The sequence below is a fragment of the Ochotona curzoniae genome, unplaced genomic scaffold (genome assembly GCF_017591425.1).
Source record: "Ochotona curzoniae isolate NIBS_2020 unplaced genomic scaffold, NIBS_Ocur_1.0 contig_2159, whole genome shotgun sequence".
NCBI classification, from domain to species: Eukaryota; Metazoa; Chordata; class Mammalia; order Lagomorpha; family Ochotonidae; genus Ochotona; species Ochotona curzoniae.
Window position 1 is genome coordinate 420 of NW_024465349.1, and position 72089 is coordinate 72508.

At 41.5% G+C, this 72089-nt stretch overlaps 1 protein-coding gene across 8 annotated transcripts; it reads left to right on the plus strand.

The window, feature by feature from the left end:
* The first annotated feature begins 8290 nt into the window (after positions 1 to 8290).
* LOC121150519 (zinc finger protein 260-like) lies at positions 8291 to 48053 on the plus strand. 8 transcript variants are annotated; one of them, XM_040971445.1, is made up of 6 exons: positions 8291 to 8510; positions 36223 to 36279; positions 40007 to 40133; positions 43346 to 43441; positions 43994 to 44054; positions 45333 to 48053. In XM_040971445.1, exons 2-6 carry the CDS (start codon positions 36244 to 36246, stop codon positions 47176 to 47178), a joined length of 2166 nt encoding a protein of 721 aa, XP_040827379.1. In that variant the 5' UTR covers positions 8291 to 8510; positions 36223 to 36243; the 3' UTR covers positions 47179 to 48053. The 8 variants fall into 8 exon arrangements, with proteins under 8 accessions (XP_040827379.1, XP_040827381.1, XP_040827382.1 ...); XM_040971447.1 differs by lacking the exon at positions 8291 to 8510 and adding an exon at positions 21097 to 21179; XM_040971448.1 differs by lacking the exon at positions 8291 to 8510 and adding an exon at positions 32254 to 32945.
* Positions 48054 to 72089: the final 24036 nt, after the last annotated feature.

Here is a 72089-nt window from a genome sequence, read left to right on the forward strand (position 1 = left end):
ATTTTATAAGATTTTCCTCTACATAATATGTTGCTCTGTTTAGGATCACAAGGGAGAAGCCTGTGGTTCATTAAAATTATGTGTGAAAAGCTGCACCAAATGTCCATGCCAATTCTTCAAATCTTTTTTTCTCATAGTTTTTAAAATATTTTTATTCAGGTATTTTATTTATAAAAGTCATGGAGACAGAGTGATTTGTCATTTTCTGGTTAACTCCATAAATTCTTGCAAAGTTGTGCCAAGGCCTGCCCAAAAATAGGAGCCAGGAACTCTGTCTGTGTCGGAGTAGTTGCAAAGACTCACTTGCAGAATTCCCTGATTGCTTCCAGGGAGTGTCTTAGCAGCAAGATGGAATTTGTTGTGGAATTAGGACAAACACAGCAATTCGACGGTAGAATGAGACTCTTCTGAGTGTTTTTTCGAAAGCACTCCACCAGATTCCCATACTTCATTTTAATTGAGCATCTTATATGATTCTGTTTTCTTTCATTTATTAAGATATAAAGGATATGTGTCTCCTAAATTTTTATTTGTATAGTTTACGTAGAGTCTGCAATGTTCATTGCCTATAATCTAAACCCAATTTTAAGTAACACTGTACTATTCCTTGAGAAGTTCAGGTTTGTTATGGTCCCAAATTTTTCACCTACTCTGTATAATTTCTGTCATTGCTTTTAGTTAGTGTAAATTGAAACAATATTGCTCATTATTGGTAATATCACTTTGAATAAAGGTGTATATTAAATGATATGTGGGGTCCAGCGCAGTAGCACAGTGGTTAAATTCCTCGCCTTGAATGCGCAGGGATCCTATATGGGTGCCAGTTCTAATCCCGGTAGCCCCGCTTCCCATCCAACTCCCTGCTTGTGGCCTAGGAATGCAGTTGAGGACAGCCAGAACCTTTGGGAGCCTGCACCCACATGGAAGACCAGGAGGGAGGAAGTTCCTGGCTCCTAGCTTCGGATTGGCTCAGCTCCAGCCATTGCTGCTGCTTGGGGAGTGAATCATCGGACAGATCTTCCTCTCCGTCTCTCCTCCTCTCTGAATATACACCTTTCCAATAAAAATAAATAAATCTTAAAAAATCATTTAAAAAATAATATATGAGTAGAGAAAGTGAATGTCTGTACCCTCATTTGATGTCAAACACTCGTTTTGAATGGCCTGACATCTCAAATCATGTTGAACTTTTTACCTGATTAATTTCTCTATTATTTGCTTAAGAGAATATGAGAGAAACTCATGAGTTCCCATTCACTGTTTTGCTTCTTAAGTGTCCACAGCTGCCAAGTATGTCTCAGGGCTTCGGCTGGGAGCTGAGAACCCAGTGCAGGTTCTTCCTGTGGGTAGCACAAACCCAGTGCCTGAGGCCATCACTGCTTCCCCAGGTCTGCTTTAGTAGGAAGCTGGAATCAAGATCAGAACTAGGAATGCAACCCTGGTATTCTAATGTAAGCTAGAAGTTTCTTAACTGCTGGGCTAAGAACTCATCTTGTGTTTTTGCCATTATTGTTGTTAACTGAGATACATTAATTAAATTTCGAATACCGTAGCTGTAATTTGATAGCAATGTAAAAATGAATAAAACTGGCTGAGACAGTATGGGTATGGTGGAGTGCATGCCTCTCACTGCAGTGCAGCTGATTCAAGTCCTGGCAGCCCCACCCCTTCAGTCCAGCTTCCTACTAATGTATCTGAGAAGCAGCTGATATATGAGACGCAGGAGGAATTGTGGGACTGGGAGCCAGTCTGACACAGCCACAGCTGTTAAAGCCATTCAAAAATAAACCAGTGAATGAAACATCTGTTTTTCTGTCATTCTTCCTTTCAAGTGAATAGATGCATTGTAACTAAAGAATGTAACTCTCTTTCCACCTAAGTTCAAGGTTAATTTTCCAACAGTGACATTTACAAAATGCCAGGTCACACCATTGTAAATCAAGTATGGGGTGAGCAAGAGGTTCAATGGGAAAAGCAACCTTGAGTTTTGATTGGCAGATTTTGTGACGGGTGTTGAGAGGTCACATGTTACATTGCTGCAAGTAATGCCAGCAGTCCATGGAAGGACTGGTAATGGTCTTACATTCATTTTCTGATCTAGTTCTGTGCTAATGTGCTTGGAAGAGAGCAGAAAATGTCCCGATTCCTGGGACACCTGCACCCTTGTGGAGGAGCTGAATGGAGTTCCAGGCTCCTGGTTTGGGCCTGCGTCTTGCTGCCTATTGTGGCCACATGGGGAGTGAACAAATTGAGGGAAGCTCTCTCAATCTGTCTGGCTTTGATTCTTGCTCTAATGCTCACTTTTAAGCAAATAAATAAATTGTTTTTAAAAAAGGACTTGGAGTGATAGTCTAGTGGCTACAATCCTTGCCTTGCATGAGATACATAAATAAAAAGAAAAAAAGCAATAAAGACTTAAAAAAGCACTAACCATATTTTATACTCTGTAGATGGGAACTGTTAAATTTCTTTTAGATAGTCCATTGTTAGTGTGAATGGGTGATTTCTAGTTTTTGAAAATTCTAGTAAATTTTGATCAACATGTTTAGGAATGCTGCCATAAGGTACAGTGCAGTATTTGAATATATATATAGCATAAGCCGAGTAAGCCGGGTAGCCAAGCTTTCCATTTATCTTTACTGTTAAGGCATACCAGGTCCTTCATTCCACTTGCTTAAGTTTGTCATATCGTGAGCTGTAATTGCCACACACTGTGATGGATCACTGGATCTTGTTCCTTCTGTCACATGCTCTTTTGCTACCAGGTTTATCTCCTTCCTATCCCCAGTGCTCATTCTTCTTAATGATAATATGCTATATTTATTTCTACATTCAGCTTATTTCATTTTATAATATCTAGTTTCTTTTTTTTTTTAAGATTTACTTATTTTTATTGAAAAGTTGAATTTACCGAGAGAAGGAGAAAACGATCTTTCATCTGCTACTTCAATCTCCAATTGGCTACAGCTGCCAAGCTGCGCTGCTCCAAAGCCAGGATCCAGGATCCAGGAACCTCTTCTGATTCTCCCAGGTGAGTACAGGGTCCCAAGGCCGTGGGCTATCCTCAACTGCTTTCTGAGCACACAGGCAAGTAGCTCGATGAGAAGTGGGACAGCTGGGACACGAGCCGATACCTAAGTGGGATCCTGGTGCATGCAAGGTTAGCACTTCAGACCCTAGGCTACCACGCTGAGCCCTATTACATCCAGTTGATTCTATTTTTCAGCATTATTCTTTTTAATGGCTGAATGCCATCTTGGCAGTCATTAGGTTTCACTACTAATACATTCAGGAGAAACAATACCTAAGAACAAAAAGGATTGAGTAACTTCATTTCTGTTTCTGTGCCTTTGATTTCTTTCCCTTGCCTACCTCCTCTGGGAAAATATTAAGTTGCATAACCGTGAAATGTTGGCATTCTTATTTTGTTGCATATTTTAGAGCTTTGGATTTTTTGGCATTCAGTTGAATGATGATGGCTATAATACTTTATTGAGGTATACTTATACCTATACTTATACCTCAGTTGAGGTATACTGGGGTATATCTATAAATATTTGTAGATTTGCACAACTTACCTATATGTAAGTATTACAAAATATTGAATTTTATTGAAAGTTTTCTATAAGATTATTCCAATGATGCTTATCTTCCATCCTGCTTATGTGAAATATTTGGCTTGTTGATTTTCATTTATTGGCCCATTTTCTACATCCTAAAGTTGGATACACCTTAATTATTATGTGTGAGTTTATTGGTGTGTTGTTGGATTCATTTTATGTATGGGATGTTAATAATTTTACCTCTATTTTTATTGGGCATGCTTTATAATTTTTTTTTTTTTTAGCTATTCTAGGGTATGCAAAGTTATTTCAGAAGAAGCATTAAGAAGTAATTCCATTGTGTTTTTCAGTTTAAAATACAATCAGATGTAGGTTAAAATCTCCCAACAGCTGATTGAATCTAGTTTTGGAATCTAGGTATTGTTGGTTGCAGAATAAATTTGGAACTGTTTTTTTCCTTTCATATTTTTACATTAGCTCTAGCATCTTTGCTCTGAATTTGATAGAATTTAGTAGTGAAGACATCTGCTATTGACCTTTTGTTTGCGGTTTTTATTTCTGATTCAATGTTGTTACTTTTGATTTGTCAGCCTTTTTTTTTTAAGATTTATATATATTTTTTCTCTTTTTATTTTATGTTTTATGATACATTTTTTCAATTGACATTATAATCCAGAATTCACTTCACAAGAGTTCAACAAGTATAAAGTAAAAAGATTATAGTGCAATGGAAATATAGGCAAGGGCTACAACCAATAATCAAATGAAAAGATGATAAATTCTCTCATATTTGGAAAATTACATAGTTTATGTACTTGCTAAAATGTTTTCTGATATTATTCTTTTTTTTATTGCATTTCATTTTATGACATCATTTCATAGCCTCTGATGTTCTCCCATCCCCTCTGTGTGCCCTCCCCCCATGGTGGATTGCTCTACCTTATTGTAGTATTACAGTTGAAATCCAGTCTTGTTTCTGGCATTGCAAGCATGTGCCATGCGTAGAGTCCAGCATCTTATTGTCCAGCTCAATTCAACCGTTTCTTGGGGAGACCATCTCTGGTCTAAAGGCAGAGCTGGCAGAATATTGTTCTGACCAATTAAAAGCCATAAGATAACATCAACAACAGTTTCCAAAATTATGGGGTTAATTGACATGGTATTGAGTGACTGATATGTTAGAAAATACAAGTTCTTTACCTCATCCTGTGCTACTTCATTAACATTTCAATTTTAGTTTGTATACAACTGGCTTCTATCTACCTTAAAATGGCTTTAGGATATTATTCAGCTGTCTCATGTCTATTTTCATTTTAGTATTTAGCGTTTTATTGTGTTGAAGCATAATTTTTACTGAACTTGGCAGATTTTGGGATAGTCTAAACCGGCTTATAGCTTAAGCAAGGCATATGACACCAATTGAGGTGCAAAACACTGCTGGGAGGGGTGTACAGAGAAATCCTCCATACCCTAGTTAGGAGTAGTTTATTTTCATGTCCTACCTAGTAAGGTATGCGTGAGCCCCACTGATCGTTTCCTGTCTAGTTCTAAGTTTCCTTGTTGTTCTCTGTTCTAAGTTTTTGCTGCTGTTTGTTTTGTTTTGTTTGGGGGGGAGGGGTTGCTCCGGGACGACCATGATGGTCATTGCAAGCGAGGGTGGCAATCCAGAGTTGGAACTAAGCAAGGACCAGAGAAAGTTCCTCTCCCTAGTTCCGAAGGGAATTTATCGTTCTTCTGGTTTTTATTGAAAAGTAAGATTTATAAAGAGGAGGTGAGACAGAAAGATCATCTGTCCACTGATCCCCAATGGGCAGAGCTGAGCCCATCTGAAGACAGAAGCCAGAAGCTTCTTTTGGATCTCCATGTGGATGCAGGGTCCTGAGTCTTTGGGCTGTCTTCAGCTGCTTTTCCAGGCCAAAAGCAGGGAGCGGGATGGGAACTGGAACAGCTGGGATTTGAACTGGTGCCCATATGGGATCCTGCTGGAGTCCAGCTGCAGCCGAGTTTGAAGCTCGGGAAGGGTGCGTGGAGTCAGCAATAAAGAAAGACACAGACACAGACACTTGGTGTGTTCTCACCACAGCTCAAGAAAAGCTGTCCTTTTTATTTACTCAAAACCCCTCTCAAGCTTCTACACAAGCAACTAATTGTTCTATTTTTTACTTCAAGACTAGGGGGGCATGTATAGACATTTGGTCATTCTATCTGCACTTCAGGGCTAAGCAGGTGCCCCTAAAGATAATTTTGCAAAATACTGTATTCATATTCTTCAAAGCAAGCCATTATTCATTCTTCAACAGTAGCCATGGAGCAACAGCCAGGACTCCAAGGTCAAGGCACATGAGGTTACCTGCTAATCAGTAGTACATTCCTACCACATTTCTATTTCTACAATTTACCCACTATTTAATGGGGAAAATAGGTTACAAGGAAAAAACCTAAAATTTAAAACAAAAACTTCAAATATTAAATCTCCCTACAACTATAGACTCCTGCAACCCCATAAACAATAAAGCAATAATAAAAGCATTTTTCTTTAATAAAAGCATCCTTAATTCCTCTAGCTAAAAATTCCTCTAGCTAAAAGCAGCTAAAATAATTACATTTTCTAAGCTCCAAAAAATTGCAAAGGCAGGCTAGCCTTTGAGATAACAATAACTATATTTATTGCCATAGCAGTTTCAGCTCTCACTCCCATCACTTGCATTAATATTTAGGATATTTTCAAGCCCTTTTCCAGAAGGTGTGCTACGTGTCTGGAACAAATTCTAAGACAATGGTTAAGTACCCAGTAAGGTGTCCAAAAATAGCATGGGCTTAATTGTGTTCCTGTGTGTAAATTGTCAAAGGCCTACTCACCAAGGCATTATCAGTGACATCAACTCTCAAGCTCACATCAGTTGCAAAAACCTGCAAAAACTGTCTCACAGGGGCAAACAACAATGCCTCAATAGAATACAGAATTCTTAGTGGGGTGCTTGAGTATACGTGCAGCCAGGGAGTGAAACAGCATCAGGGTGGTCAGAGAGAAATCCGCCGGGCCCTGCCAAGCAGGGGGAGCTGCTCACTTCACAGCTTCATGCCATCCACACCTACTGCTTGGACCCCAGCAGGATCCCAATGCATTCAAGGTTTGGACTTTAGCCACTAGGCTACTGCACTGCCCCCTTGTCAGATTTTTAATGTCTGTGATTCAGTTTGGTAGGCTCCAGAATTCAACCATTTCTAACAGCTTGTTTGTTTATGGTTACTGTTAGCAGTCCCTAATGATCCATAGCATTTCTCAAATCTTGAAAAAAAAAATTGTTTATTTTTATTGGAAAGGCAGATATACAGAGAGAAGGAGATACAGAAATCTATTCCATCCACTGGCTCACTCTCCAAGTAGCCACGGTGGCTGGAGCTGAGCCAATCCAAAGCCAGGAGCCAGGATCTTCTTGGTCTTCCACGCAGTTTCAGGGTTCCAAGGCTTTGGGTCATCCTATACTGCTTTCTCAGCGCACAAGCAGGGAGCTGGAAGAGAAGCGGAGCAGCCAGAATAGAACCGGCATCTGTATGGGATCCTGGTGTGTGCAAGGAGAGAACTTCAGTTACTCAGTTACCACACCAGGCCCAGTGAATGAAAATTTCAGAGCAATATGATGATAGGCTTGGTTTCTCCTCCTTGGCTAACTCACAGCTTCCATGTTTTTGCACCCTCACATGGTGTTTCCTCTATCCTTGCACAACCTTTTTCAAACAGGGCTTCACAGTTTTCATATTATTTTCAATTCGAGGCTTGGGCAGGTCCAATCAAGGAGCAAGAAATCCCACTGGGGCTCCCATGTAGGTATGAGGGGTTCAGTCGCTGTTCAATCACTGCCATTTCAGGGGTCTCAGCAGGAAGTTGATCAGAAGCAGAGTGGCTGGTGTAGAAACTGGTGCTCTGTTAACAGGATGACAGCATTACAAGTGGTGGCTCAACCTGCTTTGTCTCTACGACAACCCTGATCAAAAATATTTTAAAGAAGGAAAATTCTCACGAGGCTTATCAAAATGGTCTCAAAGAGAGATAGCAAATAGAGACATATTTGAAGAAAATTCAATATTCAATAAAGGCAGCAAGACTCAATGTTATTTGAACTTAGAACTGATTTCTGTGTCCCCCATCATGACCAGGTCAAAGGAAACCTGTAGTATCGGTAATTGCAAGTGAGACCACAGGATTCCCCCTCCTGCTGACTGCCAGCAGAAGGTGACATCACTGCTTTTTCTGTCCTCAGTTCCCTGTGGCCAGAACCACGCTCTGGCTGAGTGGAGTGGAGGTTGGGCCCGGGGCCTGCAGGGGTGGTGAGGCTGTATATGAGCGGGAGGACACGTGGATCCCACCTTGTCCATCTGCAGTTCTGCTGTGGGTGAATCTGAATGGAAGCAGCACATTTGCAGTGACTTTGCATGGAAGTATTAAAGGTATTAGGGAGAAGTCCACAGAGGGCTGGGCTTGTTTTGTTTGTTTTGTTTTGTTTTGTTTTGAATAAACATTCTTTTAAAATTTATTTCTTATAAGACAGCATTACAAGAAAAAATACAGAGAGAGGGATCTGCCATCTGCTGGTTCATTCACAAATGTCCTCATTAGCTGAAGGAGGGCTGGCCCTAGTTAGGACTGTGGAGCTTCTCCTGGTTCTCCCACATGGGTAGAGTGGCCAGAGGACTTAGACCATCCTTTACTGCTCTCCCATGCCATTAGGGAGCTGGATTGTAAGTGGAGCAGCTGGGACTCGAGCCGGCACCCATATGGGATGCCAGCATCGCAGGTGCTTAGCTACTGACCGCTGGTCCTGTCTTTTTGTATGTTTTTGTTTTAGAGGCAAGGACAAAGAGCATGGAGAGAGAGTACTCATAAGCTGGTTCACTACTCAAATTCTTGTAACATAATGGACTAAGTTACTCCTGGCAGCTAATGAGGCAGGTATGGTAGCACAGCAGGTTGGCAAGTGATTTAGATACCAGTATTTTGTTTAAAGAGTGCCAAATCAGGATTTTGCTATTTCTAATTAGCAGCTTCCCACTTATATTTCTGGATAGACAGCAAAAACCTACTCGAGTTTATTTTTTTTTTTTAAGATTTATTTATTTTTATTGCAAAATCAGATATACAGAGAGCAGGAGAGACAGAGAGGAAGATCTTTCATCCAATGATTCACTCCCCAAGTGACTGCAGTGGCTGGTGCTGTGCCAATCCAAAGCCAGGAGCTAGGAGGTTCCTTCAGGTCTCCAAGGTGGGTGCAGGGTGCCAAGGCTTTGGACCTTCCTTGACTGCTTTCCCAGGCCACAGGCAGGGAGCTGGATGGGAAATAGAGCTGCCGGGATTAGAACTGGCACCCATATGGGATCCTGGCATGTTCAAGGTGAGGACTTTAACTGCTAGGCCACCACGCCGGGCCCCCTACTTGAATTTTTAACTATCCATATGGGAACAAGCATGGATGCAATTCCTCATTTCTAGCTTTGATTGGGCTTAGCTTGGCTCTTGTAAGTGTGTGAGGAGCATGAACCACCAGATATAAGTTCCTTTTGCATTGTAAATAAATGAAATAATTGTTAATAGTTGGAAGCTATGTCTTAATCTAAGTATCCAACATAGCTGAACATGTCTACTTGAACTTCATATTTCAGTGATGTTCCAAGTGAGCTTGTGCAGTCAGCTATAATTGAGTCTGGCATGATGGTTGCATCTCAGCCAGGCACTCTGGATTGTGTTCTGCAAACCAGAAACTAAATCACTATGGCAACAGTTTTTAGAAGTTAAAAGTATTTGAAAATTGATGGTGGTGATGATCAGAATTGAAAAAAAATGAGCTAAACTTATAAATTTTCTGATGAGTTCTACTTGTATCATTTTTGACATTATAAAAGGATGCAATGAATTATTTCAAAAATTTCAAGTGATAGGTTATATTTTAATATCTCTAATTCCAATTGACATTAAATGTGATTTCCTGTATAAGCTATGTTGTGTATTTATATGTTGATGTGAGTGTAACAGTAAGGGATGGTCACACATAAATTACATGAATTACAATGATTGTTTCAGCGCTAAGAGCTTCTGGAGAAAGGTGACATTAATGTGCATGTCTTTCTAAGAATGGGATTATAAAATGAATTAATTTGTTAAAGGCACATGACAATGTTTTTAGTAGTAATGAATCAAAAAGACTAACCTTTGGGCCTGGCATTGTGGTACAGTGTGTTAGATCACTGCTGGTCATACTGCATAGAATATTGCAGTGCCAGATTGATTCCTGGCTGCTCCTTATTCAGATTCCTGCTAATGTGCTTGGGAAGGTGGTGGAATTTGGCCCAGCGATTTGGATCCTTGCCCTCCATGTGGATGAAGATAGAATTAATTGCTTCCTGGTCCATTGATCTTGTCTCTGCTTCTGTACCAGTACCAGAGGCAGTCTGCCCTGTAGTATGTCTTGATCTGGAATTGTAATTCCAGCTTCATTTTGTTATTTCATATAGCTTTGACTATGTGTGGTCTTCTCTGTTTCCAGATGGATTTTGTATGATTTTTTCTAGCTCTGAGAAAAATGTTTTCAGGATTTTGATTCATATCACCCTCAATTTGTATATTACTTTCAGTACTATGTTTTTTTTTTTAAAGATTTATTTTTATTATTTTTTTTATTGGAAAGGCGGATATACAGAGAGGAGAGACAGAGAGGAAGATCTTCCGTCTGATGATTCACTCCCCAAGTGAGCGCAACGGGTCGATGCTATACCGATCCGAAGCCAGGAGCCTCTTCTGGGTCTCCCACGCGGGTGCAGGGGTCCCAAAGCCTTTGGGCCGTCCTCGACTGCTTTCCCAGGCCACAGGCAGGGAGCTGGAAGGGAAGCGGGGCTGCTGGGATTAGAACCAGCGCCCATATGGGATCTCGGGCATGCAAGGCGAGGACCTTAACCACTTGCGCCACCACGCTGGGCCCTATGGGTTTTTTTTTTAAAGATTTGTTTATTTATTTATTTAATATATATTTTTCATTTTTATAATCTTTACATAGCTGACTAGGGAACAAAGGGTCAAGGCCTGCAGAAAAGTTGGTATGACCATTGTTTCCACATTATTATTATTTTTTCTGTATCTGGGGTAAGGGGGGAATTAAAGGGAGAAGCACCACCTAGCCTCCCACTCATTACAGGTCCCCAACGTGGGGCATGCTCTGAGGGTCCTACTCAGGTGGTTTTGATAGTTCCCCAGTTCTGAATTGTTGCCAATCTCACCATTCCAAGTACAATGAAATCTCTCCAGAATGTACTGGCTGACATAGTTCACCTTAGAGTCTGTGTTTGCTTAGATTCTCATTGTCAACACATGGCTGGGATACTAGATCAATTAGTTCTATCCTCTGCTGTGGTACTAGGTGTCCTCTGCAGGTTCCGATGGACTGCCATATCTTCCCTGTGTACCTAGATATGCTGTCCACTGCACTGTCTGAGCCTCTCAGGAGGCTTACCTTTGATACATGCACTCCATGTTCAGCCCATGTAACCTGCACTTCTCTTCATGTTGGGATTCTGAGATCAGCAATTCAGTTGGAGGGATTCCCAAAGAAACTTCATCCTAGGTGATCCCAGAGCAGATTCTTGTGTGTGCATGCCAATACAGGGTTTGGCCCAGTCTGTCACCCTAATCAGCTTATGCATATGCTGGTGGTTGCAGTTGCTGGGTCAGTTCTGTTTCCAGCCCTGTTTTTCATTCAAACCAATGGGTGTTGCAGTCCAGATCGAATCTGCCCAGCACACACTGGCCCTCACATAAACCAGTGGGAGCTGCAGCCTTTTTGGAGTGACCCACAATAACACCCACCAGGCCTTTCCCATATGTACCACTGACTTATCCAGTCTGTCCCACATCCCATTCAGCTCTCCTACATGTCAGTGGGCATTGAAGGCTAGTTCAACCCAACCAGGCCCACTATCTAGCCCACACACAGGCTGGCAGGTGCCGTTCTGTCTATGCATCTCTGCCCCAGTCCTGGCTTTCATGCTCTCCAGTGGGAATGATAACCCCAGAGGGAGGTACCCATTATTCCCTACTAGGCCACTCCTACTTCTGGATCATGCACTTTCCAGGTGGTACTATAGTTGAGTTTAATAGAGCTTGTCTCCACTGCCAGCCTCTGCCAGCTGATGCTGTGACAAAGGCCAGCCAACCTTCACCCACTCTGATTTATGCTTGCCCCAATAAGAACAGTCAGCTCAGCCTGGCTTTTCCCTGAATCTAGCTCACTTGTGGTCCACGTATGTTGTAGCCCAGCCTGGTCTGGTCTGCACCACTCCAACTCACATTCTCTAGTGGGATTGGCTGTCCAGGAGGGGAGCCCTCCACATTGCCCCTACTGGCTTCCTCCCTCCCTGGTTCTCATGTGTGCTGGTTGGGTGCTGTGGTCCAGTCTGCCTAGCCCCGCCCCCCTTGCCTTGGCATTTGCCAGTGGGTGTTGTAGCTTGGCCTGCCTGGCCCACCCCCAATTTCAGCTGATGCTGGTGAGGGTTACAGCCTAGTCCTGCCAGGCCAGCACCCAATCCCAGTTATAATATGTACTGGTATGTGTCACGACTGTACCTGGCCTGACCCACACTCTGTTCTGGTGCCCAGATTCACCAGCAGGTGATGTGAACTGGTTCAGCCTAGTCTGCCCCTGACCTATGCCAAATGTATGTTGGGGGGTAATATTAGCTGGCCTGGGTTGCTCCCTATTGTGGTTGTTACGCTCACCTTCAGGGACTGTGTCCTGATAGAAAAGTTTCCCAAGCTTGTCCATCAGAACCTCCCCCAATACCAGATCTTGCACATAGTGGTGGTTCCATGGGCCAACCCTACTTAGTTCACCTTCTGTCCTGGAAGGAAGGGCGGGCATTTGCTGAATGGCCTTCAACCCATTCCAGTTCTTACTGTTGGATGTTTCAGGCCAGCCAAGGTTCATCCATGACCAGACACATCTCACGAATGGCTCAGTAGGGACAGAGACCTAGCCTAGTCCCTCCTACCCCTACCGTGGTTCTCACGAGCACCAGATGGTGCTGAAGTCTAGCCTGGCTCAGTGCACCGCAGTCCCAGGCCACACTTGTGCTAGTGGACACTGCAGCCATATCCAGATCAGAATGCAGCCCCCCTCAGGTCCCCACACTCACCAGTGGGAGCCACAACCCAGCCAGTGTGTCCACTTAGCTCCCCAACCAGGCTTGTTCCCAGCCATAGATCATGTGCGTGTCAGTGGTTGCTCTGACCCAGCTTGGCATAGCCCCTCACCTGTCTTGTCCTTTTACTTAGGTGCTGTGGCCTAGCATTCCTGATTCATGTAGACCAGTAGGTGTAAGAGCCTAGCTTGGCATAACCTGTGCTCCATCCTGATTTCTGTTCTTGCTTGTGAGCTAAGGTTTGCTTGGTTCTGCTTAGTCTGCCCCCTTCCGTAACCAACCCACACATTAGCCATCTGTCAGAGTTATCTTTACCCAGCTTTCTTGACCCCCAGGCCTAGGCCATGTGATCATCAGTGAGAGTTGTGACTCACTAGGAGAGTTTCCCAGGTTCCCCCACTTGACTCACTCCCATCAAATCTCATACATGGCAGTGTGTGTTAGGCCAGTGCCCAGCGTAGTCTGCCCTTCCATCTTGGTCTTGCATGGGCTGGTTAACCTTGCATCCCAGCCCACCCCACATCATATTTTAGGATGCACATTTGGATGCTGCTACATTGGCCTGCTCAGACTGTTGGATCCTTTACCTATGAGTGATTGCAAGTTCCATGGTCACACCTAGCTCAGTCCTTCACCACCCCAACTCTTGAACTAACCTGTGAGACTTGTACTTCCACAGGGTTTGGCTCATACATTCCCCACAGAATCTTCCCCTGGACCTGGTTCTCTTGTGTGCTGGTTAGTCTCATGGCCCTGCCAAATGTGACTCTTCCCCTGATCCAACATTCTGTCGGGTATTAGGATCTAGTCCTGCTGGACAGGCCTCCAGCCTTAGCTTTCACATAGACTGGCATGTGGTGGTCAGCAGTTTGGTGATAGCAAGTTTTACGCAGGACTCACAAATAGGCTGGTGTATCAGTCTGACCCATACAGATCGTCTGATCTCTTCCCTCTAAACCACCAGATCTCAGTACCCTTGCTGACCTTCAAGGAAAAGTTACTTTGTCATTGAGAGTACATTGGGAGTGATTCCTCACCCAGACGCACAGTGTCCTTATTCATGGACATACCTTGGCAGCAATTCCACACCCTCAAGGCCCCAGAGCTCACAGCCGGGTGGCCAGCAGGTGGGGCCTGGTGTGAAATGACACACTGGCTGCCCAGGGCCGCTCACCACATGATGAAGGTGACTGTAGCCAGGGCCCCAAGCATGGAGGCCAACCCGGCCTGGGTGCTCCCAGCAGCCAAAGTTCTCTCTACCCTGATCCCAAGGTCATACTCCTCAAAATTTCTTTTCTTTTTTTTTTTTTTTAATTGGAAAGTCTGATATACAGAGAGGAGAGACAGAAAGGAAGATCTGTGTGATGATTCAATTCCCAGGTAGCCACAGTGGCCAGAACTGAGCTTATCTGAAAACCAGGAGCCTGGAGCCTCTCCTGGGTCTCCCACTCAGGTGCAAGTCCCAAAGGCTTTAGGCCATCCTCAACTGCTTTCCCTGGACACAAACAGGGAGCTGGATGGGAAATGGGCCATAGGGATTAGAAACAATGCCCATATGGGATCCTGGCATGTACAAGACAAGGACTTTAGCCACTAGTCTACCTTACCTGGCCCAGTACTATGGATATCTTAATGATCTTGGTGTTGCAGATCAAGGAAAAATAACTTTCCCCATCTTTTAATGTCTTCCTCTATTTCTTCTTTAAATGTTTTGTAATTTTCATTGTAGAGATCTTCCACATCTTTAGTTAGGTTAATCAATTCCAAGGTATTTAAGGTTCCTCTCCGCTATTTTAAAGGGGGCTGTACTTACAAGTTCACTCTCAGCCATGGGTTTTGTATATACTAGGGTAATTCATTTATGTTCATTAATATTGTATCCTGTTACCATGCCAAACTCTCTCATGAGCTTCGATACTCCTTATAGTCTTATATTTCTGCTATGTACAGACTCCTATCATCTGTGTACGCTGATAATTTGACTTTTTCATTTCCTGTTTGAATTCCTTTAATTTCTTTTTCTTGCCTAATAGCTCTGGTAAGGATTTCTAATACTACATGGAGTAGAAGTAATGAAAATGACCATCCTGGTCTAGATCCATTTCTTAGCAGAAAAGCTTTCAGCTTTTCTCCATGTAGTGTGATGCTGACATTGGGCTTTCATTTATTGTTTTGATTGTGTTATAGAATGTTCTTTCCAGGTAATGTCTTGCTTAAGGTTTTAGCATGAAATTGTGCTAGATTTTATTAGATGCTTTCTCTGCATTGATTGAGATGGCAATATGGTCTTCACTCTTCAATTTGTTCATGTGGTGAGTTGTAAATTAGAACGCAGAGTTTTCAACCTTTCAAGGAAAAAAAAAATAGTTTGTTATGGAGTAAGGTGGCAACTGTTTTGCAGGATAGTGCACCAAGGGGAAGGCAAACAGAGTTTTTATAGTCAAAGTGAATATACAAAACAGTCATGTTACGTGAGCAACACCAGAGTGGTCACTGGTAGCTATCTGTTAATTCTATTGCCATAACATCTCAAGCAAAGTGAAAGTTACAGAAGTCAGCAGGCCCTCAAACAGACAATTACATTTCATAAACTGGTCCTGGTGTGGTAACCTAGTGGCTAAAGTACTTGGCCTGTATATACTGGGACCCTTATGTGCTCCAGTTATAATAATCCTGGTGGCTCAACTTCCTATCCAGCTCCCTGCTTGTGGACTGGGAAAGCAGTTGAGAATGGCCCAAAGTCTTGAGATCTTGTCACCCTTGTGGGAGATTTTGAGGAAGTTCCTGGCTCCTGGCTCCTGGCTCTTGGCTCCTGGCTTTGGGTCAGTTCAGCTCTGGACATTGTGGCCACTTAGTGAGTGAATCAGTGGATGGAAGATCTTTCCTCTGTCTCTCCTCTCTGTAAATCTGACTTTCCAATAAAAACAAATAAATCTTTAAAAACAAATGAAATAGCAAAAACTATTAAATAAGCCAGAGGTTATTCCAAGAGCCTTACCTGAACTGGCACCTTTGCAGAGTTCATGGTTGGTCCTGTTGTTATCTCTTCTAGCTGATCATTTGAAGTATAATATGTTGAACCACCTTGTGATGTTGTGCAGTTAACTTTAAATGTGGAGAAACTTCTCCTGACTGCGTAAAGATAGCAAAAATACACACAAAAAAGTATAAATGATTAAAATAATCCTCTTCCTCAATACTTACGATTATTAAGAGACTAAGAGTTGAAGCATCCTTATCTATATCTTTCAATAACTGATTGCCAGACTGTGAGACTTAATTAGGCTTGAAAAGCTGTCATAATAGTAGATTGAAGCTCCTTTATTTGAGATGACATATTAGCATGATCAGTCAAATGTCTGTTAATCTGTTCCCAGTCAAGGCACAGGAGTCATGCATACAGTAGAATAATTCTAGTCACATCTTAGGGATAGTTGTTGGTTAATGAATTTTATTTGGTCTCCCAGCCTAACAGTTGATTTCAAACTGGCTGTCTCAGCATATAATTGACTGTCAATTTGTCTCTGGGTAAACCCATAAATCTTCTGAATCTTTTTGCAATTTTTGCACAATACATACACTCTTAATTCCCTGATGCAAGGCTACTCCAGCCACAGCTGCAGCAACAGTGATCCCAATGATCCGCAGTATGGCTGCAATTACCATTCCTAAAAAAGCTGTTTTTGAAGCTCTTGAATCAAGGTATGAATAATGAACACAGATGCTGACTCTTCCCATTCTCTTTCTAGTCTAACAAGTATCCTCAACCCCACATGAGCCCTGAGAAAGTATACAGTTTCCCAGGGGGAAATTTGCAGGTTATTTGTAGGTATTTGTATTTGCAGATTATTTGCAGGGAAATTTGGTTATTTGTAGATAAATGAGTATACAAAGAACAATTCATGCATGACAGAATTCACAGATTGATTCCAATGTACAGACCCCACCATCCACACAAAAGGCAGTCTAACACAAGCTTGAGTTAAAATTTTTGTGACATTGACAGGTTTCCAGTTTTGCTGGAGACAGTCTATCCTTGTCTCCATGGGTTCCAGAGCATTGACTAATTTCTAAATATGGTCCTGATGGGAGTATCCAGGAAGAGAAAGGAAAGGAACAGCCATGCCACCTCCAGGCCAAACAATAGAATCAAATGAACTAACATGTATCTCAATGGTTTCATTAATCTCATTGAATCACAATAAACTTCCGTTGGACTGGCTATAGGCAGAGCCCATAGGGTTTTGATCTATGACATTTTCATAGGAAATATTGTCTTATTTCTAGTCCCACACAAGATACCTAAAATAGCCATGATACAATGGAATCATAAACTGGAGTCTGACAGTTACGCCTGATAGCCCTGTGTATTAATTGTGGACTCAAGAAAAGCTATGCCTGATAACAAAAAAAAAAAACAATTGTTTTCCTATGATCTTGTTGATTTTATTTTTTAGTACAATAAGTTAAGCCCTGTGCTCTGGTTACAATCAGCGAGAATGTGAACCTATGCAAATGGGAATCCCTTCTGACCCCAACTCCTAGTTATATTTAACTGCATCGCTTCTTACTTTATTAGAGGTCTCTTGTCATCAAAAGGCTCAGGAATCCAAGTCCAATCATTGACACATACCAGAACTCTTGAATCCCACCATGTGACAGAGCAATTTAGTGGGGGATGAGGAATGTAGGTCCAGTAAGTGTGATTACTACCCCAGCTTACAGCTGAAGCAGAGGACAGAGTGTGATGGCAACCATGGCTAGGAACAATGTCTCTGGAGACATTTTCCCCTAACATTGGACCATGTTGGTAGCTTCACATGAGAGCTTCTAAAGTTGACCCCAGGTCAGCAGCTTGGCAGTTGTCACTATGATAAATGGCACCTTGGCTGTCAGCTACATCCTGTGAAATTCCCATTTTTAAAGGAAGATCCATTTTCTTCAGGGACAGGGATGTTTCCATGAGAACTGCTGCACTTCTCAAGCCAGATGAGCAACAGAGAAACCTGCAGTTCTTCAGAGGATCAATCAGGAAATCCTGTGGGAACAAGAGCAGAACCTCTGCCCAGGGACAGTAGTGTACCGGTCAGTTAGTTGTCTTACCAAGGCAGTAATTTAGAAGGCCATATTAGAGAATATTTGTTAACAGGGGTGTTAAAGTCTTCTTGAGTGAAATTTTTAAAATTAAGTGTTAAAAATGCTAGGCATAAAGTGTCTCAGGGGGGTATCACCCCTTTTATTTTTATTTTTAAGTTATTTTTTACCAGTTGACTTTTTTAGGGTGTGATGTGATGTGTACATTTAATAATAGTTTGTTTTTTAAAGTTATAAAGCATGCTTGTGATATATAGGATGGATTACTGTAAGACAGTTTGAAATTTTTGTTTAGTATAGATATGGTTTTATTGTTTGCATTAATAGTCGAGGGAATTTTTACAATAGGAAAATAGATGAAAAGGAAAGATTTAATAGTTAAAGTGTATTTATAACTCATAGGTTGTGCCTAGAGGAATTTACAGATGCTGTGAAGTAATGTCCATGAGGAGATAATTGTTACCTGTTCTTTTATATATGTTCAGGCATTACTACAGAAAGAATGATTCATTGGTTCTATAGGGTGTGGAGATCCTGAGAGGCTTTGATTTAGAGTTTTAAGAGAGCATAGAGGAAAAATGTAGAAAAAGTGTGAGTCACCAGGCTGTTTATTCTAAGGAACAATATTAAGTGAAAACTATTAAACAATAGTTTTAGTAAAAGGTAAAAGCATTTACCCAAAGATTTGATATTTGTTATAAATTTAAGAGTACAAGTTAATAATTAAACTGAATTATACATTATGGACACTAACCAGAAAATAAAATGAGTAACTTGTTAGATTGGTGAACTTGAGCAAGCACAAATGTATTAATGACTTAAAAGATTGTAAAAACAGTTTTTATTAAACTTTTAAACTATATGAACCAGAGATAATTTGTGTTGACTTTGTAATATTTATTTACGGCAGAACAATATATTAATTTTAGGATCAGTTTAAGATCTTTCGATTTATGTTTATGTTTAGTAACATGAGTTTATTAATATTTTTAAGATGGCTTACAAATATAGGTAGAGTCAAATTTTAAACAGTTGTGGCTGGAACCATCAATTTACTGAATGAAATAGCTGTTAATTCTCTTAGCTTTGTCCAGTTTATACTTAACTGTACCAAGATGACTTAGGAAACGTATAACATCTGTTCTTTACAAAATTTTTTTTTGTTATACAAAACTCCAAAAATTCATTCACAATAGGTGAAAGGTATAATTTTTTTTTAAAGATTTATTTTAGTTTCATTGGAAAGGCGGATATACAGAGAGGAGAGACAGAGAGGAAGATCTACCGTCCTATGATTCACTCCCCAAGTGAGCGCAACGGGTCGATGCTATGCTGATCCAAAGCCAGGAGCCTCTTCCGGGTCTCCCACGCTGGTGCAGGTCCCAAAGCTTTGGGCCTTCCTCGACTGCTTTCCTGGGCCACAAGCAGGGAGCTGGATGGGAAGCGGGGCCGCCGGGATTAGAACCAGCGCCCATATGGGATCCTGGGCGTGCAAGGCTAAGACCTTAACCACTGCGCTGCCGCACCGGGCCCGAAAGGTATAATTTCTTGGAAAGGTATAATATTTTTTGGCCAGTAAGCACATACTGTAATGTGTATCAACAATTTAAAATATGTCTAAAATAACTTGACTGGAAAAGAGTAGCATAAAACTAAAATTTATTATGTGGCCATTTTTTACTTAAGGAGTGCAGAGTGTTATGGTAAAGCAACACCATTTTTGTTTTGTAAAATACATGGTAGAGGAGCATAAGAATAGAGTTGGATTCGCAGTTGTTATCTCTCCACCACACCTGTAGAATTCAACAGTTTTAACAGCAACATAGACATCAAGATAGACAAGTGACCACCACACTCAAGCAATTCAGAAACCTGCTGGGCCATAACAGCATCTCCTGTGGAGCCTGATTCGTGAAGCTGTGTGGCAAGTTGAGTCCTTCCTGAGTGCAAATTGAGTCCTCAGAACAGAAACAGATGATGTGGTGAGATACATGGTTATGGTTAAAGGGCAGTGCAAATCCTGTGGGCCTGGGAGCTGGAATCAGCTGCCAGGGCTGTGGTAATCATCTCGGTGCCCTGCTCCCTCAACTACTTTGCCTGTTTTGGAGCTCAGGATGACCACTACCCTCTGACTACGGTCTCCAAAATGCTAGGGTGTGTAAGGGAGATCATGCCAGATGTGTATAGGATGGACTAAGAAGTCTTAAGCCAAGCTTAGCAATGGCAGTAACCACTAGAAATCCGTAAGTGAAAAGACACCATGATAATTCAGTTTGAGTTGACCCTGAGATGAAACAATGGTTATTACTGTGAAATATATCTATTCAACATAAGACCTATAGTTTGTTTCTCAGTAATGTAAATTATCCTAAGAGATATGCATAGAACAACCTAGATACATTTATGAAACTCTAGACATTTCATCTTTTTCTGACTTTTTGGTGTGCATTTTACTAATAGGCTTCATCTGTTCTGAAACTCTTCAAAATACACAGAATTGAATTATGCTTCTGTAATTTTTTAGACAAAGGGGATGTTTAAACTAGATGAGAGAGAAAGTATGCAGTATGGGTTTGATTCAAGCTCAGCCACTGAAGGGTGCTGTTACCTATAAAGCCTTGGTTTATCTCTTTGGTTTCAAAATGTTGGTAAAATAAATTTCCAGATTTCCAGCAAGATCCCTGGATCTTTTGTTTTTCCACTAGGGACAGGTGAATTTATGGGATGCTATAATGTTCTCTCAGAAAATGAAGTGTTTTTTACATTACTGTGTGGTGTACCTTCTCAGTTTCTTTCTTTAAGCTCACAGAGCTTTATGTAAAACAGTTTATAAGGGCTGAGGGGTTTATGATGGCTGTTAGAGTATGAATTAAGATCTTTCTTCCTTCCTTCCTTTTAAAAAAATATCTGTATATCTGAAATTCAGAATTAGAGAGAGAGTGATCGATCTTCTATCAACTGGTTTAGTTCCCAAATGGCTCTAATGTTCAGAGCTCAGTCAGGGTATTGCCAGGTACTAGGAATTTCTTCTGCTTCTCCCTCTCCCTCTCAGGTGCAGCCTCCAAGTACTGGGCCGCTTTCCCACATGCACTAAAAGGGAGCGGGATTAGAACTGGAGAAGCTAAGGACTTCAGGTAGCACCAATGTTGAATCCTGGCATTACAGGCAGAGCTTTTTTCTGCTTATGCACAGCAATAACACAAATCCTGTTTCCTTCCTAACACGATTACTCATTCCAAAGGAAGCAATAAGCTTTATAAAATGGAATTCACTTTAAATAGTGCCTCACTGCCCAAACTCTCTAGTGCTTCACAGTAGAGGCAAGGGAAACCTGAAGAGGTGAGGACCCTTCCTTGCATTGCCTGAACAACCATATTTTCCTTTTCAGATTGATCAGATTAGAGCAATGCTACATCTCCTCATGTGTAGGCTTCTAATGAATGGATGATATTAGAAATTTTGTAAGAATATATGAGTCAAGAAGACATCTAATACCAATGGAGGGCAGAACAAATTATACAGCTTTCCTGGACCAAGATCTGGGAGGATCAAAACTCTAAGGTGGACTATGTGAGCTAAAGGACCTTGGAAGGATTTCCTCAACCTTGGAACAATGAAGAAAAGGAGAATGCAGGCAGTTCTTTCATCTCCTTCCTCCCATTCCATGAACCTCCTCACCATAATTGGTGGTACGCATGGGCATGCACCCTTCTCAAGTATGTAAATATCATCAAAAGTGAAATGAATTTTTAAAAAATATATATATGAGTCCATTGAGCAGGATAAACAAGGGCCTAGAAAAATAATTGAAAGGTTCTTGATGATGTTATTCTCAGTGAAGGGATTAGCTTTCATATTGGAGAATCTGTATCACTTCCTAACACTTTTCCAATGCTTTATGCTACCCTCATTATTTCCAGAAATGGCTTTCATATTTTATATTTGGAGATAATGTTAATGCCTCATGTGTCCTGATAGCTCTGTCAAGGCACAGCAGTTATTAAGATTTTTGTACAAAAAAAGATGCAAAGAAGTGTATTTTAAGAAATTTTTTATGGACAAATGTTGAGTGGCAAGTAGATATTATTGTGCATGAATGAACCAAAGTGGACAAACACCACACACTGATAATATGTCAAAATCCCTTGTTGTTTTGAGATTAGTTTTTACTTGAAAGGGTTACAGAAAGAGAAGGAGAGTTAGAGATCTTCTATCTACTGGTTCGTTAACCAGCTGGTCATAAAGGCCAGAGCTGGGCCATCCAAGGCTTGGAGTGCCTCACTTGGATAAAGGGACCTGAGAATGTTGTCATTTGCTGCTGCTTTCCTCGGCCATTAGCAGGAAGTAGGCAGGAGTAGAGCTGGAATTCATATGAGATGCCTGTGCCTCAGCTAGAGAATTAGCTTGTACACCACACTGCTGACAGTTCAAAGTGCTTTTCTCTTTTTCAGTTTTTTAGATGGTGGATGATTTTATTTAATGTTTTTATTTCTGTATTTTCCAAATAATTTAATATATATATGAATTATATATATATAATTTTATTTTTTGTAATGATGACATGGTTAATTACATGGGATTTTAATTTAATACTTTTCATCTAATTTCTGTGTTTTCCAAATACACACACACACACACACACACACACACACACATATAAATAAAATTTTATTTCTTAATGCTTACATTGTTTATTATATGGGTGGGGTTGACGATTATGGGAAAGTGGTTGAAACCATTATTTCCACATCTTTTTTCTTCTTCCTGATTCTGAAAGAAAGGGAAAAATAAGGGGAAAAGCCATATCCTGCCTCCTAGCCACCTCAGTGCCTGGGGAAGGAAAACAGCCACCCGACATCATCTCAGGGTCTCTGATGTAGAGCATGTCCTGAGGGTTCTGTTGAAATTGTTTCAGTAGTTCTGACATGCTGTCAATCTCATAGATTCAAAGATGAAGAAATATTTTCAAGGTCCATTGGCTGTCATAGTCTCTCTTAGTCTCCAGTCACCTAGAAATTTGCTGTCAAGCTTCAACGGGGTAGTTAACTAATTTGTTCTACCCTTCTTCCTCTGCTATGGCTTGCAGTTGCCATAAGTCTCCAGACTGCAGGCTGCAATGGACTATCACATCCTCCATATGTAGAATTGAGGAAACCCAGTTCTGACAAATGCACCCCACTGTCAGATCAGAGGTCCTGCCATTCTTCCCATAGTTGGAGTTATGAGTCCAATGATTAAGTTGGGTGGACCCTCAAAGAAATCTTATCTAAGGCGATCTCATGTGTGCCTCCAGTACAGGGTCAAGCTCATTCTGTCATCCACATCAGCCTGCACAAACACTGATAGTTGCTACTGCTAGGGTAGATCTATTTACAGCTTCTTCTCTCATGCAAACCAATGGATGCTGTAACCCAGCTCAACCCTGCCCACTACACACTTGGCTATCACATACATAATGGGAGCTGCGGCTCAGTCACAACAATCTCCAAGAGCCCTGGCTGGGCTGTCTCCCAACCCTGGTTCCTGTGCTTCCAGTATGTACAGTGGATTGGTCTAGTCTATTCCACATCTTATTCAACTCTTATACACATCATTTGGCATTGAAGCCTAACTCAATCCTACTGACTCTATCCTCCATCCTTCACTAATGCCAACAAGTGCCACCACCTGTCTAGCCAGGTCCACACCCAGTCTTGGTTGTCATGCTCACCAGTGGGGGTTGCAACATATCAGAGAAGTTTGCACAGTTTCCCTACTGGACCCTCTCCTGACCGTGGATCTTGCACTCTCCAGGTGGTTCTGCATTATAGCTTGACAGGGCTAGCCTTCAGTCCCAGCACTTGCCAGTTGATGCAGTGGCAAAGCCAAACCAACCTATACTTACTATGCACCAATGGAGGCAGTTAGCATAGCCTGGCTCTCCAACCTATTTCACATGTAGGCCAACACTAGTTGTAGCCTTGCACGGCCTTGTCTGTCCCCAGTCTCAGCTGTCACAGGAATACTAACCCAGCATAACTCCCCTAGGAGGCTCACACCTGTCCTCCACTCCCATGTATCACACATGTGCTGGTGGTACTGTAGCCTCTTCTGGCATGGCCCTTCTAACCTTGGCATATGCCAGTGGATGCTATAGCCTGGCCTGGTCTGCCCCCAGTTACAACTCATGCTGGTTGGTGCTACGTATGCCCAACCCAGCCCAGCTAGCCCCCAGTCCTTGTCCTAATGTAAACTGTCTGGTGCTGTGGTCTGAACTGGCCCGTCCTGTACTCTATTCTGATTCTCAAATCTGCCAGTGGGTGTTATGAACTGGCCCAGCCAGGCTCACCCTCAGACCTAAGCTACACATATGCTGGCAGGCAGTGCAAAATGGCCTGGTCTGGACTACTAGAAGTAGGCAATTGAAGGCAACATTTTGCCAGAAAAAAATATTTTTTGTAGAGACTTATTATTTTCTTTTATTTTATAAAGTATAAATTTTAATAAAATGAAATAAAGTTTTATGTGTTTTATTAAACTGAAAGATGAAAATAGGAAAATAATTTATAGTAAGACAAATATCTTCAAACTTATTCTACATTTTATTCAATCTAATGAATATATTCTCTATACTTTTTTTTTTGTGAATTTAGTCTGTTTTTTCCTCTAGTTTATTTTTAAGTGTATGGCACAATTCCATAACCAGATCATTTGGTCTGACTGCTGCTCTAGATGCATCAAAAGGATATAATGTTTCAATTTTGTTTGTGTTTGGACAACAGCATGGGAACAAAAATTGACATCTGCTTATGTAGAGATTTTCCATTTGGTTTTTTAATAAGGTTTGACATCTACCACCCCCCCCCCACACACACACACACAAAATCAGTTAGGATATTTCTCTCTTCTGCGTAGAAGATTATAAGAGCAAAGACTCTGTTTTACATGATGGTGGGAACTTCTGGTGCAAAGATTCTTTCTTTTTTTTTTTTTTAAACCACTTACAATTTAATATCCCCTTTAAAAATCAGCAAATTTAACATTTTATATTTACCATCCCTTATTGTATCTGCGTATTTGCATTTGGTTTGAGGGGTGGGTTCTTCAAAGTAGCATCCTTAGTGTAAACACAGCAAACTTCCAAGCAGATTCTTCCCCCAAAGCTACATGCCAAGTGTGTTTCTGCAGCATGGAAGTCTGCACACTTCCTTCTGGAAGTCTCTCCCCTTGCACAGCTTGTCGCCAAGTGCCCAGTTTTCCATTTTCTCTCTCTGGCTGTCTGATAATTATAGCCAGGCATCATCTCCTTTCACACATTTCTCACCCTAAAATTCATAGCTCAGTAGGATCTGTTGCTTATACCATTCTCTATAGTAAGGTGTTACAATTCTTCCTTTAATCTATGAACTCAAAATTCTCAGCAAAACTCAAATTTTCTCAAATCTCCCATGCTGAAATTATCCAAAAGTGTATTATTGCTGGGCAGGCAGTAAACTTGATTTCTTCACTTCTGGAGTAGTGGATCTCACTGGGGAGACAAGAGATAAAGCAACAAGGTTGTAGGAGATGGCTCTGAAGCCTGAAGGGTACAAAGCATCTGACTGAATCCAGGAGTGAGTGCAGGCTGTCCTGCAGCAGAGCTGTTTCAACAGAGACCTGTGGTCTTGCTCTGTGGCGAGCATCTGGGAGTTTGGATGAGAGAATGAAGCAGTGTTCCAGGATGACCAAAGAGGCATGTAGATGAGGATCTGGAAGGCAAGGCAGCATGGCCATTAATTTCTGGAAGGTGATTGATTTTTTTTTTTTTTTTTTTGTTTGGACCTAACCCTGAATGAAGGGGAGTCTGAGGAAACATCCAGGAGACAGATTTTCAAGTTAATGTAAGGGAACAGACTCCGAAGCCAGTGGGTAGCAGGGCTGTTGACAGTTCTAGGAGTGTTTTTGTTTTTGTTTTCTTTTTTTAAGACTATTCCACATTGTTTCCTTCATGTATCTGAGGTAAAGGGAGAAGCCCCACCCAGTCTCCCACCCACCCCAGCTTCTTGTATGTACTAGCAAGTACAGGGCCCGAAACAGTCCATCACCCTAATCAGCTGGTGGTTGCAATTGCTGGGTTGGTTCTGTTTCCAGTGCTGTCTTTTACATGAACCAATGGGTGTTGCAATCCAGCCTGGTTCTGCCTAGCACACATTTGGCCCTCACATGAACCAGTGAGAGCTGCAGCCTAGTTGGAGCGACCCACAATAACCCCCACCAGGTCTGCCTCCTGCCCTGGTTTGCTAGTATGTGCAGCAGAATAGTCCAGTCTGTCCCACATCCCACGTCAGTTCTGACGTGTCAATGGACATTGAAGCCTAGTTCCATCTAACCAGCTCCGCTATGCAGCCCACACACATGCTGTTGGGTCCCTTTTTGTCTAGCCATCCCAGGCCTTATCCTGGTTTTCATGTCTCCAGTGGGGGTGGTAACCCAAGAGGGAGGAGCCCACTATTTCCCTTCTAGGCCACTCCCACTCCTGGATCATGCACTCTTCATGTGGTTCTGCAGTTTAACTTGACAGAATTAGCCCCCTCTGTCAGCATGTGCCAGTTGATACTGCAGCAAAGCCCAAACAACCCTTACCCACTCTTATTTATGCTTGCACCATTCAGAACAGTCAGCCCAGCCTGGCTTTTCAGTAGTATATGTGCTGCCGAAGTGAGCACTCAGCCTGGCTTCTCCCTGATCTAGCTCACATGAGGTGCACAGGTGTTGTAGCCCTGCCTAGTCTGGTCTGCCCCATCTTTGCTTTTCAGTGGGAGTAGCCATCCAGCAGGGTAGCAACCCGTATTCCCCCTGCTGGCCCTGCCCCCTTCCAGGTTCTCTCGTATGCTGGTTGGGCGCTGAGGTCACATCGGTACAGGTAACCTCACATTGGCATTCGTAATGTGCACTGGTTTTTGTCACGACTGAACCTGGCTCGACCAACACTGTCCTGCTGCTCAGAATCACCAGCGGTTGATGTGAACGGACTCAGCCTGGTCTGACCCCAACTCCTGCCAAATGTATGCCATTGGGAATTTTCCATGGCCTTTTCTGGGCTGTTTCCTTCAATGTTTTTTGTGCTTACCTGCCGGGTCTGTGTCCTGCCAGAGGAGTTGCCCAGGCTCCTCCATCAGAACCCCTCCCAATGTCAAACTTCACTCATACCAGTGGGTCCATGAGCCTGTCCTCAATTTACCTTCTGTCATAGCATGAACAGTGGCTTTTCCTGACTGGCCTTCAACCCGATCTGGGTCTTACTGTTGGATGTTTCAGCCCAGCCATGGCTCGTCCATACCCACATAAGTCTCACACATGGCTCAGTAGGGACAGAGACCTAGCCTTGTCCATCCCACATCTACCCTGGTCCTCCAGAGCACCAGATGGTGTTGGTGTCTGGCCCAGCTTGGTGCGTCCAGTCCCAGGCCACAGTTGTGCTGAGACTATAACTGTATCCAGATCAGAATGCAGCCCCCTTTCCAGCCCCATGCTCCTTAGTGGGAACCTCCACCCAGCTGCCATGTCCCCCTAGCTCCCCAACCAGGCCTGTTTCCGTCCATAGATCACGTGCATGCCAGTGGTTGCTCTGATTCAGCTTGGCTCAGCCCCTCACGTGCCCTGGCTCTTGCCTTGCACACTGTGGCTTAGCATCCCTGGCTCATGCAGACCAGTTGGTGCGAGAGCCTAGCTTGGCATGACATGTGCTCCATCCTGATTTCTAATTTTGCTTGTGTGCTAAGGTTTGCTCAGTCCTTCCTGGTCCACCCCATTCCACTACCAATCCACACATTAGCCAGAAATTGGAGTTACTTTGCCCAGCTTGGCCGACCTCCCGGTCTAGACTATTTGTTCACCAGCAGGAACTATGACCTGCTAGGGGAGTTTCCCAAGTTGCTTAACTTGACCCACTTCTGGACCCAGTTCTCATACATGCCAGTGGGTGTTAGTCCAGTGTCTGGCATAGTCTAGCCTTCCTTTTGGCCTTGTATGAGCAGGTGAGCATTGCAGCCCAGCCCACCCTACACCCTATTCAGGATGCACATTTGGGTGCTGCTGCCTTTACCAGTCCAGACTGTTGTGGGTTCCTTTACCTGTGAGTGATGGCAGGCTCCTTGATCACTCCTAGTTTAGTCCATCACCTCTTCAACTCTTGAGATAACCAGTGGGTCTAGTATGTCCATGGGGTTTGGGCCCCACATCCCCCACAGAATCTACCCCTGGATTTGTTTCTCTCGTGTGCCACTTAATTTCATGTCCCTGACTAATATGACTCATTTCCTGATCCATCAACATGTCAGGTAATAGGATATGATCCTGCTACACAAGCCTTAGCTTTTGCATGAACAGGTGTTTGGTGATTACAAGTACTACACAGTATTTAAAGGAGTTTGGTATGTCAGTCTTATCCATAAAGATTATTTGGTCTCTCTCCTCCAACCTAATAGGTCTAATTACCCTTGCTAACCTTCAAAGGAAAAGTTACTCTGTCATTGGGATTCTTTAGTATTGATTGACTTCCCAGAAGTATAGTGGGCTTGACATGCAGATACCTAAGCAGCATTTCAGAGCCCAAAACCTCAGAACAGGCCACCGGGTGGCCAGCAGGCAGACCCTGGCACCAAATGATAGGTCACCACGTGGACATGGTGGCTGGAATGGGGCTCTGAGCATGGAGATGATCCCAGCTTGGCTGGAATTTTAAATCCCCAGCTCCCAATCTTGCCCCCTCCCCAATCCCATCCACCATGTCATGTTGGTGGCAGGTAGGGCCCTGTGCCCCTCCCCGCCCCAGCCCTCCAAACTTCCCCCTTCTGTGTATTCGCCATAAAGGGAGCAGTCTCTGGAGTTCGGGCAGGTCCAGGGACAGGTCACCACGTGGACGTGGTGGCTGGAATCAGGGCTCCAAGCATGGAGACAATTCCGACCTTGCACTCACCACAAGGATTCTTAACTTTGGCATTATTAATGCTTTAGAGTTGCTAATCTTTCATTGTGCAGTCTCTTCTGTGGATTGTAGAATGTTTGAGATGTGGTTGGCTTTCACTCACTAGATACCAGTAGCACCTGCCCATTTGTGACTGCTTAAAATGTTAAAATGTCTCTGGATATTTTGAAAGGGTCTCCTTGTAGCCTGCTTGCCCGTGGTTAACTTAGGGTGACAGCTTACAAGGTCTTTCTTAGTAGTAAGTCTCTGATTCTTTGAGACTGTGCTGAAGTAATGATCAAGTCTGGATATGGAATCAGAGAAAAAAAAAAATCTGTGTTTGAATCCAGGTTCTACTGCTTATGGAATATAAGACTTCGGGTAAGATGTGTAGTTTGTCTGAGAATGAATTCCTAATCTGTTAAATAGAAATGATAGTGCCTAACTTCTAAGATGAGTGAAAACCAGGGAATCCATATGTATAAAGAATATGGCATGATAACACACTCTGTAATGTGTAACCTCATTATGTTTACTAATATACAAAATAAAGCTGGAAATTTAAACAGGCAGAGAAATACAAACTGTCCAGTGGTTCCCTGTTAACATATGCTATGTAGTTCTGGGTTTTACAATTCTTCTCTTCACCTGTATTTCCATCCCAGTCATTCTTATATTCTAGAAATGAATTATTTATGACTAAAGGCAAGAGACTGGGAAAGTGGAAAGACAAGTAGTGAGAAATCTGAAGAGAGGTTTCCTGGAGGGATCATCTATTGGGGTGCTCAAAGTACAGGCGTGGGCAACTAATTTAGTTTCTTGATGTGACCATGTGGAAACACTATAAAGAACACTGTCAGTCTTCCATCATTCTGAACTCCATTCTGCACTGGCAAGTGCCAAACCCACCTTTTTGTCTTTTGCTTTGGGAGACAGTGACATTGCTTTTATTATTCAGGAATGTGGCTGACAAAATGTTAAATTTGTTTTCTTAGGAAGCAGCTTAGAAAACAGTCAAAATGACTAGCACAATTTTTTGGTTGGCTCTTCAGTCTGAATCCCTTCTGAGCTGAATCTGAACTTAGAAATAAGACCAGGCTCAGCAAGAAACGGTAGAGATCAGTTGGTTGATACTACAGATCTGACATCCCTTTTCATCCACCACATCTGTAATTCAGAGTTTCCCATGTCTACTACATGCTGGCAATTAAGAAGCTCTTGTCCAATAACAAAACACTTACGCTTGCAATTTTTTTTTCTGAAATTGTTCTTTCTGAGTATTGGAGTTTCACTCATGTATGCAACTCTCTTTTCCTTCTGTTTGTCCTCTTCCTAATTTTTGTCACTTTCTTCATAGAACCCAAGGTTAGAGATAGATACAAGAGGCCTTCAAATTCATTAATTAACATGCATCCAAACCATTTGTGATTGTCCTGTCATTGAATGATTTAAGGGACGGAGCTCATTGCTATACAATGCAAGATGCTCAACTGATGAACAGTGGGTTCTAATTGTTAGAAGCACAGCTCCTTGCTCTGTTTTGCAATCAGTGCTCCTTCAACAAATCCCTATTTGAGAATCTGCTGTGTCAAGTTCCAAATATGAAAAGAAATATTGTTAACCCTTTCCAGTATTATTTCATTCAATATAAGATCTTTTCAGTTTGCTGCCACAAGCCAAAACACCCGACATAGCAAGCCATGCATGTTTTATTCCAACAGGGAAAATGGCCATGGGGACAAGTGCAGAGGCAGAAAGAGGGAACTAAGACATCTTCTGCCATAGTGACAGGAATGGGCTCCAGGGGAAGTAGGTTAGAGGGGGAGAGCAAGAAGGAGCATGGCAAGCGTGTGAGAGTGTGCCATTACAGCTGAGGGCAGGTGACAGGGAGCCTTGAAGGATTGCTAGAAAGGGACGTGAGTGGGCAACAAGGGGTTAGTGAATAGAACTGTTGGGGCCACAGGAAATTGGCAGGAACAGTGGTGGGCAAGGACAGGGCCTTCAGCAATGGTGCCATGAGGTTACAGTGGATTGGTGGAAATAAGATTATGAAATTGCACTGGATTGGCAGACAACAAAATTTGAACCTAAAGGGCATATGAATCTTAAGGAAGCTGAGATTTAGAGGAAGCAGATATTTAAAATTTTGTTGATTCCAAAATGGCTGGAGTCTTAGGGCCAGTGTTCACGTAACTTTACAGAAATAGTCTTCTTTCAAGGAGTAGATTTTTATGATGGCGTGCTAAGTGTGTGTACATGATTAATTTAGGAAATAAATTCTTTTTTTAAAGATTCATTGGACCCACGGTAGGCCTTAAGCAGGGAGCTGAATGGGAAGTGGAGCATCTGGGATTAGAACTAGCGCGTATAAGAAATTCCAGTGTTTGCAAAGTGAGGACTTTAACCACTAGGCTACTGTGTCAGGCCATTTGCTGATCTTAAGCAATGAAAACCTCTTGAAAGACAGAAATCACAGATTACTTTTATATAAAAAGCACTTAGATTTAAGAGGTAGTACATTCACATGAGACAATTTATCAGAGCTAGAATTTACTGGAGCTAGGTGAAAAGTTTTGTTATTAATTAGGTAAAAGCCCTTTAACCATTTGAAAGATGTTTCAATAACGTATGTATTTTAAAACTTGCTCTAACAGAGGATCAGATTTCTATCACATGTATCGATGATAACTGTTTAGAAAATGTTGCAAATGGTAGTAAACTATAATCAATTCTATCACAAATTTTTCTTTTACAATCTTCCTCATCAAGAGCACATTTCCATGTTTGTAACCGTTTTGCATCTTAATATATTAACTAACAAAGAACATGGGTTCATCTCATACATGAAACAATTTAACAATTGATTATATTTTAATTCTATACCAGTTTATCCTTGATATAAACATTGTATTTTTTAGAGAATGCTTTCAATGTTATATTTAATTATGCACAAACATTGTGCAAAGTGTAAAAGAGGCTAGGTATTAAGTTTATATTCAGAAGATTTTTTCCCTCTGTCTCTCCTCCTCTCTGTATATCTGAGTTTCCAATAAAAATGAATAAATCTATTCTATAAACAAGAAAATATCTTGCTTAAAATTTAAACTCTGTAAAGACCTTTAGTTGAATATCCATTGTTTTTGGAGGTCTCTGTTACAGCAAGTTACTGAACAAATTTGTAAGTAATAGTTTTTTTTTTTTTTTTCTTTATTGTGTTTAGCCCTACCCCAGTGATGGGCGGGGAAGGAACAAAGATAAGAGATGGGGAAGGAGAGTGCAGTGAGCGACAGACAAAGAAAGAGGTGAGTGAAAGCAGAAGAATGGGAAGGTATAGAGGTGGGTATTGGGAGTGCAGGGCTGCAGGCGTGGCAGATGCAGATGTAAGTGGACAAAGGGGATAAGTACCACAGGACATTGGTGAATAGAGCTGTCAGGTATCATGTTATAAAGGACAGAGGATTGGCAGAGAATTCAATTTAAACCTAAAGGGCATGAAGCTTACAGTTATGACACTCTAAGGTGTTCAAGACCTAGGAGTGGCAGGTATTTAAGGTGGCACATCTGCCTTAGTGGCCACTGTCCCATTCAGTTCTTAAAATAAAGTAATGAATAGATAGAATTTTTTCTAAAGGTATAGAATATCTAATAATACTGCTTATTGAACAGAGTGAATGATTCTTTACAAGCAGCTGGCTTATGTTGCAGGCGCTTGGACAATTGACTTTAATGATGTGGTTTAAAGGAAAGATTTTTAAAATGGGTAAATGCAAGGATGAATATGGGTCCCAGTCATGTGAGGTGTTCAAACTGTAGATAACTTACAGTGCCATGAGCAAGATCTGAGATACATAAAAGTAGGCATAGCCAGAGGCACATAGGGCTGGATACAGGAAACAGACAAAACTTGTTAGCATAGGTTTCTGAAACACAAGAAAGAATACAAAGCATACCAGATAAACTGGCACAGTAAATGGGGCCCTGTTTTCATTTATAGTGAATTCATTTATAGCCTCAAGTGTTTGAGTATACTAAAAATCAGCTATTGTGACAATTCATTAACAGCTACCCAGAATGGGGCAAGGCCACCCAGTGTCATCCAAAGATCCGTCTCATCTACTTTCTTCCATTCCTCAACCTCCCCACTGTAATCAATTGTCTTCATGGGCATGCATCCCTCTCAAGTATGTAAATATCATCAAAAATAAGCTTTACTTATCTTTTACTTTATTTTTGTTGGAAATTCAGATATACAGAGAGGAGGAAAGACAGAGAGGAAGATCTATCATCCACTGATTACTTGCCAACTGGCTGCAATGGCCAGAATTGAACCAATCTGAAGCCAGGATCCAGGAGCTTCTTGTGGGTCTCCCATACAGGTGTTGGGTCCCAAGGTCCTGGGCCATCCTCTACTGCTATCCCAGGCCACAAGCAGGGAGCTGGGTGGGAAGCAGGGCTGCCAAGACACAAACTGGCACCAATATTGGATCCCAGCATGTGCAAGATGAGGACTTTAGCTACTAGGCTACTGAAACAGGCCTATAAAAGTTACTTATTTCTAAGAAAGAATGTATGAGTCAGGTTCAAGGATCCAGACCAGGAGACTTGGCATGCACTGTACCCCATGCCCCAGGGGCTCACCTGAGCAGCATCCACCATGCAGGCGGGCCCCAAGAGATGAGCCATGTGATTTGAGCCCCACTGGACCCCCTGCCTTTGAGACCTAAGACCCAGCACCCAGTGTACAAGCAGATTCAAGGACCTAGAACACATGACCTGGCCTCCACCTGACCCTGCACACATTTTGCAAGAAGGCCCAAAGACCTGGGCTATGCAACCCTGACATCACCAGAACCCTGCCCCTGGAGCTCACAGACCTGGCACTCACCATGCAGGTGGGTGCAACGTGATCCAAATCTCACTGGATCTTCCCTCCCCAGGACTCATGAACCCAGCATTTCCCTGCATGTGGGCTCAAAGAAGGACTGGCTAGACTATCTGGACCTCACTAACCCCCTGTCCCCAAGGCTCAAGGACCCAGCACCCACTGTGCATGCAGGCTCTAGGACCTCGATCAGGTTACTTGAACACCACTGGGCCAGGTACCCACCACGCAGGTTAGCCCAAGGACCCCTACCATGTGATGCTGGTCGTGCCAAAACCCCAGTCTCCTATGGGCTCACAGACCCAGCATCCAACATAACAGACGAGCCCAAGAACCCAGGCCAGTTGACCCAGGTCCTGTCAGCCCACTGCTCCCAAGCCTCATAGTCACTGCCTTTCCACCCCAGACAGGCATGACTTGCCTTGCCTCGGCATCAACCAGTGGGACATTCCAGCCTGCCTGCAGTTCCAGCTCCTGTTGGTTGGTGCTGCAGCATAGTTGGTTGCAGAATGCCCCGGCTCCTGCTGCAAGTCGGAGGAGCTGCCAGTGGAGTTCTAGTGGGCCTGGTGCTGTAGCCTAGTGGCTAAACGCTTGGATATACCTGAATCACACATGGGTATTAATTAATGCCCCAGATGCTCCACTTCCCATCCAGATCCCTCCTTGTGGGCTGGGAAAGGAGTAGAGAATGGCCCAAAGCCTTGGGAACGTGCACCTGCGTGAGAGACCAGAAAGAAGCTCCTGGCTTCAGATCAGTGTAGCTCCAGCCATTGCAGCCACTTGGAGAGTGAATCAGCAGGGATCAAGACCTTTGTGTTTCTCTCTTCTCTGCAAATCCTTTTTCAATACTTTGGATTGTGTGAATAAGTCAATTTGTAATGCAGTTTTTCTTACTTAGTATGTTATCCATTACTGACTGGTAAAAGTGCTTCAGATTTTAGCATGAACCAGTTTTCAAGTATTTAAAAATTTAATTTTATTGGAAATCCAGATATAAAAAGAAGAGGAAAGACACAGAGGAAGATCTTCTATTCATTAGTTCACTTCCTAAGTGGCCTCAACGGTAGGAGCTGAACCCATCCAAAGGCAGGATACAGGAGTTTCTTCTGATTCTCCCATGCAGGTACAGGGTCCTGAAGCTTTAGGCCATCCTCTACTGCTTTCTGAGGCCACAGGCAGGAAGCTTGATTGGACAGGAACTGGCTGGATGGTGCACACACCAGCTGTGGTATGGGATCCTGGCGCATGTAAGTCGAGGACTTTAGCCATACCAGTCCTATTTTCAAGTGTTTAAAAATATATAAACCATTTTACTACTACTAATAAAATCCTTATTATGACTAAATCAAACTAGAATATCCAAATACCTGAAAAAACAGGTTATAGAAATGCCTTTGTGAAGTTCTATTTAATTGAACTTGAAAATTAATTCCTTATTCCTCACAAGATATATCCCCAAATCAACCTAAAATGTGTAGTTTTAGATACAGTAATTTCTTTTTAATCACTTTTATTAATACAATATTTATTTGAAAGGTATATTTCAGAGAGGAGAGAGATATTCCATCGGATGGTTGCGGGCTATGCAATGCTTAGTCCAGCAACAGGAATCATTTAGGTATGCCAATAACCCATTTAGTATCCCACCCACTGTGTTCCAGGCACAATAGCAGGATACTGTGTTGATAGTGTTGAATACCCAGTAGACTTAAACAAGGCAATTGGGTATCAGATGTGATCTATCCCAAGCAGCAGCCCAACAACCTGCATCATGACATCAATCCTCTGAGTCTGATGGTTTTCTCTGGCTGTTGCTATAATATAAGTATTTAATGAGGTAAAATAAAAATATATTTCAAACTATGTTGCTGTCATATTTATAGATGTCCTATAGGCTAAGGCAAATAAAATGGCAAAGTCAAGTGTCATTGAAGGTTTAAGAGCTGGGAAATGTCATTGAAGTCTTAGGAAGTTTCAATGGGAGCAGTTACTAGAAAGCTGTATAGAATAATTATGTGTTACATCATTTTTTCCTGTATAAGTGCAGATACAATTACTCTAATTGAAAAATGTCTGTCTTCAACAGTTTTTAGTATTAACAGCAATTAATGTTCTCATGGAAGTCCTTGTATGGAGTCCTATGCAGTTCATCTGTACAAATGGACAAATGCTTAATACCCCCAATCATTTTTGAGTAGCATCAATTTTAGTGACAATATGTTTTTTTTTTTTTATGGTATGTTGTAGTTTGAACAGTAGTTGTTGAAAAAAATAACTTAGTGCTTGGCAGTAATATATTTTTTATTTTTAAGTAAGTATAAAATGTTTGCTTTAACCTAGTAATAGCTTGAGTTTAATCACTACCAGTTATTGAACTTGTTTATGCTGTTTCTAGGAAGCCTCCATGGCACTTGTCATCTGTAATACACTATTCATGCCCAGGAAAGTTGATTGTCTTTGTTTCTCTAGCCGTTGTGTCTGGTTCCTGTCTTGACATTACTTACACAATAGGGAGTAATAAGGAAACTTGGGAAAGCAAAACCAATCCGTAACTCCTTCTCCACCTTTTCTTCCAGGTTTATCCCTGAACCCACTATATGCTTCCACGTCTAGAGAACAGAAACACACTTTCAGTAAGTTATATGTTTATGTCTCTGTGTTACATTGTGTTGTAGGAGCTTTATGATGGTTTTCTTAAACTGAAACAAAGAAATAACCATTGGAGAAAGAAGGTAAGATTGTCATAACTAGACATTGGAGCAGTTAAATCTGATTCAAACTTTTCCTCCAAGTTTTCTGATAATATAACTAAGATATATTTATTACATGATTCAAATTTAAAGTAAGAATTTGTTAATTATTGTGGGATATCAAGTTTGAAATGGTATTTATTGATCTTACAGACAATATAATGAAAATCCTTCAGTACCAACCTGAAAACAAGCACTCAACATTTGGGAGTAGTAAGAGTTTCCAAATATAAAAATAGTTACCAAGCTTTCAATTTTGCTTTTTTGGAATTGCTGAAATAGTATGGTGCCTAGTAGCATTTGGAGGTTTTTATTTATTTTAAAAACTGATTTAAGACATGTCTGCTATCTGCTGATTGATTTCCCGAATGTCCACAGTGGTCAGGGCTGGACTGTGTCAAAGAGAAGAACCAGGATGTCCAACTGTGTCTCTAGATGAATCTAGTGCTTGAGCCATCTTCTGCTGTTTCCACTGCACATTAGCTTAAAGCTAGACTGGAAATGGGGAAGGTGGTAGCTTAACCTGATATGCCACAATGCCATTTCCTTTTACAAGGTGTTTTCCTTTTTCTTTCTTTCTCTCTCTCTTTCTTTCTTTCTCTCTTTCTTTCTTTCTTTCTTTCTTTCTTTCTTTCTTTCTTTCTTTCTTTCTTTCTTTCCTTCCTTCCTTCCTTCCTTCCTTCCTTCCTTCCTTCCTTCCTTCTTTCTGTCTTTCAGATTTATTAGTTGAAAAGCAGAGCTACTAAGAAAGAGAGAGAGGTGGAGAGAGATCTCCCATCTGCTGGCAATGTCCAGAGAAGAGCAAGTCTTAAATCATGGGCCAGGGTTTTTGTCCAGGTCTGCAACTTGGTTACAGGAACCCAAGTGTTTGAGCCATCCTCCACTTCCTTTCTAGGCCTGCTATCAGGGAGTTGGGTCAGAAGTGGAGCGTCCAGGATATGAACCAATGCCCATGTAGTATGTCAGTTTCTTTGCTAAAGCAAAGGCCTGGCTCCTGCTTCATATGCTTTGGTTTTTATTTAAAACACAGATTTATGGAGATAAGATGAAAGAGAGTAAGTGAGCTAGAGATCTCAGTAGGTAGTTCTTAAAAAGTTGCCATTAGGGAAATGTAAATCAAAATCACAATGAAATATCACCCCAACCCTGACCAAATGATTATTATTACTTAGAAGAAAGGATAACAAATGCTGGTGAATATGTGGAAAATGAGAACTTTTATACAATGTTGATGGGGTGACAAATTAATTTAATCACTGTATAAAATTTTGAAATTATTATCCTGTATGCCCTGAAAGTATGAACACATTGTATAAAAGAGATATCTGTAGCCATCTTGTTTACTGTAGCAGTGCTCATAATACACAATATATGGAATGATCTGAGGTGTCCATCATTAGATGAAGGGATAAGGAAAATGTGCATATGTACAATAGACTATTATTCAGCTATGAAAACAAAATTTTGTGGATTGCATGAAAATGAGTGTAACTAGAGGGTAAGGGGTTAAATAAAATATGCTAGTTACAGTTATATAAATATCCCATATTCTATTATATAGAGTACCTTGGACAATCAAGCAACAAAAACAAAAGGAAGAAACACCTGTGTTTATCAGTATTGGTGCAAATGCAGTCTTCTCAAACAAATGATGAAGCATAATATTAAAATAAATAAGTGAATAAATAAATAAATAAATAAATAAAGAGCTAGAAAACAAAAGTGATAATTGGTTAATTTTAAGGGGCTTCCAAAGCACAGAAGCATATTGATTTATAACAGCTTGGCATTTGCCTTATATGTATATTTTCTGTACAATTGGCAGCCTATGACTGGCTGAGACTTAGCTACTTGTTACAAGAAGGTAGTTCGGAATAAGGTTGTAATTTGTTTCCCTACTAAGTTTGAAGTTCACTGTATTTAAAATTTTAGCTTAATTTAAATATTTTTTTCATAAAATGTAAAACAAATAGAAAGCAGAAAGGATTTTAATATATACATACTCCAAAGTAAAAAGAAAAAAATCACATATGTATTTAAATCCAGAGTAAGCTGTAGGAACTATTCACCCATTTGTGCAAATTTAATTTAAAATTTTTTTCCAATATTTTATTTTTCAAGTTAAAATAAGAAAATATCCCATCCAGCAGGACAGTCAACTGGATTGCAGCCAGCCTAGGAGAGAATGGGGGACAAGAGACACAAGAAACAGACAGCAACACAGTATGTCTGATCAAGCTGACCAAATTTTATTTTTCACACACAAGCCTTTATACTCTGCAAAACAGGATCTATAGGTGAGGAGAAAGAGAAAGTAGGGTCTGGTGTATGCTTTCACAGCTCTTTCTGGATAGCTATCTCTAAAAGCCCCTTATGCTTACAAGAGGTAGGCATGGTTTCACAACTCTTTTCTGGGTAGTATTTCCCAAACTCCTTTATGCTCACAGGAGGATGCTGACAGGTAGGGCATAAGCCAAAATCCTGTCATGAGCACCAAGGATGGTCAGAGCAGGGTAGGTTGCTAAATGACTCGTAAACCGCATGGTGTCTTAAGACCTGGTTTCTCTTGCACTTTGCTAGCTGGGACTTTCCACTGACCTAGATCTATATTCAAAATGGCTTCATATGACTATATAATATATAGCTCCCAAGAAAACTGGAAAATTGAATTTTATTAATGTCACTTTATAAGATTTTTTAAGTATCAGCTTGTTTGAGAAAAATATCATGAATTATTCAAAAATGTTATTATCCTATCCAGTATTAAACATGTGTCTTTCTTATCTCATCTAGTATGTTATTTAGCTCAATGTTCATATTTACAGATTACACAGTGAACTCACTTTATAATTATTAGAGAAAATAATCGTACAGAATAATAAAGGAATTCCATTGTAACTTCAGAATTTCAAATACAATGTAGGACAAGATATTTTGTGTTTATGTTGTCATATACACTGTAATTTAATCTGTGTCTTTAGAAGATGCAAAGAATAGCAATCCTGAGCTGAAGTTTTAGTCATATCCCTCAGAAGACTGAATGTGATACATCCATGGATACAGATTCTGTTCTTAATATGTGGTTTTCAACAGAGAATGGACTCATTTCCTAAGCCTCTGCCTTAAGTAAATGATCCAGAAAACTTTTCTCTGCTTCATAGATGAGAAATCAGTAGAGAAGCCTCCAGTATACCATTGTGATAAGAAGGAATTCTACAGAAAGAAAATAAGAGGGAACATGCCAGTTTGAAAAAACTTAGCTTACTATTGCAGACACTGAATTTATGTTTATGCTCAATGTTAAAATGCTCATTTATTTTAATTGAATTGAAAAGCAGAGTGGCAATAACTGGGACAAACTATTTTAATCAAATTCAGAGTCATTAGAGGAAAGAATCTGCTACAGAATAATAAGGAATAGTCTATTGTAGTTTTAGAATTGCAAAATTAATGCAGAATGAGTATTTTCATTTTGCTTTTACCCTATAATGCCATATAGATTATAAATTAAGCTGCATCAATAGAAGTTGCAAATTAAACATACGTAGAAGAATGTACTGTCAGTCTTTCTATTGAGTGATCCAGAACTGAGGAGACATGTGTGTTCCAGGTGTTGGTGTCATTTGAAGATGTGGCTGTGGACATTACCCAGGAGGAATGGCAGAAGATGAACAATACTCAGAGGACCCTATACAGGGATGTGATGCTTGAGACATATAACAATCTGCTGTCTGTGGGTGAGTGAAATTCTGTCATGCCCAAGCAGAAAATTTTCTTTACACTTGACCAATTAAGAATTTATAAAGTTTAGTACCTAGTAGGACTAGTATTTGAGGCTTTAAAGAATCTTAATAATGGAGAATCAAGATGATGGAACAGGGTAAGGACACACTTACATGACCGGAGAAACAATCAGGATGAAGTAGAGAGGACATATTTCTGGAAATAGGAAAGGACAGAACAACAGCAGAGGGGTACCTGGAGACTGACACAGGAAAGCAGCGGGCACAGCACTGTGGTGTTGCAGTGACTGATAACTCCAGCACAGCAATCTGAACTCTACCAGCAGCTGGAACTCCACCAGCAACCAGGTGGGAAGGGACTTTCACTGGGAGCTTGGAAGATGAATCCAGACAAAGAACTGTCCATCCTGCTGATCCGTTTGATTTACCAGGAGCAGAGACAGAGCAGCAAATCTCAGAGGGGCAGAGCGAGAACAGAGTGGATTTCATAGCCCAGTCAGCCCCAAAAGCTGAATTGGGTGCCAGTTTGCGTAAGGAGGAAAGGGCAAGGGAAAGGATGGAGCATGCTCTGAGCTAGGAGTGAGCTCATTTCTGACTCCGCGAACTGCAACGATGTGGCATTCTACAGGTTACACCCAGGGCAAGTCTGAGTAGCCCTCGGATCTGACGGCCAGCAGATCAAGAACTGTAGTGGTGGTATGAGAGGTGCCATTTTGTGCACTGTGGCAATAGCTTTGGAACTGCAGGGGACAACAGTGAACTACACATGTGCTGAGCTTGCAAGAACTTGCTGAGGTCCTGCAGAAAAATAATACCGACTGTGACATCGTACCTGTCAAAATAGATCTGTGTGGCTCCCAGAGCTAACATCCAGCAGGTTCCAACAAGATCAGCACCACCAACAAACTAACTAGATAGTACACCTAGTGTTTCTCTAATCCTGGGACTTGCTCCAACCAGAAGTGGGAGAAAGTTTGCAGAGAGAACAGTGCAGCCTCAGCACAGTATCACAGGAGGTGGAGAGTGGTGAGCCCAGGAGCTGGGGCTGTGGAGACCACAGTGGAAATCTGACATAAGAACCCAGACCTGGAACTCCCTGGAGGTTGTGGCACAATTTTGCGAGCAAAATGTTGCGTACCAACTGCAATAAGTAAAATCACATTGTAGACCTCTGGGTGACACAGCTTAGAAACCTGCCCCAAGAAGAAGACTCTGCTAACCAGAAGTACAATGATCAAAAGCAAGAGACAAAGGCACAATGAATATTACTGAAAACTCCCCTGCAAAGGAGCAAAACTCTATGCCAACCTCAGAGTTAACTGAGGAAGACATTGAGAAAATGGGGGACACAGAATCCATAAGACTCATTTTAAAGATTCTGATCAAAAATGAGAAGCTCATGCAAGAGTTCAAAGAATTTAAGAAAGCAATAAAGCAAATCAAGGCTGATATATCAGAAATTAAGAACACAGTAGAGCAAATTAAATATACAGTGGAGAGTCTCCAAAATATAATGAAGCAGCAGAAGAAAGAATCTCAGAATTGGCAGATATCTCCTGTCACCAGGGGGAAGCAAACAAAAAGCTGTAAGCAGAGCTGGATCAGGCCAAAAAATAGTATTCAAGATTTGAAAGACACTTGAAGAGGCCAAATATAAGACTTATGGGAGTCCCAGAAGGTGCAGAAAGAAGCTGAGTTTGCAAATGCACTTAATGAAATAAAAAAGGAAAATTTCCCTAATCTGGAGAAAGACTTGGGAAACAAGATCCAGGAGGAGCACAGAACTCCCAAAAGGCTTGATCAAAAGCTATCTTTACCAGGACATATGATCATCAAGCTTTCTTCAATTGAACATAAGGAAAAGATTCTTAAATGTGCATGTGAAAAAAAACATCAATTAACATATAAAGGAATGCCAATTAAGCTCACAGGAGATCTCTCACAGGAAACTCTACAGGCCAGAAGAGAATGGAGTGACATATTCCAGATTCTGAAAGAAAAAGAGTGTCTGTCTCAGATAACATACCCTGCAAAGCTTTCTTTCATCTTTGAAAATGAAATCAAATTCTTCCAGAGTAAAGAAAAGCTAAAAGAAGTTGCCTCTTCAAACCTGCCCTACAAATGATAGTTCAAGATGTTCTTTTGACAGGGAGAGGAGTAGCACCTACCAAAACCAAAGGCAAATGGGAAGAAAATCCAGCAAAATGACAACAGAAGGCTAAAGCAATGAAAAACCCATTCCTAAATTGACAGGACCAGAGTACTAACCATGTATATTTAACTCTGAATGTAAATGGCTTAAGCTCAATCAAACATCACAGATTAGTAGACTGGATTCAAGAACAAAACCCATTTGTTTATTGTCGGGAGGAGACACACTTCAACAAAGATCAGCAGAAACTGTATCATATGGGCTTTTTTGTTTTTGGTTAGTTTCATCTCTTCAAAACACTTTCTTCTGATTAAATCATTCAGTGACTCGTAGCATCATTTTCTTCAAGAAGGTTCTTAATTTTCATTTCTTCAGCTACATGTTAGTCATTTAATAGCATGTTGTTTAACTTCTTGGTGTTTTTAATTTTTTTTGTCTCCCTGATGTTGATTTTTTTTTTTTTTTGGCGCTCTTCATTTAAGGGGATGTATGGCAGCTGTGTACTGGAGACTGTCATATCTAGTAATATGTGATTTAACTTCATGGCATTGTAAATTTCTATTTTTCTTTCTATTGTTGATTTTGTGTTATGACTTTTCATTTGTGGGGATGTACAGTAGCTATGAAATGGAGACTAACATCCAGATGTGAGGATGCAGTGTGATATGCATTTCTGTTTACAGACAAAGATGGACTTATAATGAAACTGTTTACTATATCTTGACAATAGGATTCTGGACTCTCTACCATTGTCCATGTCTGCAATGATGGACATATGACTAAGTATGAAGAACTATGTGTTAGTAATGACATAAAGGAACTAGTTGGGGGGTGGAGGGACTTGGCGAGGGGGTAAGAGAATATGGAATTGTATCATAAAATGATAGCAATAATAATAAAATGCAAAAAAAACAAAACAAAAAGAATCTTAATATTTACTCTTCAGATAATGATTCATATTAGCCATTTTGTGACAGATTCTAGATCCAATCTTTTCTTTTTTAAGCTCCATCCAAGAGAGTGTTTTCACAAAATGTCTATTATTTCCAATTAGCAGGGTACCACATAACAAAACCTGATGTGATCTTCAAATTGGAACAAGAATCAGTACCATGGACTGTGGAAAAATCTATACACCAGCAGGTTCCAGGTAGGGCAATACATACTGGGAAGGGAAGTTGATACATATCTCAGTAAATATTCACTGGAATTCATGCTGATTTTTAAAAAAAATGTTTCTTCCAAAATCAGCTTATGTCATGTATGAGACAAAGGCACTCTACAGTCTCCATGCATAGTTCTATTCTAACAATGTCTTCAAATGCTAAAATTTATCAACCTGAAACAAAAAACGTAGAAATAAATATTGATCTTTTACATGGTCCCAGCAAGACAAGAAAAACTGGAACTGTTATGTGATGTAATACATCCTAAGCATTGGTTTGAATGTCTGTACCATATTTTCTGTTCTACCCTCATCAACTTAAAATACAAAACCCCAAGTAATTGAAAATGGAAAAAGAAACCCTATTTATTAATGCATTAACTTAAAAAGTGTAAGAATCATAAATGTGCGCACTTCTTGAATATTAAAATCTGTTATATCTAGAATGGCAAGAAACATCATTATCTTACTTGAGCATTTGAAAAGAAATACTTAGATGTGATTCATGGATATGGTTACTCTTTTTCCTCATTTCAGATCCTTACAGAAAGAATGAGCTGCTTGGAACTAATCCAGAAAATCAAGAAACCACTTTCAGGCAAGTTGCAATCAAAAATTTTATAGCTTCAAAAAGAGTTACATTGCCAAAGATGATTAATTTAAGCTCTGGCCATAATTGAAACATGCTATGAAAAGGAAATTGTATAAAAGAGAATCTAGAAATATAACTTCTTCTTTTTATTTTTTAATTTGCAGAGAAGTTAAATTTGTAAAGGTATCAGGTGAATGTAGAAAGCAGACAGAATGGAAAAGGACCAGATTGGAATGAGCAGGAAATGGGGTACCTGTTGAGTGGAAAGAAGGAGGATCACCAACATTTTTCAGAAGAGTCTTGGGTTTTTAAGTGTTCCATGACTCTTGTCTGAGCAGGAACCTGTGGGAAGACATTTCCCATTGGTTGTCTCTCAATCAATAGCTCCTACTGTGTAGTTTCGAATGTCCCCCTCCCTTTGTATGGCTGTTCAGATCTCTGATGTTGGAAGCCACATGGATGATAGAATTGAGACAGAAGAAAAAACAAAGGAACTGGTCTTTTCTTACTTCATCTCAGGAGTGTAGAGGTGGTTATCAAAGGTCCACATGAGTCATTTCAAATGATCAAAACCAGGCAGAATACTTGTGGGGGTGCCATGAGTCAGCCCTCCATCAAGGATAAACCAACATGAAACATAAGAGGAGTTTGGCACTTGGGTACCATGCCAGGTGGTCCGCATTCAGAATCCACTTAGGGAGTTTCCATTAAGGCAGAAAAGTAGCCTTTGACAGGGACTGTCAGTCCTCCACCAGGTTTTTTTCAAACATGCACCCAGATGCTTATTCCCAAAGGGGAAATTGAGATGATAGAAATAGAGCAATTCATCCCCCTTGAAAAAACAACCTATTTGGAGTTTCAACCAGAGCTAGGTGGTGGACAGTGGATAGGATGGAGGGACCCATATTTATTCAGAGCCAAGTGTTATCGAGTCATTTTCAAAGTTCAATCACACTTGATGGAAAGCATACCAACATGGTAAATTGTTCTGCCTGCTGAGTCAAGCCACATGACTGGTATAAGAAGCCTTTTTCATGACTTGTTTCGGGCACCAGAGAAAACGTTACCAGGAAATCTCAGTGGCTCTTTCCTCAGCTTAGTATGGGAACAGAAACTGGAACTCAGTTGCTTACAGAAGGTTTCCTTCTGAAGTGACCAGGTGAACTTAGAAAGAAGAGGGGAGGAGGAAAGTGTGTCCCAGGAAAGATCTCAAAGATGGGGGTACCATTTGGAAAGAGAGGAAAGGACACCATAATTTGTTTCAAAATGTGTTTTTTTTCCTAGGGAGCCTGACGAAATGTCACTTGGGAAAAAGCAAGCCTCTAATGTTCCTGAGAACCAACTCCAATGTGGGGAAAATATCAGTGAGCATGACAAGATATACACTTGTAAAAAGTCTTTTGAACACAATAGGAAAGAAAATACTTTCAGCAGGAAGATATTCTTTAAGTGTCAGAAAACTCATATCAAAGACCCATGTAATTGCCCTGTGATTGTAGGAGAAACAATTCAGTTTGACAAGAAAATGTTCCATAGCAATCCTTATGTTGGCAAGCATCAACAAACACACTCAGAGAAGAAACTCCATGAACCTTTCAAGAATGAGAATTGTCCTATTTATAAAAGAGATGTTAAAATAAATCACATAATACAAACAGCAAAAAGTCACTATATATGTGGCTACTGCAAACAGTCTTTTACCTGTAATTCTAGGTTTACCACCAAACAGAGAAGTGATATAGGAGAAAATTTCCATGTGTGCAATGAATGTAAGAAAAACATTTACCAGAAGTCAGAATTCACTAGAAATAAGATACTTCCCAATAAAGAGAAACCATATGAATGTAATGACCTTGTAAAATCCTTTAGTGCTCAATCAAGTCTCCTTACACATCAGAGAATTCACACAAGGAGAAAACCTTATAAGTGTAGTGAGTGTGGAAAAGCCTTTTGCACGCCATCACTTCTCCTTACACATCAAAGAACTCACACAGGGGAGAAACCTTACAATTGTAATGAATGTGGGAAAGCTTATTGTCAGAAGTCATCCCTAATCATGCATCAGAGAATCCACACAGGTGAAAAACCTTATAAGTGTAGTGAGTGTGGACAAGCTTTTTGTCAGAAGTCACACCTAATCATGCATGAGAGAATCCACACAGGAGAGAAACCTTATAAATGTGAGTGTGGAAAAGCCTTTTGCAAGCCATCAGTTCTCATTAAACATCAGAGAACTCACACAGGGGAAAAACCTTACAAATGTAGTGAGTGTGAAAAAACTTTTTTTCAGAAGTCATCCCTAATCATACATCAGAGAATCCATACAGGAGAAAAACCTTATAAGTGTATTGAGTGTGCAAAAGCTTTTTGTCGAAAGTCACACCTAATCATTCATCAGAGAATCCACACAGGGGAAAAACCTTATAAGTGTAATGAGTGTGGAAAAGCATTTTGCCAGCATTCTGGTCTCATTGTGCATCAGAGAATTCACACAGGGGAAAAACCTTATAAATGTGGTGAGTGTGCAAAAGCTTTTGGTCAAAAGGCATCCCTAATTGCACATCAGAGAATCCACACAGGGGAAAAAGCTTATGAATGTATTGAGTGTGGGAAAGCATTTTGCCAACAGTCAAGTCTCATTGTACATAAGAGAATTCACAAAAGGGAAAAACCTCATAAATGTAGTGAGTGTGGAAAAGGCTTTTACCAGCATTCAGATTTCATTAAGCATCAGAGAATCCACACAGGGGAAAAGCCTTATGAATGTATTGAGTGTGGGAAAGCTTTTTATCACAAGTCACGCCTACGCACACATCTGAGAATTCACACAGGGGAAAAACCTTATAAGTGTAGTGAGTGTGGAAAAGCTTTTTGCCAGCAGTCCGGTCTCATTGTACATCAAAGAATTCACACAGGGGAAAAACCTCATAAATGTAGTGAGTGTGCAAAAGCTTTTGGTCAAAAGGCATCCCTAATTGCACATCAGAGAATCCACACAGGGGAAAAGCCTTATGAATGTATTGAGTGTGGGAAAGCATTTTGCCATAAAAAAGACCTAAACAATCATCACAGAGTTCACACAAGGGAAAAACTTTTTCAGTATGATGAGTATGGAAAATCTTTTTGCTAGGAGACAATTATTGCATAATCTAAGTCACATGACTGAAGAAGTGTTTAAAAACTCATAGAAAAAAAACAATGATTGCAATAGAAAGCAAAAACTGACATGGGTTTGCAGTTGAGTAACATATCCATAGGAAGGAGTAAGAACTATCCTATTGACTATAAAAATCATTGTTCTGAAGTCAATCCTCTGCAGATCCTACGAAGTTCAGAAAAACAACAATATGTAAACAGAAAAAGTAGCTACAATAAATCTATCACAGTCAAATCTTATAAAGTCCCAAACAAGCATTAGTAAGATTACAGATAGAACACATTATAAAATTGCAGTAAGATGTGCAAAATAATAAACATGAGGTGTGTCACATTTCAGAACAAGGCTATGTTTTGCTAAAATATTTGAGATGGAATCTGCTTGATCTCATTTTGTTGTAAATAAGTTCTGCTTTCATTTTTTAATTTTGAAAATAAATATTCTGCGTATAACACTTGTTTTGAATTTCATATAGCATTTATGCAGTTATCTAGTATAGCTTTTTTTACAGTGTTAATTTGCCAATATTCTATTACAGAGCAATATGGAACTCACAAGTGTCAACTGATGCATGTGGCAATTGTAGTGCTAATCACCCTATTTTGCAGGACTGGTGTTTTGTTCAGAACGAGGAGTGATTCATTTGTGACATCTGGCAAATTGGATCACTTTTGGCCCTTGTCTAATCATTGTATACTTTTAGAGGTATATGCAAGTGTCATAAGGATTGTTTGGCATCTGGTTTGGGGATGTGGTAATTGCCACTGGGTTTTAAGTATCAGCTGCCATAACTACTGCTCACGTTCTCACTGATTTCATGCACAATGGCTTCCCAAAGCAAGTTTCTTGCCAATGGATGCCAACCTGTGCCTAAAGTCTTTCAACTATGAGGATGAACATCAGATGCAGCCCTATGGCAAAGTAGGGTAAGTTTCTGGTTACCCTACTGTGGTAACCTGGGGCACCACTGGTTCATGTCCTAGCTGATTCACTTCTGATCTAGCTCCTGTCTTCTGGCTTCACACCAGCCCAACTACTGTTGTAATCATTTGGGATTTGAATAATTGAAATAAAGATGCCTCTCTGCTTTTGTCTTTATTATAATTCCATGTTCAAATGAATTTAAAATGTTATTTTAAGTGTGGGCATCATGACTTATGTTGAGGTAAATCAAATATTTAGTATTAAGCACATTGGCATGGTCCCATCTGTAACAGCCTTGACTATTTTTATTGCTTACTGTTTTGAGGCATGACCCTATCAGGTTCCAAAATGCTGAACATTGAGTACAAGAGAGGCATCTTTTTCTGTAGAATGTATCATGTAACATATTATCAATGCCTTAAGGTGGATAATGAGATTTGTGTACTTCTGAGTGATTTCTACCAGCCTTCTTATATAAGTCCCTAGCTGTGATCCCTCTGATATTGATACTGACCAGATACTGGCCAAGGTCTTCCCTCGGGACACACTTCAGAAACTACTGTGCAGTGAAATTTATTTAAAGTTTTGCAGTTCCCAATCGCTCTGACAGCATTCTAATGTCCTTTGATTTTTTTCATTGCTTCCTAGGAAGTGGAATAGAATATATGAAGGGATTTGTGAAGGTTGAGATAAAATAGTATTTATATATTCAGGTTATAGATCCTGCTTTAGTAACCATTGGTTGGAACAAGTTCCAAAAGTAATGGATCTACTTTCTGTATCTTTCCACACCCTGTTTATGAGCAACAGAGACTTAACCTAAATCTCCCTATTTTGTCTTTTTTTCATGTACAATTGCTGTTGTTATCTAATTTTTTCAAACTGTTTCTATGTCTTAAAAGATTATTACTTTTGTACTTGAGTGTAACAACATTTAAGAAGGTATTAAGTAAGGTAAAAGCTATTTTTTTTTTTCAATTTGGAAAGTCAGATATAAAGAGAGAAGGAGAAACAGAGAGAAAGTCTTCCATCTGCTGCTTCACTCCCCACGTGGCCACAGCATCTGGCCAGGGCTGAGCAATGCAAAACCTGGAGCCAGGAGCTTCTTTTGGGTCTCTTGTGAGGGTGCAGGGTACCAAAGCCTTGGACCATCCGTGGCTGCTTTTCCTGGACACAAGCAGGGAGCTGGTAGGCAGTGGACCAGAAAGGATATAAATTGGAACCCAAAGACGAGGACTTTAGCCACTTGACTACTGTACTGGGCTCATAAGATAAAAAGATTTCCCTGTTTTTTCATTTAATTCCTCCAAACACCAATAATTTTTAAAATAATTACAGATAAAACTCAATATTTTTATCTTTTCATCTTAATTTAGATATGTTGGGTTATTTTTAATGTTTTATTTGAAAGACAAATTAACAGTAGGGGCAGAGAGATCCTCCATTCATCAGTTTACTCTCCAGATGGCTGCCATGGCCATAGCTGATTCAGTGGGAAACAAGTAGACCCCTCCAGCTTTCCCATGTATGTACAGTGGCCTAAAAATTACAGCCATCTCTTTCTTACCCAGGTGATAAGTAGGGAGTTAAACATGAAATGTAGCAGCTTGGATTCCAATTGTCATAAGATGCTGGACTGCAGGCAGAGGATTAGCCTGCTAGACCATCACTGACACTCCTTGTTTTTTTAAATGTAAAATGAAAAATCCAAAAAGAGTGGAGAGAGAACTGTAAATCATGCCACATGCTTGAGAATGCCATAAGTATTGAAGACTGAGGTATGAGAGCTGTATTCTGTCTAAATAGTAATTGGTAGTCATTTGATAAAGGAGATACAGTATAGGGTAAATAAAATAGAATCAGTATAGAACAAACAACTGAAAGAATATTGGAGTGTTTTTTCAAGGTTTATGCAAGATGAATCCTACATGGAATTAGATTTACCAAAATTAGAAAAAGAACATTATTGATATTATCTAAAAATCGATTATAACCAACAAAGGCACACACCAATGAAGCTAGAATTTGCATACCATAAAGTTAAACACGTTTTTATGTTAATCATTTATAAAAAGTTTTGATTGCTTTCAGAATCTTTTTTTAAGTTCTTTAAATACCTTTCCTAACACATTTTCATTTGTTTTGTGTTGAATTTAATTATACCTGTTCAACATTTAATCAATTCTTACCTAGTTTTTTTTACCTCTGTTTTCTTCTAATATATTTAAATTCTCCCAAGTAAGAGAAGGTGTCATGTGATAGATATTTTATACAATGATTTTCTTAGGTTTTTCAACTGTTTTATTAAACAATGAATTTGTACATCTTTGGTTATGTTTCAAGTATTCTTTTCTATGTTGCGTTACATTTGCTTAGGGAAAGCTGAGCTCTAAAAGAGTTGTAAAATCATCCAATTATTTTACCTTAAATCTGTGATTAAACTGATCCATAGCGTAAGCAAAAATGAAATAAATTGTTATGCATGTTTTGTTGAAAAGCAGCCCAAATGAGGTAACATAGTCATGCTTATGCCAGAAACTATTTTTAAGGTCAGTAAGTAAATATGTACTAAATGTATGCTGCTCACTCCTATAAGCACTCAGACATATAACTCAAAGAATGCTTTAGAACTTCACTAATTTTTTTCTGCAAGTTTAGTTAAAAATTGATGAAAGCAGAGAAATAACATTCAAGGTTTGAGTAGGCAGAGAGGAAAATGCATAAGAAAGCTGTCTTTACTTTTATCTTGCATCCACAGTGACAGAGTGACCCTCTCCATTGCCTTGCTTCTCATGAGCCTGGAAGGGCAGTGGTTACATGACACCACTCTCCAATCCCAGATGAGTTTGAGTACTGGAGACCCACTCCAACTGACTTGAGAGCTTGTAAAGGATGCATGGATCAGTGAGACAATAAAAAGAGATGAGATGTGGACCACTATGGCATGATGCTCATTATGGACAACTCAGAAAATTTGCCTTCTTTGTTTATACACAAATCATCACAAGATTTTGCACAACATCCCATTGTTTTATTTTAACTTTATTATAAAAGAATGATTATAAAATCAATCCTAAAAACCTTATCATTGTTTTACTTCAGAGAAAATAATTTGAGCAAGTTAGTACTCATTCAAACCCTCACTGACCTGGGTGAAGCCAGGAACTCCACGGTGGGAGCACATGCAGTTATATAGTGACAAGTGGTTTACTTATATTTAAAATCAATTTTCACTAAACACAAACTAACCAATATTGCTTAAAATATCAAGAGTACAGAGTTAAAACATCATAAATGAAAGATTTATAAAAGCATATAACATATATTCTTTTTTATTGTTGTTGTTAAGCTGCTTCCTGCCTTTTTTCTTTTCCTTTTTTTTATTGTTTCCTTCATATATCTGATGTAAATAGATTTTTTTTTGTAAAGTTGTTATGTCAATTATTTTTTTATTTATATATGTATTTTTTATTGTTATTAACATTGTATTATGTGATACAGTTTTATAGGCACTAGGGAATCCCCCCACCCCTCCTATACCCCTCCCCCCATGGTGGATTCCTCCAGCTTGCTGCATAACCACAGTTCAAGTTCAGTTGAAATTCCTTCATTGCAAGCATATACCTAGCATAAAGTCCAGCGTCTTATTGTCCAGATAAGTTCAGTGGCCTCTTGGGGAGACCTTCTCTGGTCTGAAGATAGGGCTAACAGAGTAAAGATCTGGTCAGTTAAAAGCCCCAACAAAACCTCAGTATCAATATACAACATTATGGAATTAATTGACATAGTATTGGCTAAACAATATGTTAAAAATAATGCAAGTTCCATTCTTCGAAACATCTGGGTTGAGACAGTATCAATGACAGGTTCAAAAAATAACAAGCAACCAAACAAAAATTACAAGTTAAATCAAGGCAAACATGTGGTATCTAACCTTTTGGGATTCGCTCATTTCCCTTAGCATTATAGCTTCCACTTGGGCCCATTTAGCCACAAAGAACTGCATTTTGTTTTTTTTAATACCTGAGTAGTATTCCATGGAGTAGATGAACCAAAGCTTTCTTATCCAATCTTCTGCTGATGGGCATTTTGGTTGCTTCCATGTTTTTGCAATTACTGATTGTGCTGCTATGAACATAGGGATGCATGTTGGTTTGTCGTAAAACAGGTGTTTTGGATATATTCCTAGGAGTGCTATTGCTGGGTCATATGGTATGCAGATTTTGAGTTGTTTGAGTGTTCTCCAGACTGATTTCCATAAAGGCTGTACCAACCTACAGCTCCACCAGCAGTGGAGTAGGGTTCCCTTTTCCCCGCATCATCGCCAACAAGCGTCATTGGTGTTCTTGTTTATGTGGGCCAATCTTACTGGTGTTAGGTGGTACCTCATCGATGTTTTAATTTGGATTTCCCTTATTGCCAGGGAACTGGAGCATTTTTTCATATGTTTGTTTGCCATTTGGACTTGTTCCTTTGTGAAATGTTTGCCCATTTCCCGTGCCCATTTCTTGAGTGGTTTGTTTGTTTTGGTTTTTTGGTTGTTTTGAAGTTCTTTGTATATCCTGCAGATTACCCCCCTATCAACTATATAGTGTGCAAAGATCTCCCACTCTGTGGGTTGCTTTGTTACTTTGTTGATTGTTTCCCTTGCTGTACAGAAGCTTCTTAGTTTGATGAGGTCCCATTTGTTTATTCTGTTCTCAAATGCTATTGCTTTTGGTGTCCTTCTTAGAAAGTCAGGACCTACTCCTAGGTCTTGCAGGGTATTTCCTACATTTTCTTGCAAGAGTTTGAAGGTTTCTGGATGTAGGTTTAGGTCTTTTATCCATGTAGATTGGATCTTAGTGTATGGTGATAGATGTGGGTCTATCTTTTTGTTTCTACAGGCTATCAGCCAGTTGTCCCAACAACATTTACTAAAGAGGCCTTCCCACTTGCTTGGACTGTCATTGGTCTTTTTGTCAAAGATTAATTGGCTGTATCTGTGTGGGTTCCCTTTTGGTGCTTCTATTTTATTCCATTGATCTTCCTTTCTATCTTTGTGCCAGTACCAGGCTGTTTTGAAAACCACTGCTCTATAGTATGTCCAGAGGTCCGGGATTGTGATTCCCCCTGCTAACTTCTTATTCTTCAGGATGATTCTAGCTATTCGTGGTTTTTTGTGCTTCCAGATGAACTTTTGAATCATTGTATCCAGTTCCGTGAAGAATGTTTTGGGCAATTTGATTGGAATTGCGTTGAAAATGTATATTGCTTGTGGTAGTATAGACATTTTAATGATATTGATTTTGCCTATCCAGGAGCATGGGATGTTATTTCATCTTTCGAGGTCTTGTTCAATTTCCTTTTTGAATAGTTTGTAGTTTTCTTCGAATAGGTCTCCTACACTTTTGGTTAGATTTATTCCCAGATACTTCATACTTCTCTCTGTTGTTTTGAATGGTATCCTGTTGGTTAGATCTTCTTCCATCTTGGTGTTATTTGCGTACACTATGGCTGTTGATTTTCGCTCATTAATTTTGTACCCTGCCACTCTGCCAAATTCTCATATAAGTTCTAGTAGTTTCTGTATTGAGTCTCCTGGTTTTTCTATGTATAGGATTATGTCATCTGCATATAGTGAAAGCTTGACTTCTTCGTTTCCTATTCGTATGCCTTTGATTTCTTTTTCTTGTCTTATGGCCTCTGCAAGTACCTCTAGGACTATGTTGAATAGCAGTGGTGATAGCGGGCATCCTTGTCTTGTTCCAGATCTCAGTGGGAAGGGTTCTAGCTTTTCTCCATTCAGTATGATACTGGCGTTGGGTTTTACATAAATTGCTTTGATTATGTTGTGGATTTTCCCATCTATGCCTACTTTGGCTAGAGTTTTTAGCATGAAGAGGTGTTGGATTTTGTTGAAAGCTTTTTCTGCATCTATTGAAACTATTATGTGGTTCTTGTTTTGCAGTTTTTGGATGTGGTTTATAACATTTATGGATTTCCGAATGTTGAACCATCCCTGCATTCCAGGGATGAATCCTACTTGATCCGGATGAATGATCTGTCTGATGATTTTTTGAATTCTATTGGCTAGGATTTTGTTGAGAATTTTAGCATCAATGTTCATCAGAGAAATAGGTCTGTAGTTTTCCTTCTCTGACAGTTCTCTGTCCGGTTTTGGGATTAAGGTGATGTTGGCTTCATAGAATGAGTTTGGAAGGGTTGCTTCCTCCTCTATTGTTTTGAATAGTTTGTAGAGGATTGGGGTTAGTTCTGTTCGGAATGTTTTGTAGAATTCTATAGTGAAGCCATCTGGGCCTGGGCTTTATTTCGTTGGGAGATCCTTGATGACTGCTTCAATCTCTACCTTGGTTATGGGTTTATTTAATTCTTCAGTTGCCTCCGGACTGAGTTTTGGTAAGTGGTGAGAGTCCAAGAACTTTTCAATTTCTTGGTGATCCTCAAATTTGTGGGAGTACAGTTCTTTGTAGTAATTTCTAATTATTTTCTTAATGGTTGCAGTGTCTGTTGTTATGTTGCCTTTTTCATCTTTAATGCTGTTGATTCTCACTTTCTCTTGTTTTTTTTTTTTTTTTTTTTTTCTGGTCAATCGGGCCAGTGGAGTGTCTATTTTGTTTATTTTCTCAAAAAACCAACTTTTTGATTTGTTGATTTTATGTATAGTTTTTTTTTTTATTTCTATTTGGTTTATCTCCTCCCTTGTTTTGATGATTTCTTGTTTCCTATTGTGCGTGGGGCTCTTCTGCTGCTGTTTTTCCAGATCCTGGAGGTGTGTGGTTAGTTCCTATATTTGGCGTCTTTCTTGGGCCTTGACATGGGCTCCGATTGCGATGAATCTACCTCGTAGCACTGCTTTGGCGGTGTCCCACAAGTTTTGGAATGTTGTATCAGAGTTTTCATTGGTTTCCATAAATTTTTTGATCTCATCTTTAATTTCTTCTCTGACCCATTGTTCGTTTAATAGCATATTGTTCAATTTCCAAGAGTGCCTATATTTCCTGGGGAGTTTTGAGTTGTGGATTTCCAGTTTCATCCCATGGTGGTCTGAGAGGGTACATGGTATGATACTAATGTTTTGGAAGTTGTTTAGATTCACTTTATGTCCTATCATGTGGTCGATTCTGGAGAAGGTGCCATGCACCGCTGAGAAGAATGTATAGTCTGTGGCCTTAGGATAAAAAGTTCTATATATGTCTACTAAGTCCAGTTGTTCTATTGTTTGTGTGAGCTCTGTTGTTTCTTTGTTGAGTTTTTGTTTCGTAGACCGGTCCATTGATGTTAAAGGCGTGTTGAGATCGCCTACAAGAATTGTGTGGGTATCTATGTCTTCCCTTAGGTCTGTAGGTAATTGCTTTACATAACTAGGTGCATTAAGATTTGGTGCATAAACATTAATGATGGTGATTGCTTCTTGATGGATCATTCCTTTCACCAGTATAAAATGGCCTTCCCTGTCTCTTTTGATGTTAGTTAGATTGAAATCTATCTCGTCTGAAATTAGGACAGCTACCCCAGCTTTTTTTTCTCGTCTATTGGCGTGAAATATCTTTTTCCATCCCTTCACTTTCAGTTTCTTTGCATCCTTCCTGGTTATATGTGTTTCTTGTAGGCAACAGATGGTTGGGTCTTGTTTGATGATCCATTCTATTAATCTCTGTCTTTTGATTGGTGAATTTAGACCATTTGTGTTGAGAGTTAAAATTGAGAGGTTGCAATTTTGCCCTGCCATGCGATTGTGTTTTGTGTGTGTTGTTGTCTGTGTTATTGCCTTGTTTGTATGGGCTTTAGTTTGGAGACCTTCTTATTTGCCAACTTTGTTTCTGGTTTGCCTCCTTTTTTTCCGGGATTAGCGCATTTCTAAGGAGACTTTGCAGAGCTGGTTTTGTGTAAACATATTCTTCTAGTTTTTCTTTGCTATGGAAGTATCTGATTTCGTTCTCATATTCAAATGAGATCTTTGCTGGATACATTATTCTTGGTTGACAGTTGTTTTGTTTCAGGGCTTGGAAGATCTTTGTCCATTCTCTCCTTGCTTGTAGGGTCTCTTCGGAGAAGTCAGCAGTGATTCTGATGGGTTTTCCCCTGTATGTGATCTTTTCTCTACTTCGTACTTGTCTCAGGATTCCTTCTTTGTCATCGTTGGAGTAGAACTTGAGCACCGTGTGTCTGGGTGAAGATCTCTTTGGATCATGTCTGTTGGGAGTTCTCTGTCCATCCTGTATGTGGGGTGGATTCGTGTTCCAAGTGTTTTGGAAGTTTTCCTGTATAATTTCATCAAGCACTGCTTGCATTCCTGATTCTCTTTCTACTCCCTCGGGGAGGCCGATGATCCGAATATTCAATTTTCTAAGGTACTCTTTCATTTCTTGCATCATTTTATTAGTTTTGCTGATGCTTGTCTCCAGCTGTTTAATTCGCTGGGCACCTTCATTTTGCGTGTCTTCTGTTTCAGAGATCCTTTCCTCTGCCGTATTTATTCTGTTGATCAGACTTTCAATTTTGCGTTCCTGGGCATCCAGTTTGGTTTTGATTTGTTGTATTTCGGCGATTATGCGGTTCTGGAAGTCTTCCCGCTTCATGTCCTCATCTCTGATAAATTTTAGCATTATTTTTTAAAATTCCTTGTCTGGTAACTCTTCCATGTCTTCATCTCGCATCTCTGATATTGATAATGGCTTTTGGCCCTTGTTTGGTGGGGTGCTGGCTCTTTCATCTGGAGCACAACTTTTTCTGGTGGTTTTTCCCATTGCGTTGATTTATTTTGGTGAGGCCAATGGACCCGTGTGTTGAGGGGTCGTCAGGCACTTTCCTGTAGAGATTGGAGCCTGCAGGTGTGGTGTTGCAGGGTGTGGTAATTTTCAAGGCACCTTTGGTGCATTCTACGAGCCCGGGACTGTATGGCACCACCTTGGGGGTCCTGTGGATTCCAGGCACACTCTGGGCACCTCTTCTACAGGTGTGACACCCCAGGGCATGGAGGGATGGAGGTGCTCTCTGGGTGTGCCCCCTGCAGGGGAATCCACAGGACGTGGAAGGTTTTATGTGCTTTCTCCCTGCGTTCTCCGTGTCAGGGAGTACAGGGTTTTTCAGAGCCCACCTGGTGTGTCTGCCACACACGGAACTGTGGGTGAGGCACTTTCTGGGTGTGGCTCTTGTGCAGTGATTCCACCACTCGTGGTGTGTGGGTGTTCAAAGCCCTCCTGGTGTGACTCCCTCACACAGGACTGCAGTGGAGGAGTGACCCAGGCGCCCTGTTAAAATGACTTCGCGGCAGGTTCGCACTGTGCCAGTGTGGCGCAGGAGTTTTCAGAGTTCTCCTGGTGGGTCGCCCACGCTCAGAACTGTGGGGTGAGAGGCAGGGAGTGGGCAAGTCACTCTATGGGAGTGGCTCCTGCATGTCAGGGTCACACAGCGCTGCACTTCCCAGTGCTCAGAGCCCTCCTGGTGTAGCTCCTGCACTGCGGAGGCGGTTTCTGCAGGCGGGACCGCCCAGCCCGCCCGGCGTGGTGTTCAGAGCCCACCTGGTGTGTCGCCCACCCACAGGGTATCAGGGTATGGGGGATTCTAGACCCTCGCTGGTAGTTTCTGCACACTGAGATGCACTGGCCCACTCAGCGCGGGAATATTTGGGGCGCTTTCTTTGTGCCTTCTCAGCACCCAGGTCTACTGTGCGCCACTTCCAAGGCACAGATTTGGCAGTTTCAAGGCGCTTGCCCTGTGTTCTCAGAGGCTGAAACCTCTGCAGGGAGGGAGGGTAAAAGGAGCACCCCATAGGCTTGGGCTTTTTACCCCGCCTCTGGAATACGATATGCAGAAGCTGTCAACCCTTCCCTGGCTCACCCGAACCTCCAGCTGTTGCAGTCTGCCTCTGCTGCTGTTGAAGACCTTTGCCAGTGACGATCCCTCCCGGTTTCCTTGTCTCTGGGTCGGCTGCGTCTCCTGTCGGCCGCTTTCAAAGGTGACTCAGCAGGTCTGGAGTGGGATGCCGGCTTCTCTATCTTTTGTTTTGTTTTGTTCTCATTGTTCTTCCGAGTTGTGTGGATCTTTTTTGGCTCCACACTGTCCAGGGAACTTCACGCACCTCTCCCTGCGGTTCTTTGCTGTTCCTCTTTGCTGCTTCTGTAGCGTTCTATCCCTCTCTCACTGGACTCTCCCTCACAGCCTTCCTCCTACGTCGGCCATCTTAAAACCCCAGTGAAGGTGTGTGTGTTCTCCAGCCTTGGAAGCATGAGCGGGCTGCAGGGCTACACCCTTCCCAGCTCCTGAGGAGTCGGGTGTCCTCCAGAGGGCTCCTGCGGGTAGGGAGTTCACAGGGCAGTACTGCCTCAGCTCCTTGGGCCTCTCTCAGGACCAGAACCAGCCACGCACAAATGGCGCCAGCTCAACCGTAAATAGATTTTTAAAAGGGGATTTTAAGGGAGAAGCTCCACCCAATCTCCCACACTCCCCAGGTCCTGGATGTGGGGCATGGTCTGAGGGTCTTATTCAAGTGGTTTTGATAGTTCAACAGTTCTGAATTGCTTCCAATCTTGCCACTCCAAGCATGATGAGGTCGTTGAAGAATCCATTGATTGACATAGTCCATCATAGAATCTCAATTTGCCCAGTTTTTCACTGCCAACATATAGCTGAAGTGGTTGATTGACTAGTTCTGTCCTCTGTGTTTTCATGGTTATTAAATCCTCTAATCAATCATTTATTAACTGCCACCGGCTTCATCTAGTGTTGATTCAATTGTTTTTTGTTCTTTTGTTAAAGGACTGTGAAAGGGATCAGGGCAACTCAGACAATCCACAGAGGGCCATTGCAAGAAACTTTCTTTTGCTTTTATATACTGTTTTATTTCCCTAAATTTGAATGCCAATATAAGTTAGAAGTTTTTATAAACTGGTTGTTTTCCTCCTAAATATAAGGTAGACATTTTAAGCCATTTGGGGGAAGGGGACAGGTTCACATTTGTCTCCCTTTAGAAGATGCCCCATATAGTTTCTGCTTTCTGCAGTGAGAAACCAAAATGCATCATATCATGTGTTGTAACAGTTCAAGGCGAATGGTAAACAAACTCTTTGTACCTTCATGATTGCCATCTGTCCCAAGATATTATCAAGCTGTTTCTTACGGAAAACATTGCTTATATGAGGGCAAGCTTAGGACAAAGGTGGGCACATAACAGGATGTCCGGAGACATTGTGAGATCAATTTTACTATTGTTTGTTTTTAGCTGTGTGTCATTGCCTTATGTTGGTAACTAAAGATGTTTTTATCATAACATGATTGATCAGTTTGAGGTGTTATACCAGTTACGGGAATCATTGCACATTTGCAGAAAAACAGCAGCAACACCCTCAAGAGAATTCTATGAAACATCACGGGTGATTAAGTGTCCATAAATGGGGTGAGGCAACAATGAGATGACCAGAGACATTCTGCCAGGCCTTGCCACACAGCCAGAAGCTTCTCATAGCCTTGCTAACCGAGGAGCAGTACTCATCACACACCCATGCCATCCGACCCAATTGCATGGCTCCCGAAATGTGGGTAAAACTTGGGCAAGGGTATATGACTGACCCCTAGGCAAGCTATATTATATTGGGAGGAAAAGAGATGGTCTCCAATTAGTGTGCCTAACATTTCTGTCTGCCTGTGTTGTTTCATTCCCTCCTGAGATTTTCAACTGCTGTTCATATAAGTTGCTCAAAGGTATAGTTTCATTTAATCTCTTGCAGCTTCTCTTTGCTTATTAGAGATTTAGACCTTATAAGTCCTGGGTTCAGAAATCTCTCCATATGTGAGGAATTCATGCCACAAACCATATAAAGTGTGACTGTTATTGGTGGCTATGATCACCATATCATCTTAGTCACTCTAATAAGCTACTTTACTGACCTTACTCTGTCATTTAAAGTGGCATCCAAGAACCTCAACTGGTTTGCAGAGTGGCACAACCTGTACTGTGTTTTCCAATGCCAAGACACACACCAAATACTTTGGTCCTTGAGACTAGAGAGTTCCTGTTCCTTCTAGGACATGAGAGCCCCAGTTTCTCTGTGATGCCAAAGGCCATCAGTGGGGTTCCTCTCATCCACATGCTGTCCTCTGGGTTCTGTCCTAGCAGAGTTGTGAGCACCTAGAATCTATCAGATTTCTGCTCTGCCTTTCCCAGAACAAAGCAATCACAGTGACCACAGCCTAACCAGGACCTACTAGATATCTGGCCTGCCAAGGGCCATCAGTGGCTCCTTCATCAATTCTCAGGCCTAACTAACTTGTATGCTATATGTGGAACTTACATAGGGGCCCCAGCATTAAAATTTATATCTGCCAATTCCAGAGGTGCATTTTGGTGCAATGTGATGCAGTCTGGCAAGAACCCATAAAGTCCCTGAATTTCCATCTTCAAGACCAGTGCTTCTGCATGCTGCAGTTACAGCCTAGTACTATTGAGGCCTCAGCCTGGCCCCTTCCAGCCTACAAATTTAAGTAATCAGTATAAGGTTAGCCTAGGACCTCAATGCAAGCGTTAAGCCTGCCTGCTCCCAGACTGGTGCTTTGGTGTACCATGAGTTTTGGCCTGCCTAAGCCCCAGTAACAGGCTCTTGCCTACCCACTCTCATCATTTTGGGAAGCTGTGTACACCACCTCCCTGTTACTTGAGGCCTCTTGATATGCCCACTCCCAGATTGTTGTCTCAGTACAGATCCAGCTATTTTCTAGAATGCGAGTATTAAGCCCCTGGCTGGCAGCTCTCAGACTGACATGGTATCATACCACAAGTGCAGGCTGCCTAGAACACAAGAGTCAGACCCCTGGCTAACCACTATGGTGGAAATATATTATTAAGCCTGTCAATTATCCATGATTATTTTAGACAGAGTATCTACATACTTGGACACTTGCAGTAGAGGCTGTCCTTAAGCGTAGAAGAAATTATCTAAACCCATGGTACACTTTTTTTGTTTGTTTAAGATTAGTGTCAGCTTCTGGAGAACAGCAACTTCCAGATAGAATCATGAGGTTAGTGAAACTTGTCTTCCTTAAGGTGCCACAGCCTTAATATAGAAAAAGTGATGGTTATAGTTAACTTTTTGCCTTTTGAGGACAAATTTGAGATATTGAACTGACTTGCTTTAATAGGAATTTAGATCTTCTATGTGGTCCTGGTTCTAAGTGGCACAGCTCTAGCCCCAGACCCCTCACTGTAGATCAGGGCAACTACTTTACGTTGTGGATTTCTGGTCTCAAGCACCTCCTGGGACACTGACCAGATTCACGCTCTAGATTATCTTCAAGGCTCTACCAGGTAAAGGAGAGAATGGAAAAGGGACAAAGAAGAAAGGAGAAAGTAAAAAAAAAAAAAAAAAGCCTTAGGTTTTTCTTTTCTTTCCTTTTTGTTTTCTTTTTTTTTTTTTTAAGATTTGTTTATTTAAAAGTCAGGTTTACAGAGAGAAGGAGAGACAGAGAAAGGTCTTCCATTCACTGGTTCACTTCCCAAGTGACCGCAATGGCTGGAGCTGAGCCAATTCAAAGCCATGATCCAGGAGATTCTGGGTATCTTCTGCAGGTGCAGGGTCCCAATGGCTGTCCTTGACTGTTTCTCCAGGCCACAAACAGGGAAATGGAAGGGAAATGGAGCAACTGGGTTAGGAACCAGTACTGATATGGGATTGTCATGCATGCAAGCGGGGGACTTAAGCCACTAAGCTACTGTGCCAGGCCCAAGCAGTAGTTTTTATTTCAAAAATTGTAGCGAGAAGAGTTAAAAATGATGAATTCCATATATCAAGTTGATGTAGTAATTCCCAATGTCAGTGTTTCTCCCTACTTCATTGAACCACACGTAAAGTGAAGAATGTAATATAATTAAACAGTCATATATAACAGTGCAGACACAGTAACTTCGATTAAGTTTAGAAAGGAAGTGAGATGTGCAAATACAGTAAGGCATAAAGGAAATAAAAGTAATAAGAGGATATGGAAACTTTCCACTATCAGTTATTACTATTCAAAGCTCTCAACACTGGTTTCACTGATATTTTTTTTTTCTTTTAAGCCTGGGCACGGGTCTGAAAGCATAGCAATTATCTCCCTGTATAGACAATTAATTAGTGCTAGAGAAATGCATAATGGCTTGCTGGGAACCTGACTATGGCTGTCCATAGTGGAAACATTGTAGGGTCATATAGCCTGATGTTCTATTTATGATTTTTGCAGCAGACAAATTTTTTTTCAGGCTATGTAACATTTTTATTATCCATACAGCCTTATTCACAGTCAGGTTGGGTCCTGAGCTCCAGGGAAAATCATTAATTGATAGGAACATTTGGGTGTAGCCAGGCTCATGTTACTGGAATGGATGTCACTGCACATCTAAGTGTTTTCAAGGATGGAATCTTCAGAAATAAGATGAGAATGGGTGAACCACTCACAGGGAATGATAGGATACACTGTGCAGGATGCTTCAATTATGTATCAGGTGATAGGAAAATTTTTTCTCAGAATTTGAAATCCATGTCTGTTACATGGGTCTGTAATACCTATTTGGGACATGGTGCAAAATCAAGTAAGCACAAGGGCTTTATGCCCATACTACATTCCAGTGTATACACATACTGAAAAAGAAGTATTCAGAGTTACAGCATGAAATTTGAAAATATAGCCAATCTTGTGCTGTTATAAATGCTAGTGCTTCACTGGAGTGTCATACTGTTCATCAATAACAATGAGATGCTTATGGTGCAACGAACATCACTATGTGGCCTAAGATACGCTGGAGGCATTTCCTTAATAAGATCCCCAAAATGTATTCTTGTAGGTTGTGGTCCCCAAAGCTGCCAGGGCAGGGGATATAACTTGTGAGTTATTACTCCTGTATCTCAGCCTGCTACCTGGTGGGCGTGATTCATGGCCTCCTGCCCATGACCTGATGCACAGCTTCCAAGTGTGTGTGAAGAACATAATTTGTGACATGATTGGAGGGTTTAAAGGGATAGACATGCCTTCTAGCCAATTACAGTGTCATTGTTGGGTGGGAGGACTGCCAGAGAAAGCCCTTTTGCCTAATCTATATAAGTTGTATTGGCTTTACAGTGAACAGACTGCTCACCAGACTGCCCCCAGTGGTTCTGTGGCTAAGGAACACTATCACCTCAGCCCTATGTGATCTTGGGGCCTGCTGGCAGGAAATTCACTCAAAAATATCTGTTTTCAGATAGTTGTGAGGTGCTATTTAGAACCAGATGCCTGATCCTGTATTTAGTGTCATCACTCAGAAACAAATACTAATAGGCAGCACCTGGGATATAATTGGTGTCCACAGAAGGAAAAAAGCCTCCTGGATCAGGTGTCTTGTATTTTGTCTGGTTGGTGGGGGAGGGTGGTAAATGCAGAGGTAAGAATGTTCACAACCCCTGCAGTTACATCTCCAAGCCAGCACTAATCATTGAGAGCTGGCAAGCTGACTGCAGCAGAGTTACATTATGTAAGCCAGCAGGTGGCATGCATGCGTGAACATCTGTGTCTGTGCACACAATGGTGCCTGTTTGAATGTGTCCATGCACCTGTGCATGTGTGTGCTTGAAACTTGAGCTATGGACATTTCTCAGGGTTGACCTAAGGAAAAAAGTGGGCAGTGTTGAGGGAATGGGGTTGTGTGCAGCTCCTCTGCATGACTGTGAAATCACAGCCACTGAGAAACTAGAGGTGGGTAAATGTTTGGACATCATGCTTAAAATTCCAAAACAGTGCCATGGAGCAGAGCAAATCTTGCTTGCAATCTCCTCCCTCAGGTTGACCCAGGACTTAGGGATAGGCATTTAGGCGAGTGGCCTCTAAGGTTCTCATACACAGCTCTACCCCAGCCCCTCATCCACCACCCAATGCATGAACATATGAGTTCCTCTCCACACTGAACTCTGCTACTGTTCCCTAATGACTTCTAGTTAGAGCTAACTTATGATACTGTGGTTATGTGTCAGTCTATCTTTGCTTCTTTGTGGGGTATGTGTTGTTCCAGGGTTGAATTGGGACCCCAGGGCTAGAGTGTTGCCCTGTCTGGTTATGTGCTTTTCTAGCTAGCATAGACTGCTCAGAGCTGCTGAGAACACAAACCTTTCTAGACAGTCAATTTAGAATCCAGGTTGTTTGCTTTAGTTATTTGGGAGATCTGAAATCACTCAGCATGATATTATGCTGCAGAGATGCCCCATTCTTTCACCTCTCTAGCCTTTTCTCTCATCTCCTTGGCCCTCCTTCAATTCTTCCAGTAGCACTACTGGAGCCTAGAATTGGAGGACTGAGGGCTGGCACCTGAGTGACCTGGAGAAGAGGAGCTTGGAGGAGGCTGATTGGATCCTCTTGCATGGTAAGACTTTTAAAGACTTTATCAGGTCCCTCTGAATTATAGAGCCCAGGGCTAAGTTAGTGGTGTGTCAGATAGGGCTGAGAACTTCCTGGGGACATGTGGATAAGCTGTGTGCTCTCATTCCCCACTGCTGACTTTGATCCACAATGCTCCTATGGGCAGCAGGTGATGACAGTAGTGATCAGAAACATAGGTGCAGATTCTGCTTCTCTCAAAGACAAGGTAGTCAAGTGTGCTTTGTGAAAATAGAAACCCCGCAGCTGGGTCTTAGTCTCCTACCCTTCCCTGCATTGTTAGTTATTTGCCTGAAATAAGAACATGTAAGAGTGGGAAAGAACATGGAGCTCCTTGTCTCCCTGGGGCCTTAGCCAAGAGCTTAGCCAGGGCTGAGGGAAGAGACTTTTGCCTCTTCTCTGACATTTACTAGCAAACTATGCTCTGTGGACACCTCTCTCACTCTTCCTCTTCCCTCACCCCATGCCTTTCTTCTCTCTACAATTAACCTTGAGTGCTAAGCACATTTCTAGCCTTGCTTTGGATGAAAATCCACGTTAGAGCAGTTTACACCTGAGTTGTAGAAAGAGGGCCTTGGAAGGAAGAAGGCCTAAGGATGTTTAGAAGAGTATCTACATGGCAGAAGAGTGAAATTGGCCAGGTCATTACTAGAAAGCAAATACCCATAGGTGGTAAGAGTGGGTGGGTGTGGCATGTCTGCTGCTTTGATGAACTTCTTAGGCATTTCAGCAACTTTGAAATCATCACTGGCAATCAAGGGCAAGAGCTTTTATCCTGATTGGAAGAAAACTCTTCATTTCCTGGCTTTTCAGATTTTCTCTAACAGGAACAAGCCTGTTACTTGCTCCTTCAGTGAATAGTTTATGGGAATTCAAGTTTCCTTTCTGTGGAAGACAGATTCTAGCCCCTTGACCGACCTACATGAAAGACTTCTACAAGATCAAAACTTGTGAGACCAGGGTTTGCCAGGTGCTGTGATTGGCCAGATAGTACATTTAGTATGCTCTGTGAGCCATGCTGTGTCTGCCACTGGGAGTCAGATTTGCTTTGTACAGCATATGGGACCATGAAAAATTCATGAGTAGGTGAACATGGCTATATTCGCTATAAGACTTTACTTATGGACTCTGAATTGTGGACTTCATATAAATTGCATCTGTTACAAAGGATTCTTTGGCTTATCTAACCATTTGAAAATCTAAAAACGTACTTTTTTGTTGTGTCTAAGAAAATTTCTTGAGGTCTCTGGTGGTTTTGCATCTAGCCCAGTGTGAATTATGTAATGGTATTGACTTCAAGTCCCTTGAGATATGTAAGAGCTCATTTAATTGGACATGTTCCATAATGACTTTGGCTTCTGACTAGGTTTAAGAAATTAGCTTCATACCACCTGAAGAAGGAATAGAGACAGAGGAGAGTGTTGTGGCTCATGAACTGACCTCAAGTCTGGCACAGCACAAATGGAAAAAAATGGTGCTAATTGTGATGTAGCCTTTAAAAGCAAATAAAGCAAAAACAAAAGCATCCAAGCAAAGCCTCACAACAGTTGCAGGAACAATTAAAAGGATCAAAAAAGAAAATACAAAATTTGAGCCTCACATCTATTTTAAATTAGATAAATCAAATGCACAACTGTCTGAAGCTCAGGAATTGCCCAACTACAGTCCTGTTCATTGTAGCATTTTATTGATTTAATCTATAGGTCATTAGTTACAAATATATTAGCCACCATATGGGTTATGCCAATGAGACTTAATGGAAGAACTGATATGATAGTACCTCAGAAAGTTCATAGAAAAATGATCTAAAAGAGAGTTTACTTCAGTATAAAAACTTTTGAAATACACACATAGCTTTTTTTGTAACATGTTTCTATGAACTTTTTTTCTTCCTCTAAGATTTATTTATCTTTTGTTTAATTAAATCTGGCACAGTAGCTCAACTTGCTAAGCCTCCACCTTCAAGCATGGCATCCCATGTGGATGCTAGTTCATGTCCTGGCTGCTCCGCTTCAAGCAGCTTCCTGGTTGTGGCTTAGGCATGCAGGTGATGATTACCAAGTCCTTGGGACTCTAACTCACAGGGGAGACCTTGAATAAGCTCCTGGCTTCTGATTTCAGATGAGCTAAAACTCTGAGTGTTGCAGCCATTCAGGGAGTGAACCAATGGATGGAATATCTTTCTGTCTCTCCTCTCTCTGCAAATCTGCCTTTCTGATAAAATAAAAAAAATATATATCTTTACAGAATATATTTAATTTTATTTGAGAGCACACTTAAAAATTATCTTTATTGTAGAGTCACATTTACAGAGAGAAATACCATGCATACACCGGTTCACTCCTCAGATGGCTGCAGTGACCAGAGCTGAATCAATCTGAAGCCAGGAGCTTCCTCTGGGTCTCTTATGGAGATTCAAGTTTCCAAGACTTTGGGATGTCTTTGACTGCTTTCCCAGGCCACAGGTAGGGACCTAGTTGGGAAGTGGAGTAGCCAGGATAGGGTCCGGTGTCCATATGGGATCCCAGAGTATGCAAGATGAGGACTTTAGCCACTAGGTTACCATGTTGCGATGGAGAGGAAGATTTTTACTGAGAGAAAAGTTAGAACAAAAAAGGCCTTCTAGCTACTGGGTTATTCCCCAAATGGTTACAATTTTCAGAGTTGGGTTGTTATGAAACTGAGAGCCAGGAGCTTCTTCCAGGGCTCCAACATGAGCACCGGGACTTAAGGCTGTGGGCCATCCTGCCCTATTTTTCCAGGACATAAGCGAAGAGCTGGATCAGTAGTGGAGCAACTGGACTCAAGCCAGCACCCATATGAGATTCTAGCACTATCAGGAAAGGTTTAGCCTAGTATACTACTATGCAAGACCTCTTTTAGCAGAGTAATGGTTCACTGAATTTTTTAAATTCTGTACCTGTGTATCCCTTGATCTGGCTCTAAGTTCTCTCATCTGTTAGTACTATAGCAGCCACTAGTGCCTGAGATGTGTCCCTGAGCAGCAGGAAAGCTAGTGATGCTGAATTAACTCTGGGCCCAGATTACCTGGCTCTGGTTTCTGGAATGTTTGCTAAACTCAAAACTGAGCTCTTCTGTTTCAGAGATGCTTCTGCACTTAATGCTTCATAGCAAATGTTATTTAAAAATTGTTTTGGAATTGTTTTCCTTTAATATACTTTAGTGGCAGAGTGATAGGAGAAAAATCTCCAATTTTCTCTTTTCACTAATTCTCCAAATACTTACAACAGCCAGAGCCAGTGCAAAGTCAGGAAGCATGGGCTCAACCCAGGTGCCCCACATGGGTGAGAGAAGCTCAGTACTGTTTTCTTCTCAAGTTCTTGTATGGGTTAGGGAGCATCTGTGTTCATTCTTCCATAAAAAGAAGGGGAAGCTGAGAAAGGAGTGATTTGCTTCTAGATCCTATACAAGAAAGGAGGCTGAATCACAAAGGCAGTCTAATTCTGGGATGTTATGCCTTGTTCCTTAGCTTGCCTCCCTGGCCAGTTGGTGGCAGGGGGTGATTTTATTAAATCCAAGTAGCTCCTGCTACCCACCATTAATCCCATGCTCATTTCTTCCATTGGTTCATTAGGCTGAGACAAGATCCCCTAATGTCTACAATATTATCTGGTATGGAACCAAGTCTTCATTGGCTGTTTGATGGATGGAAGGGGGATGGATGCCTTTTAGTTTTAGTCACAATGTGTGTCTTTCTGAGGATGGGAGAGGGCCCTGGAAGTCATATTTATCTGAATTCCTACATACATTGTTCTGCAGGCTCATGGCCTTCCAATCAATCAGATATTTCTTCCCAGCTCAGGGCTTCCTGGGCTAGTTCAATATCTTTTCTGCCTTAATGGGAGTTTTATTCCCCTGAACACTAAGGCTTCTAAAATACTTGGGATGGGATTGTACTTAGATTTGGTTGAGTCCTGTTGATAAGTAAGTAATGGGTCCCTACTGTGTGCCCAATATCATGTTGGTACTGTGTAGCACAGAGGATAGTGGTTGTTCAGTTGGACCCTAAGGGAGAAAGTATAACAAAGCTGAAGGTGATTTAAAAAAAAAAAAAAGTGCTGACTAATAACATTGAATCAAGTTTAGCTAATATCTAATAGTTGTTAAATTGTTAAATTTAGAATGTATTGGACAGATGTGGTCACTGGGAATCAATAAGGACTGTGGCATTTAAATGTCCCTTTTAGAACTGTGTAGACAGGCATTCAACCACCCAGTGAGTTGCCATGTCAGCAGAAACCTGAAGGCATGAGGCTGCTGTGAGGGTATTCTCAGAGGGAATTTCCACGTCCAATGGGATGAGTCCCTGATGCCCACAAACTCTTTTCAAATTGCAGAATGTTGTGCATCAGCTCAGTTACCACCCTGCCTGTGAGCCCATCAAGACTGTCTCCCACAGTTGTTCATGTGTTGTGGAAAACTACAGGAAATAAAAATTCTTTGTTTTAAGGTTTATTTTTATTGGAAAGTCACATATACAGAGGAGGAGAGACAAAGATTTTCTATCCTCTGATTCACTCCCAAAGTGGCTGAAATGGCTGGAGCTGAGCCATTTCGAAGAAGCTCAGGCACTTCTTCCAGGTCTCCCACACATGTGCCAGGTACCAATGCTTTGGGCCATCCTCTACTGTTTTCCTAGGCCACAACCAGGGAGCTAGATGGGAAGTGGGCCACCAAGATCATTTGTCCCACATCCCACTCAGCTCTTATACATGTCAATGGGCCTTGAAGCCTAGTTCAACCAAACCAGCCCTACTATCCAGCCTACACATGTGCTAGCAGGTGCCACTCTCTGTTTAGCCTGTCCCTAGTCTTGGTTCTCATGCTCGCTAGTCAGAATAGCAACCCAAGATGGAAGTGTCCATTTTTTCCTTTCTGTGCCCACTCCCTCTCCCTGATCTTGCAGTTTTAGGTGGTTCTGCTCTTTAGCCTGACAGAATTTTACCCCTGTGTCAGCATCTGCCAGCTGATGCTTTGGCAAAGCCCAATAAACCCACACCCACTCTGACTTATGAATGAGCCAATAGAAACAGCCAACCCAACTTGACTTTCCCTTGATCCAGCTCACATGAGACCCACAGTTGCTATAACTCTGCCCAGCGAGGTCTGCCCCATTCCAACATTCATGCTCAACAGTGGGAGTGGTGGTCCAGCAGGAGAGTCCCATGCAGACCTTATACTGGGTTCATCCTTTCCCCCTGGATCTCATGTGCGCTGGTTAGGTAGTGCAGTTCAGTCTGGCATGGCCTACCTCACCTTGGCATTTGCAGTGGGTGTTGTGATCTTGCATGGCCCAGCCTAATCCAATTTCCTGCTCACGTTGGCTGATGCTACAGCCTTAGCCCAACCTAGCTAGCTCCCAGTCCCGGCTCCCATTTGAATTGGCTTGTTTTGAAGCCTAAGCTGGCCTGACCCACACTCCATGCTGATGCTCAGACTTGGTATTGGGTAATATGAGCTGGCCCAGCCTGGTTCACCCCAGACCTGAGCAAAATGTATGTCTGTGGGTACTATTATCTGGCCTAGTCTAGGCTGCTCTCCTTCTTGGTTCTTGCTATCAACAGTAGGGAGTGTATCCAGACAGAGTAATTCTCCAAGCTCCTCCATCAGAACCTTTTCCAATGCAAGATATCACACCCATCAGTGAGTCCATGGGCCAACCCTTTTTAGTCCATCTCTTGGCCCAGCAGGAACAGTGTCTTTTCCTGACCGGCCTTCAATCCATTCCATTTTTTACTGTTCGGTATTACAGCCAATCTAAACCTGGTCTACACCCAGACACAGTTCACATATGACTCAGCAGGGGCAGAAACCTAGCCAAGCCCATCCTACAGTTACCCTGGTTCTCACAAGCACCTGTGGGTGTTGGAGTCTAGCCCAGTCTGGTGTACCCATATCCAGACCACACTTATGCTGAAGGACAATGCAGCTGTGTCAATACAAAACAGCAGTACCCACTATGGCCCTCACACTCACCAGTTGGAACCATAACTCAGCCAGTGCATTCCATCAGCTCCCCAATCAGGCCTATTCCCAGCCATAGATCTTGTGCATGCCAGTGGTTGCTCTGACCCAGCTAGGCATAGTCCCTCCCCTGTCTTTTCCTTTGGATGCTGTAGCCTGGCCTAACCAGGCTTGCTCCCAGTCCCAGCTCTCACTGGTGGGTGCTGCAACCTGGCCATGCTCAGTCTGCTCTCATCCCTGACCCATGCAAAATGATAGGTATGACAGTCTAGCCTGTCTTGACCTGCGCTTCAGCCTGGTTTCTGCACTTGCTGGTGCTGGTAAGATTTGGTTGACACTGCCCAGTCTGCCCCTTCCAAAACCAGGCCACACATTTTCCAGCATTTGGAGCTACTTTACCGGACCTATCTGACCCTTAGGCCTGGACTATGTGCTCACCAGCAGGAGCTATGACCTACTAGCGGAGCTTCTCACATTCCCTCACTTGGCCCACTCCCAGATGCAGATCTCATGTATGCCAGTGGGTGCTAGGCCCTTGCTTGCAATAGCCTGCTCCTCCATCTCGGTTTGTATAAGCAGTTAAATGTTGTGCCCAGCCTGCACCATACCCCTTTTTTAGGATGAACATGTAGGTGCTGCAGCCTGGATCTGCCCAGACAACTCTAGGTCCCTGACCTGTGAATGTTGGCAGGTTCCATGTTCATACCTAGCTCAGCCCATCACCACCCCAACTTTTGGGTTGACCAGCGGGACTTGAATTTCCATGGAGTTTGGCCCACAAATCCCCCACAGAATCAACCCCAGGACCTGACACTCTTGTGTGGTGGTTAGTGTTATGCTCCTGCCTAATGTCACTGTCTCTTGATCTGATATTCGGTCAGGTACTAGGATCTATCCCTGCTAGACAGGCCCCTAGCCATAGCTTTCATGTGGATTGGGTTATGGTAGTCAACAATGTTTCTTGCTAACAAGTGCAACTCAGGACTCTCATGTGGGATTATACATCATTATGACCCATACAAATCTTCTGGTTTCTCTCCTCCAATCCACCAAGTCTCAGTCCCTTTGCTTACATGCAATTACAGTGAACTTGTCATTGGGTGTCCCTCAGGAATCATTCCTCACCTACATGATGTACAGTGGCCTTTTCCATGGATGACCCTAGGCAGTAATTCCACACCCCCAAACCCCAGAGCTCACCACAGGGTGGCCAGTGGGCAATGTCCAGTGTCATTGGCACTCTGGCCACCCACAAGCCCAGGACTCTCCTACAGCCTACCAGTGGTATACAGGGAGCTCAGATTCCCATCAGGAAGCCTGGTCTGGCATGGATTCTCCCAACCACAACCATGTGGCTAGGGGCTTTAGACACCTGTGTCTCTGTCCAGATGGACCTGGACTCCACCCATCAGCCATCAGCGTGGTAGTGGTGGATGTTGCGATGGTGCAGAGCATGCCCAGAACTGTCCAAGATCTGCCCACAGAATGATCACTGTGGACAGTTAATTCTCGGGGCTCAAGCCTGGACAAGCTCAGGACCCTCCCACCCCCTGGCAGCAGTGGATGGGTAATTAGGATCCCCAACAGAAATTCTGCCC

Excerpts from the sequence above, each read along its gene's own strand:
- LOC121150519 (XM_040971445.1), top strand. The coding sequence starts at position 36,244 with ATGCTTCCACGTCTAGAGAACAGAAACACACTTTCA. Across the intron at positions 40,134-43,345 it reads TAACAATCTGCTGTCTGTGG|CAGGGTACCACATAACAAAA; the intron begins GTGAGTGAAATT and ends ATTTCCAATTAG. Across the intron at positions 43,442-43,993 it reads TATACACCAGCAGGTTCCAG|ATCCTTACAGAAAGAATGAG; the intron begins GTAGGGCAATAC and ends TCCTCATTTCAG.